This window comes from Pinus tabuliformis, chromosome 3_2 (assembly GCF_031772625.1).
Source record: "Pinus tabuliformis cultivar Carrire ecotype Pingquan chromosome 3_2, CPIR1, whole genome shotgun sequence".
Taxonomy (NCBI): domain Eukaryota; kingdom Viridiplantae; phylum Streptophyta; class Pinopsida; order Pinales; family Pinaceae; genus Pinus; species Pinus tabuliformis.
The window spans coordinates 45,113,733-45,185,821 of NC_142302.1; the positions used below are offsets into that span (position 1 = coordinate 45,113,733).

The window sequence follows — 72,089 nt, forward strand, 5'->3', positions numbered from 1 at the left end:
AAGATTGAGTGTAGGTTTGACTTTTTCTATACCTCCTGGCTCTGCTTTTCCTTCCTTACCACTAGCAATTTTCTACAGAACAGGTGCCTCCTTTTTTGTGTGTCCCTAAGAACTATTGCATTCCTTATTTGAGGAGACTTTTATCTTGGAAGAGTCAGGATTCATCTTACCTTTCCCTTTATCTAGTACTAGGGGAATATCTTGGGGAGCAGTTCCCTCTTGTTGTTCTAGTTCCCTCGACCTCTTTCTTGAAGATCTTAGATCATACCTTTGGTGTAGCTGTGCTTGCATGAAATCCACAAACTGTTTACAATAATAATCTATATCCTCCTCATTTTTTGTTGCTTCTCTATCATGACTGGTCTCCTAGTGAGCCATATTTTCATGTTCTTCTTCAAAGAAAGTGGAATACAAGTTTCCCTACATCTCATGTGTATCCGACGATTGTTCATTGGGATCATCTTCTAAATATAGAGGATGAGGGATCTGATTGAGTTGTTCCTTTCTTTCCCTTGGAAGTATCTGCAATGGAGGCCTTCTATACTATGTGTTATAACCCTGATTGTTGCCTTGAGCATTCTATTTGGAGAGAATCTTGTTCTCAAGTTCAAGATTTCAAACCTTATGCGATAAACTCCTGATGATTTTATCCAGTTCATCCCACTTAGATTTGGTGATTCTTTAGCTTGACCAGAGGAGGATGCTTCTTCTTTCCCCCTTTTATTCTCAGTAGGTTCCTGCTTTCCTCTTGACTTCCCTACCAAGGTGAAATTTTCTTCCACCTCCAGAGCATCGACTTGGAGTTGATATAAAGTGAGAGACTTCCTTTCTCTTAGGGTAAAACCAAATTCAAATTCAAAGGCTCCCAAAAAAGCTACACGAACAGTAGCTGGAGGAGGCTTTATCTCACCAGGCAGGTTATTATACAGCTTATTGAACCTTTTCATAAATTCTGAAGTGTCCTCTTTCGAATTCTTCCTTATAGCATTAAAATTTGTGAGGAGGCACTCATGATTTCTCTTTTCACCCCATTTTTGTGTGAAAGAGTTTTCAAGTTCCTCCCAGGTAGTGATGGAGGCATTAGGTAGGGATTTAAACCATTTTCTAGCTTCTCCATCAAGGGATTGTACAAAAAGTCTCAGGACCACATCCAGTTGTTCTACATTTAGATTCCCAAAAAAAGCACAAAAGGTTTCAATGTGTCTCCGTTCAGTGTTTTCATCTTCCCCATTGAACCTAGGTAGAAGCTTTAGGTAGCCCTGGGCATAGCACTTAGGGGTTGAGTTAAATCAATAAGGGCATATTTATTCAACAAAAAACCCGAAACAACCATCTAGATTAATGGAGGGGGGTTAAGATTTGTTGGAGGAACTCGGGCCACAACCATAGTGGTTGGAGTGACTAGACTGAAAGCAAGGTATGTAAGGGTCTTAGGAGTAAATCCTGAGTAGTGAGTAATAATGGGTTGGGAGCTGGATGAGGAAGCTTCAAATACTGATGAGACGGTAGCATAGGTAGTAGGAGTTTTCTCCTTCCAGACTTTCCTAAAAATTAATTTCTCTGGGTCAGATACAAATGGGGTTTCTGCTGAGAGGTATCTGAGTGAGTGTGAGGCTTTTTAAAAGCTAGGATGATAAATGATAATGGGGTTTGTGGAGTCGCCAAGGTGATGTGGATGCAATCAGAATGCCTTTGCTCACCTACACAAAGAGTGCTCAACTTGTCATATCCCAGGGGAAAAATCCTTCAATACATTCCTCGGCAATGGCACCAAAAGATGTTGTCGCTCCCAGAGACAACCTTGGATTGCTTACAAGACCAGTGCCTGGGCACATCTAGATTTTGTGTGTCTCAAATGATTCTCAGGAAAATGGAGACATCACACACACACAGATATATATATATATATATATATATATATATATATATATATATATATATATATATATATATATATATATATATATCTATATATATATATATTTTAAAAGGAATGTGTTAGTTCATTCATCGAAAGGTATAAGTCATGTATTTCTGGTACTTCTTCACATATGCGGTTCACAGAAATATGTGCATAAAATAATGGAGGCCAAGTAGTTCAAGGAAATACAGTTTAATAAGCTTTTATAGAGTAATGAGAGAGGATAATAAGAAAGAGAAACTCATCACATAGAGCTTAAAGCATCAAGAATTCTACGTTTAACACAGAGCTTGAAGAATTAAGAATTTGTACACTTATTTGAGTTACGGGTAGATATAATGGACAAAAGAGAGACTGAATGTTATGATTCATGTAGCACAATTTTAAAAATATAATCTTAATAATCCATACAGGCACATGCATTAATAAGTCAATACAAATGAATCTGTGAGGAAGCATGAAATATTTCTAGCAGCTATGATTACATGAATTCATAGAAGAAATGTGAACATAATGGGTTTTAACATAGGGATAATATAATGTAACACTCGTAGGGGAATCACCACCATTTACTTGATATTTTGAAAGATCTGTATTATAAAGTCATATAGTCTTAAAATAACATGTAGCATTTTCTTTAGGATTTCTGAACCTTTGTAAAGTGTCACTTCCCCCTATTTATCTAGAGAGGGGAGTGTTTGAACATGCATTACAACAAAAATATCTTTTTTCGAGTCTCAGCTATCAGACCGACTAGCTGTCTCGATGAGGGATGGCTATGTGGCCCAAAAACATTACAAAATATTAATTTCCTTATTAAAGGGCGTCCCATTACATGATAACAAATCAGTCGACAATCATATGAACACATTAATAAAATATCTATGTGCCCATCCCTGTGATCGTCGTTGCTTCATGTTGAATTTTTATCACGGTCTGGCCTCTTGTGTTATTCATTCGACTCCCATCGCTTCTGCCTTTACCGTTTGAACCATTCATCATTTAAAGTTGGGAATGGACGCTATTAGTTTCATGCCGCAGTACTGAAGCAGAGGACCTCTTGGCAGTACTTCGTCTTCCCTCTGTATGGGGGCACCATGCTAGATAATCAAGTCCTCCCGAGCTACTAGGTCCTTATTTACTTATGTTAGTGTCAACCTAAATTTTATGTCACAAGGGGCCTCTCTGGGTTTTTCCATGTCGGGTTTGAATGCTACATCTCCTTTATTAAATGCCACAGCTTCCGACCCACCTCGTCTTAAAGTTCTACACTACCTGGTCGTGGAGTTCTCGCATCTGGATTTTCCATTAAAAGCCTTTACAAGACGAGGCCTTCAGATCTACTCCAGCCCCTTTTGCTTCATGTGACTAGGGGCTATGGCCAGGTGTTTAGTCCTTGGGCACTAAGGCCTTTAGACTCCCCCTCCAAGGGGTCTTCTTCCTTTGTTACATAGAATCTCGCACACTGGTGGTTTATATTACTTTCCTTTTGATATCTCCCCTTAACCCTTGCGATAGCCAATCTACAGGATTGGGCCCACCCGGGGTATCGCAATTGCAATATGGGAGAGAGCCTTTTCACCTCCTTTCATAGCGCTAGCCGATTTGTCCGGACGCGAGATTTCAAGAAAACAGGATGCATAAACTATCACATCCGGGAGGGACTTTCACATATCGCAATCACAGGTCGGAAGGGACTTTAGCGAAGGAGGCCTTTCATTTGTGCGATCGTCGATCCGTGGGATTGGGCCCACCTGGGGTATCGCAATTGCAATACGGGAGAGAGGGTTTTTTTACCTCCTTTCATAGTAGTGGCCGATTTGTCCGGATGCGAGACTTCCATAAGGCATATCACATAAAATATCGCGTCCAGGAGAGTTCCCGCATATCACAATCGCAAGCCGAGAGGGATTTCAGTCGAGGATGAAATTTGGCCTGTACGATCGCCAATCTGTGGGATTGGCCCCTATTTTGCTTAGCCCTTCATTCTTCAACCCTCCGTGTGATCGCGGGCCAACCCCCTTATTAGAGCCCCCCTTACCACAAATCACAATCGAAGACTTTTAATTGGAGTTGCGACCCTTTAACTTCGTCGATCGCTGATCTGTAGGAATCTCCTTTAGTGACGTCATCAGTGCCACGTGGTACTTCTTGAGTGGTGACACGTGTCACCTGGATATGCCACCATAGGACCCCTGAAATTGCCAAATATGCATGCCACGTTTCCACCATACTGCCACATCATGCTAACATCAACTGGCATGTGGATTCTTAGGGACCAATGGTATTCCGCCATGTGGCCCCCTGGAGGAGAAAGAAAAGGACCCGCCTGCCCTTGGTTTTTCACTACAATCCTTTGTTAAATGGTTGTTAGCCCCTCCTGGCGACTTTACACTATATCGGGACTTTTCCACTTTGCAATCTTTTTAACCCCAGTCCTGTCTAGAATCGCCGATATTGTGGGATTTTTGATATTGTTGGAAGTCCGACATGTGGGACCTCCAATCGCTGATAAGCCAATATACTATGCTCGAGACCTCCCACCATCGATAAGCTTATAGACTATGCCCGGAATCTCCCACCACCGATAAGCCGATAGACTATTCCCGGGACCTCCCACCACCGATAAGACGATAGACTGTGCCCGGGACCTCCCACCGCTAATAAGAAGATAGACTGTTCCTGAGACCCTCCGATTGTCGATCTGAATTGCCTTGGACCCATCGATCTACAGTGTGCGATATCGTCGATCAATTGATCATAAATTTTGTCGTTTGCCCCTACCGTTTCTTTAGAAAAGCCCCAATTGCGATTTGCGATGAGCCTAGCCTTTAGCCCTTTTTCCTTTGTTTTCTCGCTTTGAAAGGGTATCTTCAATCTGCTCTAACTTTTGATCCATGAATCCTTTTTTGGACTTCCACCTATCGTTGGAAAGATTATTCCGAACACTATCTAGTGGAGAGGGTATGATTTAGCTTTGAGAGCTTTTATGGCTTGGAAGATGGATAAAAATATCTATGTTATTTGGTACTCTTTGTACAACTCAAACTCTATTTTCAGAAGGTGACAACAAAATATGTCAAAATAGTAATATTCACAAATGAGGGGTTAACATTTATCTCCAAGTCAGTTATGCTCTTTCAGTTAATTTATCTAAAAATAATCAGTTAAAGAAAATGTGATATCAACACATGTGATATTGGGCATTTGGTATTGATAGGCCATAGTAGTGGGTATCGTAACAAGAGCTATGAATATTGTTGCATGTTTTCTAAAATGTATATATGTTTAATTTATATACTAATTCATTTTTTAATTTATATGGTTCTGCTAGTAACCAACTTAGATACATCTTATCTCCGAATGTATAAGAACCTTTTTTTTTAATGCAAAATTTGAAGAAAAGTTTGCACTTCAAGAGATTTAATCCCTTTAGGTGCTTCAGAGATCCAGAGTTAAAATAGATCTACATTGGTTTACTCTTTCTTTCTCTATATATAATTTCATTTTATTTTATTTATTTATTTACGTAATTTTATAATTATATATATATATATGTTTTATGTAATTTGATCGAGTCAAAATGTTTAATAACATAATAAAACATTACAAGATTTTCTTCCATATTAAACTCGAAAATACCTCTCAACATAATTATAAATATAAATATGACATTCACATAAAAAACTATTTCAAAAAAACTAAGAAAACAAAAAAACAATCTATATTATCAAAATAACAAGGATATGTTTATATGAAATTACAAAGTAAATATAAAATAATTTGAAGCCCGGGTAAAACATGTCAATTTCACCGCATATAAATCGTATATAGCATTATTAAAATGTGTATATATGTCATTTTGTTTATTTTAACATTATCACATATATAACATTATTAAAATTTGTATATATGTCATTTTGTTTATTTTAACATTATAACATATATGGCATTATTAAAATGTGTATACATGTTATTTTGTTATTATAACATAGTTATATTCTAGTTTAATATGTTTTTGAAGAAAAAATATATTAAAATATATTTTGAATAATATAAAATTTAATTTTATAATTACTTTTTACTATATTAAAAATATTTAAAACACAAAAAAATATATAATTTAATTCTTAATTATTATCTTACACTTAAATCTAAAATTAAAATAATACTTAACCTAATTAACCATCACCAAAAATGAAAATGACAAAGCTAAACTTAGAAATATAGACGAGTTTATGCATGATTTACGAATTGAACTTTATCTTATTGATAAAATGGCAATCATAATCTCTTTAAAGTATGCCCCATTGTGTCACACTAAAATGATAACGATCATAATGTTTCTTTAAAATATGTAATCATAATGTTTTATGGTGTTTTTCACAATGTATCCCACTTGCCTCTAATATCTCTTTAAAATGGGAATCATAATGTTTGACATAATTGTAAGAAAAAATAAACTTTATTGAATAACTGAATAACTATCATTCTTATCATCCATCTACAAATAAGGGAAACTTATTGAATAATTCTCTGACTTTAGAATGAAATCAAAGTGACACATAGATAGCTACTTTCGAAGTAAACTTAATTATAAAAAACATAATGAACACATGCTAGAGTAACATTTGTTTTACTACCACGTTGCAAATGTAACTATCAGTGAAATGTAGTTACTCAATTACTAATTACCATTGAAAAGTTGATCTTCCTCTCTTTTTGCATCTTCAAGTAACCTTTTCACACTTGCATTTTTCTCTCATATCATCAATTTGCATCTGTGACCTTAAGTTATCTTCTCACATTACCAATGTATATATGTATCTAACAATTCAAATACTTATGTCAAGGTCGACGTATGGGCAATAGGTATGTTGGGATTAGCAACCCATTCTTTAGCGGCATCCCCTCCTTATCGGGCAAGGGTGGTGGAGGCCTTGACATATAACCTCATTAAATTACCAAGTGTGTTCTCCTTGGCTCACTTACTGATGGTTTGAAAGGTTTTAATGGCCCTGACAAAATGGCCCAAGGTAGAGGCCCATGGGTGCCTGCCGAGCATTAATGGTACCTTGCATAATAGGAAGAATGTTCATCTAAAGTTTTTTTATGAGTATACCACTCATCCTCCCTATGGCTCTCTTGGGGAGAGCAAAATTCCTTTGCGAGCAGGTGGTCTTCTCACCTCACGAGTTTATAAGGGGGTATCAGGCGAAGCGTGGCAAATGTGTTGGCTAGTGGTATTATGAAAGTGTGAAAGGATTTGGGTTGAATGTGATTGTAATAAGCAAGCTATGAAGTCCTATGTGCATCAATGGACTTTTATCTGACGTCTTTTGCGAGCAACATTGCAGAGTAGGGAGTATCTTTGCTCACAAAGGACTCCAATTCAATGTGCTTTATCTTATTTTTACATAGTGTAGCCTTTGGGCCAATTTTCGAACTCGTCGTCATTCTCCCATCCTCATCACTCCAGGGCATCAATTTCCTAGGTATATTGTTCAATTTTTCTGTCCTAGTGTGCGGGATCTGGTACCTCGATAATTTTTCAATTTGGTTTTAGAGTGTTCTTTTTCTTTGGTTCCTTACATTTACAAAAGGGTTCAAAAATATCTCTATGCTACATTGTGAAATGGGTAGGTGTTATTTTGAAGTGTATTGATGAATTTCCTGTTGGTTGACCTTTGGAAGGCTACAATACCCTTGGTCTATGCCTAGTTTTGTTGTGTTGTCCTCCTTTACAATTACCACTACTTGCATGGTGTGCCAAGTTTACTTCTTGTATTTCTTTGTTGTCTAATGTATTCGGGTATGGCGCAAGTTTCTTAGAGAGCCTGGGTTATATCATTCAAGAGGAGTTACTTATCAATCCTTCGCTCTTCCTCATATAGGTTTTCTACCCAGGAGAGGTTTGTCTATAGTGTTGTGTTAAGAGATCTCCAGTGTCGATATTGTCTCCTTCCCAAAACCATCATATATGGATTTTCACCAGTCGCTTAGGAATTAATTTGTAACTTGGCCTAACATCAATGGCGCAGTTTTACTCCATAATCTATCTTGTGTACTTATCCCAATGACCATGCCACCTCCTTAACGAATGGTAAGTTGCAGAGGAGGGTCTAGTTTGAGGATAAATTTGCATCCCATACGACTGTCAGGATGGAACTTTGTGGCATCCTTGTTTGATACAGGTACCACTGAAAGTTTATCAGGAGATTCGAACAATGGAATCTTGGGAATTTGGGGCTAAACCTTATTTCTTCGATTCTAAGGTTGGGAATCAGGATCTAAAATGGATCCCCAATCCCGGTAAATTCAGAAAGTGTAGGTTGTACTTTCTACATTCAATGGTAGTTTATCAACAACTTGACCCCTTACCCTATTTGTTAATTAGAGATAAACAAGTGGACCATTACATGCTTTTTGTAGGGCAGGAAGACTTAAAGTGCCTTCTAAGAAGCATCCGATACTGTTTGGATGACATTCTTATTTGCCTTCAAACAGTGGAGAGAAATGTTGTTTCCTAGTCAGATTTTGATTCAGTGAACAATTCATATGCTCCTACGGTGATCAACACTCCTATCGTCCATAATGTGCTCCATCTCAACTCAGTCCCTGTAGAAAATAGAGACCTAATGTCTCCAGTGGTGATTTCAGATTGACATTTCAAGTTTTTTCTTGGTGCTTTTTGTGGTTGGTCGCTACAGTTTAGTTGGTTGATTTCAGAATGGTGTTTTATGATCCTTTCTCTATGGTTTTATATTTGGTTGTTACATTTTTTTCATGTCATGTGGATCCATAGCTACTCAAGCTTATATTAGCATAGTTACACACGTATGGCCTTGTCATACCTTCATCAACTATGCTTTGTTCATTTTTGTACTCAGAAACAAAATCCTTACAATGCATATCTTGGATACTGTTGAATAGAGAGCATGTTTGATGCATTGGTTATGCCATAGGCAGTCTTTAGTAGCATCATGAGAAAGATAGGATATTGAAAAGTCTTTAGTACTACTGCTGCTCTCAAGGTACTTACTAGTCGTCATGAGCAGGAATGTTATGCATCATGTTGATAAACTGGTTCAGTCTCATGTATATTTTGAAAATGATTTTTGATTAATAGAATTTTTGTGTTGATTTAAAAAGAAAAAACAATTTGTATACTTAGAAGAATATTTTTAATAAATAATAAAATAAATTATAGGGAAAATGTATTAAATATATATTATATAAATTATTTGAATGATTAAAGATGCATTGTTATTTTGGTTTTATTTGTTTCACTCACTTTGGTTTTATATATTCTCATTATTATTTTATTTATAAAATTTATTATTTGTAAATTTTTTAATCAATTTCTTCTTTGAAAATTTAATCTCTCTGGTATGTTTTATTTATTTTTATCTTAATATTTAATTACTATATGATTTTATTTATTCGGATTATTTTTATTCTTTTAAATTTAAGTTGTTTTGTTTGTTTGTTAGGTAATATAACTCTTGAGATGATTGGCATGCTTAAGTTGTGGTTTAAGTAACTACGACCCAGAGACATCTAAGTCGTCAAAATCACATGCAGATCACACCTAACCTAGGTCATACTAGCTCTTAATATAACTAGATTTCTTCCCACGAAATTTCGAACTTGTAACCTTTTCACCACATAATACCTTAATATAACACCTTGTCATCATTTATTTTATACTTTGTAAACCCTTTAAACCTAAATTTATTTTTAAAAGGTATATTATTACAATCTTTTAATAAAAAAATTAACTTTATCATTATTTTGTTCATTAATTTGTATCCATTCTCTCTCGTAAACTCTAAAGAAACCTTTATAAACTTGTTTTTATCCTTTTTCATTTGCAAAAAACTTCAATGATTTGAAAAAATTATTATCAACTTCACAAACTTCGATGATTTGAAAAAATCATTATCAACTTCAAAGGAAATACAAACACACCGATTAGTGTGCTTAAATTTACTTTCTAAAATATTTTTTTAAGAACAATATAAATATGATTTCCAATCTCCATATTTGATGTTTGATTCGACAATCTCTCATCCATTCATGATTTCTCCCAAATCTATGTACCCTCATCTTATGTGTTTCTTTTAATTGGATAAGATGGTTAACACTATTAGTTTTAACATTAATTAAGTGGTAAATATTGAACCCTTTATATAGGGTACAATTTATCATTTTAATTATGCATATGTTAATATTAGTTTTTAGCTTAACATTAATTAAGTTGTAGATGTTGAACCCTTTATATATGGATATCTTAAATACAACCTTACCATTTTAATTATGCATATTGTTAATGTTTTCAATCATATGGTTTCTTGTGAACTTTCCCCTCTTGGAAATTCCAACATTATCGTTTCTAATAATTACATAATAACTTTAATCTAATGTATTCTATTCAAGTTAATCATTAATGTATTCAATGAGTATATTTTACAATTTTTTATATAAAAAAATATTTATAAAGATCGGACTAGTTAGAAAAAATCATTAAACAACAAATCATATCATAACTTTGAAAGCCATTCTAAAAAGTGAAAATGATCAAAAGGAGACTACACTATTTTGTTGGTTTTAAGAAAGCATTTTATAACATCTATAGACCTGCTTTATCATAAACACTAAAGGAATTGGTCTTTCTAGATATAATTATCTATTTTTTTTTTTATAAAGTGAAATTTAAAACAATTGCCATTGTTTACATTCACAACATTATTAGTGTTAAATAGGGATGGCCTTTGTCTTCTACAATTTGAGAGGCCTCCAAAGGTAGTGGGATGCTCTTAGAAACCTTTATGACTTCCATGAGTTTTTGAAAAACACACTCTATAAAATTCATATTATTACAAACTTTTTGAAAAAAAACACTATAAAATTCAGATTGTTACAAAGGAAATAGTGTGGGGGTTAACGCATCTTACACTTATTTAGGCCTATTGTTCATCTTATCAAGATTTAGCATGGTTATTTTTTCTCAAAGTTGATTCAATAATTATTATGTTGATTTTAGCTTGTTTTTGTTAAGACAATGCCCTCAATTTTAGTAACATTTTCATAAAGTTGTTTTCAATTTTAATAACATTTTCATAAAACAACTTTACTCTAGGGATGTGAGATTTGGTATATTGGATTTTAATGAAAGAAATTAACCTAGATGTGGTTAAGAGATCTTTTATTTATATTTTCTCTTTAACTTTTTAAAACTGAGATAGTCACTCTTTTGTTATTTTGTCGATTTTTATCTTTTATTTATATTCTCTTTTTAACTTTTTAAAACTAAGATAGGCACTCTTTTATTAGTTTGTCAATTTTCATTTCCTTAGAAAATAATTAGAAAAAAATATATTGTAAAAGGTTGTAATTGAGGTTAATAATAAAATTTTTAAAAAATCAATAATTATAAATTTCAAGTAAAATGGCTAGCTGCTTATTTGTTAATTATAAAAAATATGTCTACAAAAATTACATCTTGGTATTTCTTATATTGATAAATTTTAACAAACTCTGTACATAATAAAATATAATAATAGAACATGGTTGAACAAGATTACATGTTTCATTGGTCAATATTGTTTTTTCTATTAAAAAAGGCTTTTTATTCTTTATTGTTGTCATCCAAGCTTGTTTTTCATTTGATAAACTTCTTTCATTTCCTTCCATTCCAAATGCGTCTTGATATGGGGGTGCTGGTATGTTCTAAAGTCTCATCTTCTTCATCATGTTCTACCTAGGTCACCTTATTTTGAGGGTCAAGTGGTGGCATTGCTTCCCAAACCAAGGTAGAGGGAAAAGTGGATTCCTCTTCCATTATATCGTGTGTTGTCAAACCCTATTATATTGGAAGGTCTTCTTTTCATGGTGTGTCCCTAATTTCCTTTGGATCACTTTTGGATTTTCCATGGGTGGTTACAAGCTAAGTGGATCTTACATGCTAATCAATTGATGTTATTCCTTAGCCCCAACCCACAAGTTACATTGGTGTTTCCTAACTTGCCTTGGCCATTTATAGAGGTATGTTAATAAATGACCCATTTCAAAATAAGCTCTACAATGAAAAGAAACATGTTCATAATCAAGCTTTTCTATCTAGGAGTAGTTTTCATTTGTTAAATTTATTTGTGTTGGAAATCCTTTATTGAATTCTTTTTTGGCACATATATGGGCATATGTTGCGGTGATTCAATTCATTGTTTCAATCCTACTATAATGTCATATTTCAAGAAATTTTTTAATGGTTCAATGAGAGTATAAACCCCAAAAAAGCAAAGGATTTTTTGGAAGTCTGACCCACATAGGAGTTGTGTATAGTATATATTATTGGGTCAAAATATGGGGTCTATGGTTTCAACATAAATCACCATTTCGCTAGAACTACAGTCCTATGTTTAAAATCAAATCCCTATGTTTTGCAAGGTTAAACTCAATAATGAATAAATGATTTGCATAGGGATAAATAAAAGCCACCTATTTTAAACTCATATTTCTAAGAGTCTGTAATCCATTTATGTAGATCAACTAAATGAGGCCAAAGACTATTGAAGTATAGCACAAGATCATTTGAATAGTAAAAGGATGCTTGGACTACAGTACTTTTTACTATGTGATTAGTAATGGCCATAACCTTTTGAACCAAAATATGAGGATAATGTGAGACATTCTTCATAATATAATCGAAATAAGCCTCACCCTAAATATCATTAGAGGGGATAGCACCAAATGTACATCTAATAACCATGTTGGCTCTCATGGATTGCCTAATATTAGTTTCCACATGAGTACCAGATGCACCAAGGGAGGAAGACATAACCAAGATAAAATGTACCACTACCATTCAAATGCTTGGGTCACTTGGGGAAGGAGAACCAATTTGGGAAAGGAAGTCATGACAATGCCAAAGAGGAAGTCATAAAATTGAACGATTTTCTATCCATGTGAGGTTGGGCCACTATGAACTAGGGATCACCCTATGTGAGTAGATAGGGTATAACCCTAGCCATAACTACCTCACTTTTCCATGAGATTATTCTATTACAAGGTCCACGAACATTGTGCTAATGGAGACTAGAGTTCATGTTTTACCTTATAATAACCATGGCATTTATTCACATGACTAATTTATCGTACCAAATTCATTGTTCAACTAATTCTATCATTATGTATCCTTATTTTGCATTATAGTGTTCCATTCATCTAGGTAAGTGTAAGTACAAAAGATCTTAGTATGTAGAGGTTACAACTCTTGTGCACTCTCTTGGCTTGGATATTAACAATATTCCACCATACAATATATGTGTTCTTGATCCTAAAGAATATAAAAGTGAGATACAAAGAGAAATTATGGATTTTGCCACAAAGCATCTTTGATGTATGCTTTGACTTCATGACTAAATTTTATTTCTCCTTAACTTCATTATTTTTACCCTATTTAATTTTAGATTGAATTATATTAGAGAATAACTCTCTCATAACATTAACTCTCACATTGAGTATTTAAAGGTTTTTTTCTCACCAACTAAAGGTGGAGACTAACTATCACATACATCAGAACCAATGTGTACATGAGATATGTCCTAGGGAATCCAAATTGGAGGTGTCAGGCTCATTTATTGGCATAAATTAGGACATGATATTTTAATCAATCTGAGTGTTCGTAAAACTAGAAGAACACGACTATATGTAGGTAATTAGCTTAGATTTATTATCAAATTAAGAAATGGAAATTATTATTTATCCTAAACATTAGATCTAGGTTGCTTAGGTTAACTAGAAGGCAATTCAACAAATTAAAATTTAAAACTCTAAATTGGAAAAATAAAGAATGCATGAAATAAAACTGTGATTTAACAACCTAAACAATTGAATCTAATCACACTTCTTGAAAGTAAAAGCACACAACTTACTTGAAATATTTTGGAAGATCAATTATTGCATTGGTGTCCCGCAAGTTGTGGTTTCTTTGGATTTAAAGTCTTACAATTCTTGACTCCTTAGTCTTGCATTTATCATCATGGTTGATTTCAAGTATTAAAATAAAATGACATACTAAAAAATGGAAATAATGATTGAATAAGTCTAGTTTGGTGGATTTTTCATGCATTAGGGCCTTTCCCAATGGATGGACTCTCCTAATATTTTACCCAGCCCATCAATATGCTTGTTTCTCAAGAAATTTGCTAATATATGGAAAACAAGACCTATAACAATGCTTGATCCAAGACTAGTTTGATAAGTTATGCATGCATTATGGCATTTTCTTAAAAGAGAGACTCTCTTAATATTTTACACTATTTATCAATATGCTTGTTTTCAAGAGAATTGCCTAATATATTATCAAAATAATTGATTTGTTCATGAAAATTTATAGAACTATGATAAATAAAAAAGTAACAAGGATAATAATTCAAAACAGGGAGTCATGAACAAGTATGGACAAGACAAAGCATGATATGGGCAAGATAGTTAAAATATCATGAAAGTAAATACTTTCTTGCATAAGTATGTATAATCATAAAGGCAAATACAAAAAAATATGTACCATCATCTACGGTTATGAGTAACAATGAAAACAAGTACACTTGTTGAGACAATGGGGGCCCTCCATGCCTTAGCTTGTACCCCAAATGTTACTAGCTAGTAAAAACTCATAAGGATTGTATATATTACCAATAATAAATCTTAAATTGGAGATCTAATGATTAAGTTACTAAAGATTAAGATCACAATAAAAATCTAAGAGTTTGAAATCTAAAAGTTGTATGGTAAGCTTCACTAGCTTTGCTTTTATACGCAAAATTTAAAAGAAACTATTGAAAAATCTCTTTGTGGCTAACAAGAGACTAATATGATCCTTCTTCTAGATAAAATTCAACTTTCCCCATGGCCAATATTGTGGGAAAATTGCATTTTCTCATATTTGGGCAAATTTCTTCATAAAATTTATGTTTTAGTAGGCAAAGTGGTTGTGTTGACCGCATGTTGATCGGACCTTTGCATGTAGTTTTTCATGAAACCAAGGGGGGGATTTCCATCCTGAGATCATGGCAAACAAAACCCATGTCCTAATTCTTTCACATGTATCCTACAAGTATCAAAACAAATGAGCATTTACAGAAAGTACTATTTTTTAGTAAAAATATGGTAAACTAGATTTACAATACGTATGCTTTCATGAAAATTCAAAAATTAAAAAGTAATAGCAAAATACCTTAGGAAGTAGTCTATTGATAAAAGTAAGTTAAAAATGTATCAAATCAAAGTCACTATGTCACTGTTCTCAAAGTGCCCTTGCTACCTAGAGAAGAAAATCCACGTTATCTCTTTATGTTGGTAGTGATGTTTGTCATTTTTGTATTGACATATTCATTAACATCCTCACCTTGAGGCTTATGTTCTTAGCCTTAAATTGTTTCTTCTATTGATACTAGTTATATGCTTTCTTGGACACCATCAGATTCTCTTCTCGAAGTATTTTTTTTCTTCTTTCAAATTTTCATTTTCCTCCACTAATTTTAGGTTATATCTTATGAGAAAATCATTTTGTATTTTGATATACCACTCCAAGACTCTCATCTCTCAATAGTTATCTTCAACTTTCTAAGTTTTCTCCTCTTTTTCTTAATAGCTTCTCTAGCAATACTCATAGGATCTTTTCCTTTTTATTTTAAAGGAATATCTTTCAAGATGTCTACAACTTCATCTTCAGCAAGGGTATTTTATTCTTCATCAATGAGAATATATTCCTTTGGCATATTTGATTTTTTATCTGTTTCTTTTGTTGTTAATGGTTGTTGGCATTATTTTTCCTTGGCTTCCAAGGATTCAATTTAGTCATACAATGTTCATTGGTCTTCATCTACCTCTAAGGTACTTGAAGAGAATCTAGTTCTTGGCCTTTCAACCACTTTGGCAAGATACTTCTCCTTTTTTTGTTCATCTCAGCCTTGTCTTGTCATGGACCTTGTAACTCTTTTAGTATATGTATTGGGTTCTTTTCTTGATGCTTGTACTTGAAATTGAGGTGGAGATATCTCAAGCATTTCCTCTTCTTCTACTGGGGATCCTTCCTCCATGATTGGTTTTTCTTCACTAATATCAACAAATTGATTATCCTTGAAAAATTGATCCCAAGTTTCTCATGTTGTTCTAGTTCCAATTCTATGATTAACTTGATGAGACCATGCTGGTATAAATTTTGTGCTCATTTCTAGGGTGCTTTTGATTCATCCTTTCCATTTTAGTGAGTTTGTGCAATAGATGGTATGGTACATTTAGTGTTTTATCTGCGCTCAAATGATGTGATGTCCTGATGTGGTATAAGTAAATGAGGTCGAATCTTCCCTCACAAGTCACATACTTTTGTACTAAGAAGGTTAATTCATTACATGGTTGTTTTAACCAAGTGTTAAGCATGCCTCTAAACCAATTAGGCTTTGACCTTAATTCCTTGATGAAGGGTGTCCATGCCTTCCCTTCCAATTAGTGGTTCTTGAATCATCTTTCTCCATCCCGAGGAAAACCTATGATTTGTGGAATTGCATGATCAGATAGATGTATTCTTAAATTTTCCACTCTGGCACTTTCCCCATCAAATGTGTAAGAAGAAGCTTTAGACACATCAACATTGTATAAATAAACTTTGGAAGGAATCTCAACCACCCTACTTCTTGAGAAATTATTATTTTATCAACATGCAATTTATATGTTTCAAATTGAAGTGGCTCAACTCTTACTTCCATTGTTGAAATTCTATGTAGCAACCTTGTGAAACGACTCTATGAAGTAACTTTGTGTAGAAAAATTGCAAATTTATTAATGACCTCTTTTTTTGTAAAGGAACGAAATTCAATGTAACAAACAAATATAAATAATATAACACTTGTAATCTAATTGGGAAAATGTGAGAAAAATATGACTAGCAAGTATAATATAATTTCCTCTTGTATAGTTTTTCTCTTATTTGAGAAATGGTTTCCATTTAAATTTGAGTAAAATATCACTAAAACAAGAACAATATTTTGTGATCAAAGTGTAATTTCCCTTTATCAAATATGGGTTTCCAATCAACTAAGTAATAACCTTTTGTAACTACTTTAGCCTCAGAAAAAGTAGCTCTCTGTAGTTTCTCTATTTGAATAAAATTTAATCTCTCTATGAGTAGAATGTGATTTCTCAAATTATGATATCTCATAAGAACTATTGATTTAATAAAATTATTGAAAAACCATTGATTGATAAGAGAAGAAATTTATGATTTTTCCTGAGCAAACTATTGAGAAAAAATTGGTTTCTTTTGGGAAAACCACTGAGAAATTTTTGAGCATAATGTGGTCCTTTCTGAGAAACTTTTAGTTTCTTTCCTTGTTGAGCAAAGTGTATTTCAATTTATTATTAAAATGATCTCTTATATTTTATGTTAACATATAGGTTGTTAGCATAAAATTTATTTCTTTAGAATGGAACCTATTCTCAGTTGAAGCCTGTTTCAGGCTTTAAGTGAGAATTTGATTCAACCGTGAGTGAAATCATTTCCTTCTATGTATGTTTAAACTACTCTGAGCATAGTTTAAAACACAATTTATGATTTTAAATGGGTTTGTAAATTGTATGTATGTTTCTACATTCAAAGATAAGATTGTATATGTGCTTCTCATAACCATTAGAGCTCAACTTATCATCCAATTGTATAATTTGACACCATGCATTTTTCCTCAAATTGTATTGTTCTACATATTTGTGATGTTTCTCCTTATTGTTGTCAGAATTTCCTATGTATTTCAGTATTTCATTGTTTCCACATGGCCTCTATGTATGCTTTCATCCTCCACAAAATACCAATCTCTCTTACTCAATTTTGACTTCAATTTCGTGTGGATTATGGTTTAGAAAACACGAACTAAAATCTTGAACAATGGCAAGATAACACACATGGGTGATGAATCTTGGTATTACAAAAATATTGTTGCAAATCCCAAGGCTACCAGCTTTAATTTATCAATTTAGAGTTTGTACAAACTAAAGAGGTGATAGTGTTATATGCAAAACAAGCAAGACTCTACCTAAGCTGCTATGAAGCATTGAATTAAACTAAAATGTGCGAAGACCAATTTCCAAACTTCCAAAGAAGGAAAACTATTGAACTTAACTTTGCAAGAAAAGAGACAATTGAAGCATTACTTGTCCTACTGCATGAAATAAACACCAATCTATTTAAATGGAAGGAAATGCTGGAAAAGAAATCCTAATCTATTTTGCAGAAGGTAAATAATAGAAAAGTAGCCCTAAGCTAGTTGTATGAAAGTAAATGCCATGAAAATGACTAATCTATCTTGGAGGAAAAAAAATATATGCTATTGCAATAAAATTAAATTCTATTATATTTTCAAAAACCACGAAATGCTCAAAAGTGATCAAGGTAAACTATTTTTATGCTACTTAACTCATAACCAAAACAATTTACCCTAGTTGCAAAATTAAAACTACAACGATGGAAGGAAAGTACCTAAAGGGTCTTTGATCTTTTCAAGTTCATTTTCAAGGCTTATAGGACGTTGGGAAGTGATGAGAAGCAAAAAATAGGCTTTAGAGGCAATTATGGACATGTTCTGAAGAATTGTGTGTAATGCTACATGATTTCTATAGGATGTCATGTTTTGCCACATGATTGCACCTAAGAGCAATCTAAGGGTTCTAAGAGTGGTATTAAGGTGTAATAAAGTGATATGAGGTTGTGGAAGGGTGAAAGAGACATTTCCAAGCCCAAATATACTCAGTAGACCAACTTGTGCAAGAGGAAAAAATGAAACTAACAGTCTCGTGTAGCTTAGTGGTGTAATTTGTAGAATGCAGATAGTTTGCAGAGCGAGTAGAAATGGAAAGTGGAATGTTGAAGGAAGTGACACTATTTCATATGAAATGGTTATATTCTAATATATAAACCAATAGACTTCATCTGCACACCAAATAAATGTTTAACTAATAAAGACAAAGTGATTAAATGACTATTAAAACACTAATTGCAAAAAGAAAAATGCATGTGAAAGGATGAGTTGAATTTGGAACATAATATAACTATTGCATAAAAGAGAAACTATTTTTGGTGCTTGTCCACACAGGGTACATAACCAAGCTTCCCAAGGGAGCTCACTCACTAACCTGCAGAGACAATGTTTTTCTTATCAACCAGATTTGTAGAAAGAAGCACAACTAGACTAAGTGCATGCAACAAAAGGGCATAAAGAAATGTACAAAAGAAGGTGTTTGAGTACTTGGGTTGGTCTCTAACCCAAGGAAAATAATCTCCCTTAAATCAAGCTCAGACTGGAAACAAAATGATGTTATTCATTAATCTCAAAAATTTTCAAAGATGTAACATGACAATGGAAATAATAAGCAAAAGTCTCTTTCTCTAATAGTCACTATCTTTCGTTTGAAATTTGAATCCTATTGAGCTAGTAAGCTCTCTCTTATTTATACAAAAGTGAGTGAGGGGCAGCCTCCTTGAAGGGAGGTTTTCTTCCCTCCAAAACTCCTACAAAAGTGGATTTGGTCTCCTGGGGTACTCATAGTCACTGAGGGGTAGTAACTGCCCATGAGCCAACTGATTTGTTCATGGGCTGATTGTTACAGGAAAATTTGGGCACATCAGCCCCAACTTCCAGATCTGTATTATTAGGATCTATCAACCCCTAATTCAGTTGTTTTCATTCCCTAATGAAGTTAACCTACATCATGCTTGCTTCCCAAGAGTTTCATGACACCATTCATCCAAAAAATGTCCCTAAGGAGATCATCGCAAGTGGCCTTCTATCTAGCTGCAATGAATGGTAGGCACTACATTGTCTGGGTGCTATGCATAGCACATGGACTTTGTATCACCTGTGATGAGCGATATCCATCGAATTTTTCAAATGAATCCATTGGATTCGTCATCCAATGGATGATTCTAGAGGTTTCTAGAAGGATTGGGCTCGCTTTTGGATGAGGAAGGAGATGAATGAACTTTAATCCATTATCCCTTCCTCCATGGAACCACTTCCCAAATATGGAAAAGCATTCATGAGGGCCATTAATGGCCTAACATCCTCTTTTCAGTCATAAAATGACTAGGCATTCAAGGCTGGTCTAAGGTTGAGACTTCTTAAGCTAAGGAAATGCTGCTTGGATGAGATTAGTAGAGAGAGTAATGTTATCATGTCAAATTGTTGATTCATGAGGAGAGAAGGGTTTGACGCTGGAAGGATGACACTGAATGTAGAAATTTTGAATAATATGACACATATTCACAGAGATTATCCTAATTATACACTTATAGGCGGAACATGCATAATACATAACCTCCTCTACGTTGATCATCAATTTACAGAAGCAGAAACATTAACATGCGCACATAGAAGAATCAATCACACATATCAACACAATATTTTCTCGGGGAAAGCATCTCGCTAAAAACCCCAACTATCTGTATATTATATTGATTGATAACATGTAACAAACATAGTACAATAATCCTCACAAGTACTCAGTACTATCTCCACCTGTTACACACAATACAGCTTAGATCTGATCTCCAAATCTCCTCTGCTGCTTGCCTGCCTCCACTGCACAATACCTGCTAAGAATGAATGAGAATGGCTGATCCAAACTCCTTTTTACCTTGTGAAAATCACCCACACTGTAAATCACGTGAGCACAAGCTATATTTCACTTGGTATTGGCCCACACTATGCAAAGATCATTGGCATAACTCAATCCATGCATGTGCAAAATCTCATGCACAATTGATAGCAATCTCAACCTCTAACACCTGTCTCCACTGAACTGTACATGCACTGAGTTAACTGATGTATTCTTTAGTTTCATTATGAGTTAATAATTAGTGAATTAATTAATAACTAGTTCACACAACTCATCACTTAGTCTATTGATCAGTTAGACTAAATACAACTAGTTCAACTAAGTCAAACTGAACACAACTCCATTAACTGCTCGTCCAACTCCACAGAACTCAACCACATGAGTTCTAACTGATGTCCTGCATGCAATAGTTCAACTAACACATAAGAAAATGTATTTCCTTCTGACAGCTACATGTGCCACATCTGTAGCTCAAACTGAAGTGCTCCAAGAGAATAAGATAAAGTTTATAGTCTAAATATTATTATGAGACAATAATATTTGACTTTTCTATTTTTGACTAGCAGTCTAAAAATAGACTCTGATCACTCCTATTGTGATCACTCCTGCTATGATCACTCCTGCTGTGATCACTCTTGCTGTGATCACTCCTGTTGTGATCATTCCTGCTGTGATCCAAAAACAGACTTTGTGCCATAATTTGCCTGCGAGCCCACTTAGCGAAGGCGACTCCTTTCCACTAAGCTCCATCATCTTGTTGCATTCTCAACAAGCATTTCTTGTTGCACACTTTTCAACACTCCCTCTCAAAAAGAAAGTCTTCCTCTCAAACCCGATCCTGAAACTTTGGAATGTTCTGCATGCAACACATATGCCCGGTCCACTTTGCTCCAACAACACTTGGAACAAAAAACACTCCCAACTGACCACTCCGTTGGGCTAGGAACATACTCTGATGCTGAAGCTCTACCTACTGCTGACAAGTGCTCCCCCTCTAACATCTGCGCTACTACAACATCTCCATGCATCTCGCACCATTGCACACCTCTCTGTGCCACCTAGCACTGTGCAAAACACTTGTGCCTCTCGCATTGCTGCAGCCTGCATGCTATGCGCTGTCCTGGGATTCCCTACACTATCGCTCTCTCTGCCACTCCATCTGCATCTGTCTCTACCCAATCAGTCAGTTCCTGCTACTACACATTGGGGCTCCCGTAGCAAGGTCTCATCTAAGAGGTTGGGTACCTCAAGGATCCTGCCCCTCCTCCTTGGGACGATCAATCCACATCACCCCACCTCCTACCTGGAGGTATGGCTGCATGTGATCCCTCAGCCCACCTGGCTCAAAGTTTCCCCCTACTGGAGGTGTCTGCATGAGTAGATGTCTCTACTCCATCTCCACACAGCTTCCCCTGTTGTGGCTACTCCACAACCTCCTGAAGTTGCTGCACCAATCGTGGCTCCTCCACAATCGTCTGAGACTTCTTCTGGCTCTGCATGTTGAGAGGTAATATACACTCCCTCTCAACCACCAAGTCTCCATCAGTTGCCTCACTGCTCAAGGCTTTGCATGCATCTTGAACCTCAAGAGCATACAGGTTCTTGACCCGTGAACCAATCTGCTTCACCTGTCTAGTGATGATGTGTCTAAGGAAAACCTTTTCCTTATTGAAGACTACATCATAGCCTCTGTCTTCCAGCATCGCGATCGACACCAAGTTTCTCTTCAGTCCTAGTACATACTTGACATCGGTCAAGGTAAGGCGAGCTCCATGCTCCCTCTGAAAAATAATCGTGCCTACACCTGAGACACTATACTTCTCATCATTACCCATCCCTATGAGTATCTGGAGATCTTTCTCCTCCAAAGTACTGAACAAACTTTTGTCACCGGTCATGTGGAAAGAAGCTCCACTGTCAAGAAACCAACCACTTCCCACCATGGATGAAACCATGCATGCGAAGAGTGTGAAGTCCAACTCAAACTGTGAAGCAAGTGCCTCACCTTCAGATCCTTCCCCGGATCCCTTCTTGGACTTCTTCTTTGGGCAATTAGTAGCATAATGGCCCAACTCATGACAACGAAAGCATCGCACCTTCGACTTGTTAACCTTCTTCCCATCATTGGAAGAACTGGATTCAGAAAGAGAAACCTTCCCCTTCCCCTTCTTCGCCTTACTCACTAAGGCATAGTTCTCCTCATCATGCATAGATGAAGAACTATCTCTGGTGCGCTGTCTAATCTCCTCTTGCACAAGATCTGACCAAAGTCTCTCCCATCCTGGCAATTTCTCCCTTCCATTCACCGAGTCCTGGTAGCTATGCCAACTCTTAGGAAGGCCAAGGAGTGCTAGACTCACCATATCCTCATCCTCAACAGTTACCCCCACACTTCCCAGCTCATCCCCACATTGGGTGAACTTCGTGAGATACTGGGGCATACTGTCTCCATTCTCACACCTAATGTTTCTGAGTTTATCCTTGAGCGCCATTCCACCAGCTCAAAACTCAACCGCTTCTGATCTAAAATCCGTGAGAACAAAGTATTTCTTGTACAAAGATCGACTATATGGGCATTCACCAGATATCTCACCTTCCAAAAGAAGGATGAATCCAGAGGCTACCTAGCCCAATTACAAACTCTGCCTGAAGAAATAAATTGTAAACACTTTCTGAATAGTAGATCTGATGATCAATCCTCGCTTTGATATCCTGTAGAACTTTTCCTAATCAAAGGGCTCTGATACCATGTAGAAATTTTTAATAATATGACACATATTCACAGAGATTATCTTGATTATACACTTATAAGCGGAACATGCATAATACATAACCTCCTCTACGTTGATCATCAATTTACAAAAGCAGAAACATTAACATGCGCACATAGAAGCATCAATCACACATATCAACACAGTATTTTCCCAGGGAAAGCATCTCGCTAAAAAACCCCAACTATCTGTATATTATATTGATTGAGAACATGTAACAAACATAGTACAATACTCCTCACAAGTACTCAGTACTATCTCCACCTGTTACACACAATACAGCTCAGATCTGATCTCCAAATCTCCTCCGCTGCTTGCCTGCCTCCACTGCACAATACCTGCTGAGAATGAATGAGAATGGCTAATCTAAACTCCTATTTACCTTGTGAAAATCACCCACACTGTAAATCACGTGAGCACAAGCTATATTTCACTTGGTATTGGCCCACACTATGAAGAGATCATTGGCATAACTCAATCCATGCATGTGCAAAATCTCATGCACAATTGATAGCAATCTCAACCTCTAACACCTGTCTCCACTGAACTGTACATGCACTGAGTTAACTGATGTATTCTTCAGTTGCATTATGAGTTAATAATTAGTGAATTAATTAATAACTAATTCACACAACTCATCACTTAGTCTATTGATCAGTTAGACTAAATACAACTAGTTCAACTAAGTCAAACTAAACACAACTCCATTAACTGCTCATCCAACTCCACAGAACTCAACCACATGAGTTCTAACTGATGTCCTGCATGCAATAGCTCAACTAACACATAAGAAAACGTATTTCCTTCTGATAGCTACATGTGCCACATCTGTAGCTCAAACTGAAGTGCTCCAAGAGAATAAGATAAAGTTTATAGTCTAAATATTATTATGAGACAATAATATTTGACTTTTCTATTTTTGACTAGCAGTCTAAAAATAGACTCTGATCACTCCTGTTGTGATCACTCCTGCTGTGATCACTCCTGTTGTGATCATTCCTGCTATGATCCCAAAATAGACTTTGCGCCATAATTTGCCTGCAGGCCCACTTAGTGAAGGCGACTCCTTTCCACTAAGCTCCATCATCTTGTTGCATTCTCAACAAGCATTTCTTGTTGCACACTTTTCAACACTGAATCGGACATGCATCTACATGGGTTGTAATATTTCCTTCTATGAATAAAGAGTTCTATGCTTTTTCCATTCATGTGTTTATGTGATGTATATTGTACTTTCGATTCTATAATATGTTTAGTTAACATATCGATATGTATGCTTTGATGGTTTTCTGTCTCGGCTTATGTGTAGGTACCTTTCAAGCGAGTTAAGTATGGAAGAGAGTGGCAAAAGCGGTCAAAGGGAAGAGGGATCGAGCGAGAGATACAGGTTGGTACTTTTGTTCCTCTTCCTTTTATCTGTTAGCTATAGGAAAAGCAATGGAATTACTTTAACTGTTGTTCTAGACTTGCTACTAGGTCTAGGGGTTAGTCGTTCGAAAAGACACTAAATTTGTCTGTAACAAAATGGCGACTCCACTAGGGAGCAATCCTATCCCTTATAGTAGCTAATCAATCTCTTAGAACACTTTGACATACTTTACCCTCTATTTTTCATCGAATTCAAGTTCAATTTACTAAAATTTGAGTCAATTTTGAGCATAAAATTGTCATTCTGTAATCATCGCAGCTCTGTAACTAACAGGGTGCTATGCATTGCACCCTCTGCACAGAGACAGTGCTATGCATCACACTATCCCTCACTTTGGCCTGCATTGATTCCTTTTGGATCAGTTTTCCCATCTAGGAGCTGAAGCCTTAAGTCAATTTTCAGTTGTTTGAATTGTTTGTTGGATTTAGATGATTTCTTGTCTCTGAAAGCAGTCTTCATTTCCTTGTTTCAACCCATTTTAGACTGGATTGTTAAATTTTTGTTTATGTATTTGTTTTATCATTTGCATTCCATTGTTGAAAGTAGTTTCAGTCGATTGTTTTGTCAAATATGAAGTGTCGTAAAATCTTCCTTCATTAAAATAATCGATTGGTCTACTTGTGCATCTGATTCATATTTTTGTTTAAGTGTCGAAAATCTTCGTTTCCTTAAAGTTAAAAGTGTCATTTAGTCTTCCTTTATATTTAAGTGAAATTGTCATAAATCGACATTTTTGTGAAAAAGTCTTTTGAATCATTTTGCATTTGTTCTTTTTAGTGCATAATTCACATTAAGGAGCACTGAAAAGAAAATGAAATACATGTAATTGCATTTTAGGAGATTGAATGTGTGTGCTTAAAAGGAATGGTTAGGGAAATGCATTAGTGAGTGCTCTTTGTTGTTTGATCCAAAAAGTACTTGTTTGCTCTTTCCCTTGTAGCTAGGATTTTCATTGTCAAAATGGAAAGAGTGCTTCTCATTTTAATTGCATTCTTAGGAATTTTGGAAAACATCACATGGTGAAACCCAAAGGCAAATTTTAAGCAAGATCAACCTAAAATTAACCTCAATTAACCTAATAATGCATTGGAATTTAACGCAAACATCTAGAGGTGTCTAGGCTAGAGACATGTTCTGGCGTCTTAAAACCTAGTGGCTGTCATTTCATTGAGGTTGGGTGATTCCTCCTCTCTGAACCGGTAAGTACTAGTACGGACTTGTGCTCCCTATACCGTCGTGTATATAGTGGGAGACCCCAATAGGTTTAAATCCTTTATCCCTAGGAAGCTGAGTATGCTGCCTTACCGATCACAATGCACCGAACACAACATTCGGGATATATTGCAGTTTTGTGATTAGTTTGGTAAACCCTCTTGCTTAGGATCTCTAAAACAGCCACTTTTGTTCCTTTTCGACTCCTTAAAAGAAAAGTTTCATCTGAGCACTTTTCCTTTCAAGCTCATTAAACAACGAAAGCGACTAGAGTCATCTTTTGCTTTTTCTCGACTCTTAAAAATGAAAAATCAAAGTTAAGTTCTAGTGTCGTAAAAATTAATTGACTGCGGATAACATCCTCCACGCTGGTTTTTTAGTTGATCTTAGGTTGAAACATATGGCGACAAATCCATATTCCACTAATCAAGGAATTCCTTTTGATGGGACTCCCAATCTTTTTCCTCCTTTCAGAAATATCGGTGCTCCCTATATGGCTACATTGTCCCTTCCAGGATTTACCATTAGCTTTCCGGTATGGTTGTTTTCAACCTCTTTGGTTCAAAATGTCGTGATTTCTCTGTAATTGAGTACACCTCCAACTGGACAAAATCAACCTCCAGTTGATCCTAAAGTTGACCCTTTGCCTTCTTCCTCGTTTATTTCTTCCTCCCCTTCTTCCTCTTCTCCTGGTGAAAGTGTTGGTACTAGTAACCAGGTGGCTAAGAAGAAGAAGAAAGGGAAGAAGAAGAAGAAGCAAATTCAACAGAGGAGAAACAAAGCAACCATTGCTTTGAATGCAAAATCTGATGAAAAACTATCCGTTAAGCCGCACAAAGTTTGATATCCATGCAAGCTTTGTGCGGGAGACCATCTTCTTCGAAATTGTCCCGATATTCCTCATATCTTAGAAGACTGGTCTTCCCATTCACATCATCCCATGTCATCAACCTCTAGAGATCATGTTGGTGACATACCATCAACTAGTGATAGTAAAGTTCATGGAAAGAAGGATAAAGTCAAGTTTCCATGTAGTTTATGTGAAGGGAATCACCCCATTCACCTTTGTCCCTATCTGGATGAAGCCAAAGAAGTGTTGGATAATTGTCCTGCTTCACCGCAGCGATTTCCATCTGGTTACAGGAAACTTTCCCTAAATCCTTCACTAGTTGATGAATTGACTGACCAAAATCAATCGTCGGTCAAACCCACTCTCTCTGAAAGTGAATCCTCTGAGTCTATACCCAACCCAAATCAACAGGTCGAGGTAATAGTTGACCTGATTTCACCTTCAATAAATCGTACCCTTCCTGAAGAGAGTGAACATGATACCACTCAAGTTATTTTTGTTTCTTCAGATTCAAATGAGCTTGGGGGAAATTCACCTGTTCCATCAAGACAAGGGGAAAATCCTCCAATTCTCATAACTCAAGGGGTTAATTCTCCCATTTCTATGGTACCCCTCCCAAGTAGTCTAGTCACTTCCTTTGATTGGAATCGACTAGCACCATTCCACCTTCCTTCATATGTGCCTTTCCAAATCATAGTACAAGTTTGTAATATGATTATATCAGGCACTATTATAGATGAAGGTGCATCAGTGAGTATCCTTTCCTCAAAGGATTGGCAAGCGCTTGGTTTGCCACTGCTTGTGCCAGTTACACAGAATTTGTTGGCTTCTAACAAAGGAACGAGTCAACCATTAGGGATCCTCCCTCGGTTACCTATTACTTTGGGAGGAAAAACCATTTATTTGAATGTGATGGTAGTCCTAGGCCCATTAGATTACAATTTACTTCTTGGGCATGACTATGTTTATGGCATGGGAGCTATTGTTTCAACACTCTTTCAAGTGATTTGTTTCCCGCATGAAGGCAGGATTGTCACCGTTGACCAGCTTTCATTTCCCAATCCAAATATAGCTCCTAGTCAACCATCTTCCCTAATTGGTCCATTTGTACCAATGGTATCTTCCCCGCCATGGGTTAATTATGTGGCAACCTGTTTCATACCTACATCAACTGACGATCAATTCAATGATGTTGTACATCATGTAATGGGGGCATTGGAACTAGATATTTCCTTCATGACCTCTTATGAGTTGTGATCAAGAAGTCCGAGGATGGTTCCTGGTCTTGTGTCAACCTCGTTAAAAAATGAAACCAAGGAGTCCGAGAATAGTTCCTTGTCTTGTGTCAACCTCGTTGAAAAATGAAACAAGGAATATGAAAATAGTTCCTTTACTGTGTCAACCTCATTAAAAAATGAAACAGGGTCCGAGGATAGTTCCTTGTCTTGTGTCAACCTCGTTAAAAAATGAAACAAGGAGTTCAAGGATATTTCTTTTACTGTGTCAACCTCGTTAAAAAAATGAAACTGGCCCTTCAAGGATAGTTCGTTGTCTTGTGTCAACCTCGTTAAAAAATGAAACAAAGGAGCATGAGGATAGTTCTTTTACTGTGTCAACCTTGTTAAAAATTGAAACAGGTCCCTGAGGATAGTTTGTGGTCTTGTGTCAACCTCGTGAAAAAATGAAACAAGGGTACCCAAGGATAGTTCATTGTCTTGTGTCAACCTCGTTAAAAAATGAAACAAGGGTACCCGAGGATAGTTCGTTGTCTTGTGTCAACCTCGTTAAAAAATGAAACAAGGGTCTCCGAGGATAGTTCATTGTCTTATGTCAACCTCGTTAAAAAATGAAACCAAGGGTACAAGGACAGTTCTTGGTCTTGTGTCAACCTCGTTAAAAAATGAAACAATGGGCTCCGAGTATAGTTCATTGTCTTGTGTCAACCTCGTTAAAAAATGAAACCAAGGACTCTGAGGATAGTTCGTTGTCTTATGTCAACCTCTTTAAAAAGTGAAACAAGGGGCCCGAGGATAGTTCCTTGTCTTGTGTCAACCTCGTTAAAAAATGAAACCAAGGAATTCGAGGAAAGTTCGTTGTCTTGTGTCAACCTCGTTAAAAAAAGAAACAAGGAATCCGAGGATAGTTCATTGTCTTGTGTCAACCTCGTTAAAAAATGAAACAAGGAGTTCGAGGATAGTTCTTTTACTGTGTCAACCTTGTTAAAAAATGAAACAGGTCAATGAGGATAGTTCCTGGTCTTGTGTCAACCTCGTTAAAAAATGAAACAAGGAATCTGAGCAGAGTTTCTTATCTTGTGTCAAGCTCATTTAAAAATGAAATAAGGTCCCTAAAGCAAAGTTCCAAGTTGAGTCGAGTCTTTCATTAGATCTCGTAAAATCCCAGTCGAGTCTTTCACTTGATCTCGTAAAATCCCAGTCGAGTCTTTCACTTGATCTCGTAAAGGAACCTTCATTCCATTAACCTAATAGCCAAGAGTAGTCTACTTAGGTGAATGTAATGAAGCTTAGGGGGCATGCACCTAGTGGTAAAGTTAAGTTTCCTTGTAGGTTATGTGAAGGGAATCACCCCATTCACCTTTGTCTATCCGGACAAAGCCAAAAAGGTGTTGGATAACTGTCCTGCTTCACCACAATGACTTCCATCTGGTTACAGAAGACTCTCCCTTTCATCATGTTGGGGGCATGTAAACCAATTCCAAGCATAGTTTTTCGTTTCAAGCTTGTGTAAACATGAAACTGAATCCAAGCACAGTTCCCTATGGTTCAAGCTTGTCTAAAAATGAACCCATTTCCAGTTTAACCCTCGTGATTGCCATTCTATCAGCCTCTTTCGTCAGATGAGCCTTGGTTGTTTTCATTCCATCGCCACCATCCCTTTGGTCGATCATACGCTTTCACTTGGTTGTTTTACCTTTTTTGAGGAACAATTGCAATGAGTGGTCTTGTTAGCGAGCCTCTTTACATAAATCGACATGTTTTGAGAAGTTCCAACATCATCGGAACTAGTTGCTACCCTAGATACCACTCGTTCCTCAAAATTGGAGTCCTCTTTAAGCTCTTTTCAAACTCTCTAAACATGAAAATATTGCTGAGTGCTTGTCATTTCTAGCTCGTTAATGGATTAGAATCGATATCTACTCAGTATAGTTTTACCCCTTCTTCGGGCTCAGAAAAATTAACTACGAAAAAGGTAGTGATTGATCAAACATGATCAATATGTTCTCTCTTGTATTATTTTATGCTTTTTCGGACTTGAGAGACAAATTTATGAAAAAGAACTTTTGGAGTTTCCTTTTAGTCCCTTTTAGACTTCCTAAGTATGAAAAGGACCGAGTTATCTTTCTCGTTAAACTCGTTAAAAACATCAAATAGCAACAAACTTGTCCATCTAGACAAGGCCAAGTTTCACCTTCGCTAGACTCATTAAAACATCAAATAGTGATGGATTCACCCGAAGGGTGAAATTATACAACAAGCATATGTTATCCTCCTCAAGCTTGATAAAAAATAAAGAGGTACTGGTCATAAATGACTGGGGAAAAATTGGAAAACGCTGGGAACACTTTATGGTAGCAGGTCACTCTTGAACATGACACTTTCACCTCATCACTGTGACTATGTGGGTTAGGTCACTCAGCTTGATGGTTATCACACCGTTGGTCTATCATAACATCCATCACTTTGTTTTGGGTAAATGCTACCAATTCACTTTAGTGTCGCTGATATGTTCAAGAGAAGTCATTCAGTTCAAAACTTCATCCTTTACAATACAGTAAACCTTGATTTTCATTCTCGTCATTCCTGAACCTTGTGTCGTCAGTCAATGTTTCATCTCCAAAATCATTTACCTCATTTCATGTCATTGAGGTGGGATATATCAAGGCCCTCATGCGATGAGTCACTTCTTGTCGAAATTAGCATATCATCCAAGAAGTTGACTTAGAAACACCCCTTCAGTACCTTGAGGCTTGCATACATCAATGGCAGGTTTCTTGCTTCCGGCGATAGGTTGACATCACTGGCCTTCGACCGAAAGACTTCGTATGGTGTTCGACATCAAATCATTTATTCACACCATGCGGAATGTACTGCAGTACCTTGAGGGTCATTATCATTATCGGTGATTCCTCTCGCATCTGTTAACAGCTTACATCATTGGCTGGTAATCAGACGATGTCTCTCCATGTTTGACTTCAGATCATCTATTCACATGGTTAGACTTGTACATTGAGTGAAATATTGGACGAGATTGAAGACCCTGGATCTAGTTTCATCCATCCAGGTTGCGATATATTTTTCAGGAGTACTATATCAAATGTACAATGGCCTTACATTCATGGTCATCCACTCATGGGTCTACATCTGTAGACGACTATATTTGTACATGTAATGAAAGTTTATAAGCTGAGCATGGGTATGCCTTCCCTCAGCTAAAAATTGTGAGAAAAAAATCAAAGTATCATGATATTTGTATTGTAACTGATGCAGGTCACCTTCCGGTTCGAAACCTTCTCTCCAAGTGGTAAAGCACCTCACTCGACATGGTTATTTTCGACTTCATGCTTTAGGGGGCATCTGTTACAGGAAAATTTGGGCACATCAACCCCAACTTCCAGATCTGTATTATTAGGGTCTATCAACCCCTAATTCAGTTGTTTTCATTCCCTAATGAAGTTAACCTACATCATGCTTTCTTCCCAAGAGTTTCATGACACCATTCATCCAAAAAATGTCCCTAAGGAGATCATCGCAGGTGGCCTTCTATTTGGCTACAATGAATGGCAGGCACTACACTGTCTGGGTGCTATGCATAGCACCTGGCCTTTGTATCACCTGCGATGAGCGAGATCCATCGAATTTTTCAAATGAATCCATTGGATTCCTCATCCAATGGATGCTTCTAGAGGTTTCTAAAAGGATTGGGCTCACTTTTGGATGAGGAAGGAGATGAATGAACCTTAACCCATTATCCCTTCCTCCATGGAACCACTTCCAAAATATGGCAAAGCATTCATGACGGCTATTAATGGCCTAACCTCCTCTTTTCAGTTATAAAATGACCAGGCATTCAAGGCTGGTCTAAGGTTGAGACTTCTTAAGCTAAGGAAATGCTGCTTGGATGAGATTAGTAGAGAGACTAATGTTATCATGTCAAATTTTTTATTCATGAGGAGAGAAGGGTTTGAAGCTGGAAGGATGACACTGAATCGGACATGCATCCACATGGGTTGTAATCTTTCCTTCTATGAATAAAGAGTTCTATGCTTTTTCCATTCATGTGTTTATGTGATGTATATTGTACTTTCGATTCTATAATATGTTTATTTGTTGAGTTGAGGCTTCTATGATCCATATCAAGTTTATGAGAAAATTCTTCGGCATAAATCACATGATCTTACATTTGTCGATGGGTTTCTAACCAACCAGTGTGGTTCATCGTCAGGACAAGTTGGTTCTAAAAGCGTCGAAAAATGTAAGATCAAGTGATTTACGCCGAAGAATTTTCTCATAAATATGTTTAGTTAACAGATCAATATGTATGCTTTGATAGTTTTCTGTCTCGGCTTGTGTGCAGGTACCTTTCAAGCGAGTTAAGTAAGGAAGAGAGTGGCGAAAGTGGCCAAAGGGAAGAGGGATCGAGCGAGAGATATAGGTTGGTACTTTTGCTCCTTTTTCTTTTATTTTTTAGCTATAGGAAAAGCAATGGAATTACTTTAACTGTCATTCTAGACTTTCTACTAGGTCTAGGGGTTAGTCATTCGAAAGGACACTAAATTTGCCTGTAAGACTGATGTAAGGAACAAGCCTCTTAAATCTTCTCCTTCTAGTATCCAACATGTTCTACACATTAAATCATATTTTTCATGCACATTCAATGTGTTAGGCTATATTATATACCAAATATTCCCTAACCTCCCTAAGAATGCATTATAGTTGAAAAAAATATTATCTAATGCATAAAGTGAGGTTAAAATGTGATGAAGGATGGTCAGATGGGCCTTGAATTGTACCTATTTGGGAGTCCCATCATACCCTAATACTGAAAGTGTTTCCCATCCTTTGAGAAACCTAGTCACCTAAATGTACCTCATTCATGGCCCTAACAGCCTCAATGATATCCCATGCTACATCAAAAGAAATGACTTTTTCAGGATGGAAACCTACATTCTTTTTCTTTTCAATCTGCTTAGTTTTCAAATGAGATGAAAACTAAGATACTTTCTAAATCACTAATAAAGAAACTATTCAGAACGATGACTAAAACACCAATTATTTCAAGAAATCAATTATCAAGCAATTAGTTTGCTAATGACCTAATTAACAAGAATAAGGAAAAATCCAAACAAATTCTTATCAAAGGAAATCAAAAGCAAAAGCAAAGAATATGAAGGCATTTCAAATACCAAGACACACTCAATGACCCAAGGAGAACCAACTGGAACAAACCAAATTAGAGATCAAAGCACACAATGGAAATTTTTTGCATCAAACAGGGGTCAACGCAGGTGCTAAAAGGGCACAGGTGCTCTACAGCATAGGTGAAAACAAGGCTAGGTTTCACTGGAATGCTCCTATCTCCATATTAGGGGGAGCATTGATTAAGATCTGGCAAAATTTTGACACAAAAAATCAAATCAATCTCAATGAAAGGTCTTCCTAGGGTCAATCCAAGCTGAGTCAGGCAATGAAGGTCTACTCAAGAGGTGAAACAAGGGCTAAGGTCGAGGAAACAACTAAGGGAAAGAAACATTTCCTAGTGGAGTCACCAATTTTTTATGTGGAATTTATGATTGTGGACAAAAGTAATTTCCCTAGCCCTAGTGGACTGGTCCAGAACAACAGAAGGAAAATAATATAGAGTTTTCCTTAGGGAAATTGAAGAATGGGAAACTGGCCTACTTGGAATCCATTACAAGATTTACTTTCCTCTCAGCTTGTAAGATCCAATCATATCTCTGATTGCTATAATTAGAACCTGCAAATAAATTCACAACAACCCAAATATCCACAATATCTATGTAGCATAATTCAATTACTCTTTTCAATGGATTGGAAAAGCATTGAAATACATGAATGTAAATGTAACATAACACATACAAGAAAATAATATATTCTTTGTATTAATAGAAATAGGAGAGATTTTACAACCAAGAATAGTTGATATTGTAGAGATATCCCCAAGTTTACTTGTCCTTCCTTGTCACAAAGTGCACCTCAATGTCACCCTAATGCATGAATATGATGACTCTCTTATATTCAAGGCAACAACATGAGGGTATGATTAATCTCCAAAATCCAACTTTGATGTTGTAAATGCAATTAAATTTATAGGAGAGGGATGCTAGTTTAGGAATTCTTATCCATTTACCAATCTAGAATTGAGATCCACTTAAGATGGGAGGATGAGCTCAAGGGATAAGAGGTGAAGCCTCCAAGGTAGGATCAGATAGGTCTCGAGCTTCTTATCCAAGGTGAATGGTTAAAACGGCCCCTGGAAAGACCTAGCACACCCTACCCCTTTAGAGACCTGTGCTCAACAATAGGTTTCTCCTTTCTGTACCAGCGCTAAACAGCAATAACTTTCTCCTAGCTAGGGGTGCGTTGATTCTAGAAATTCAGGAAAATTAAAAAGAACCAATTTTTGGTAGCTAGACCCATAAACTTATTTATTTGGAAAGGTCATACTTAGGGCTTTGTGTAGGGATGATGAAAACATGTTCACGGATGGTGATTGATCCAGTTTGAAGGCTTATTGACTAGATGCGACAAAATGCCCTATAACACCATGATATTCCAATTTATGGAAATTCTTAGAGCATGGCACCCTACCCATGCATTTATCGAATAAACAAAAGAGGAAAATTCATTTAAAATATCTATCTTACCAGCTAGTACATGGAGTGCTTTTCATAATTCACCACACTAGTTTCTTGCTAAGATACCTTGAGCCACACGATATAGAGAAGGTACTTAGAGACTTGCACGATGGAATAGCAAATGGTCACTTTGCAGGTGACACAACAACACATAAAGTCATGAGGGCTGGTTATTATTGGCCCACTCTATTTAAATATGCTCACACTTATGTTTGAAAGTTCCCAACTTGTCAGAGATGCACCGGTTGTGATTAGAGGTTAGTCGCTCCACTGCTACCAGTAGCAGTTGAGGAACCTTTCCAAAAATGGGGCCTAGATGTTATCAGAGAAATATTTCCTCACTTGTCAAAGCAACATCGATATATTCTGACAACAAATACTATTTTATGCATTAGTCAGAATCAATTTCCTTGAGACAAGTAAATGACTAGGAAGTCATCCACTTTTTGCGACAAAACATTATAACTAGGTTTGACGTTCCAATGTCACTTGTCTTTGATAATGTGACTTACTTTTCATCATTGAAACTTTATGAATTCACATTAAAAAATGGAATTTTATTAAAGCTTGCATCTAATTATTACCCACAGGGAAATGGTTTGGTTGAATCAACAAACAAAAATATTATCCTCATAATCAAGAAAATCATCTTCTCTGAGAAAAGGAACTGGCACAATACTTTGACCAATTCATTATGGACTGACTGTGTAACTCCTACGCCTTCCCTTAAGACCTTGATGTACTTTCTGGTTTATGGTAAAGAAGTTATCTTTCCCCTGAAATTGTATCTCCCAACCTTGTAACTCTCCCAAGAGTCCTAAGGCAGACCTTGCCTTCTGGTTCAAAGCAGGATAGACACTTTAAGAAAACTCGAGGAAGAAAGGCTCAAAGGAAAAGAGAGATGTGTTGTTCACCAAATCCATGTTAAGCGTTGGTTTGATAAGGAATCCACCGATGCAAAGAGTTTTGATGTGGGTGACCTAGTACTGAAGTAGGATAAACCCCATGAAGAGAAAGGAAAACACATCAAGTTACAACCTTTGTGGATTGGCCCGCTCACCATCGACGAAAATCTTGGTCATAACATCCTTAGATGGGAGGATTGACCCCCTTCCTTTAAATGGCTAAGATTTGAAAAAAAAAAAAATCAATAATGGCTACAAGTTGGCTTCCTGTACAATTTGTTCTTTCCTTTCCTTTTTGTGCATGTCAGTCGTATGTGTGTTGTTCTAGTCATGTTTCATCTTGTTTTTTGTCTCAGACATTGTACATAAAAAAGATCTCGTGTAAAAGAGCATGTCTCAAAAGGGCTTTTCTAGTGGAATAAAAGAGAATTGTGACAAACACAACGCTTGGATTTATTTTGTTCTCCTTCTTTGTTTGGGAAAATGCCATAGGTTGAGCCAAGTTAGATGAAAAATATGATACATCCAAAAGGAGAACCTTGAGGCAACCTATTAGATCCGTGCCTATGTTGGTATCTAAACTACTTAACTTGAAGTAAATCTACTTGTGTGTTAATGTTTGTCCAATATAGTAGAGATAGCATAAAGGGAAAATCTAAAGAGAACAAACCTATATGAGAGATCTTAAAAATAATACTCTAAGGGGGAAACCTCCTATGCTCTCAATAATTTGGGATCCCTCTTCCACTTGTTGAAAATAATAAGTGTCGATGCATAGTTATATTATATAAATAAATAAAGGGTGAAAGAAGAGAAAGGCTTCTTGCATAGGGAGGTGAAGCAAGCAGCTTCACCGAGGTACTGTTCAGGCCTACTAGCAACGAAGCAACAACATAGATAAAAACTCATACTTTTAATACCATAAACTCGTCATGCACATTACCCTTACCTGGATTGAAACAATTGCGATATGTTGTATCTTTGTGTGTTCAACCAAGTGGAAGAAAGTAAGGTACTATGTGATACCGGGTTGAAAAGGGGATTCAGGTAAATATAATTGGTGAATCAATACATCTTGAAGGTCTGACCCTTTAAATGAAAGCTATTCCTAGACAGAAAAGTTGAAACTCGCCTAATGTGTCGCTAAGTGTCGTTGTTGCTACAACACCCTCCAAAAATTCACTACATTCAAATTTTGGAGCCTATTTTATCATCGTATCAAGTGTTGCCTTGGTCGTCAAGTGTCATTTCATGTCATCCTATACATTTTAAGTGTTCTTGAGTGTTATCAAGTGTCGTCACATTTATTAGAACATCATTTGTTGTATTTAAGTGTCATAATATCTTTGTTATATTTAAGTGTTGTAACATCTTTGTTGTTGTAAAACAGCACTTTTTGTCGCAGTTGCACACACTTCATCTGTTGAGCTTAGGGAATGTTTGCAAAATGGATTTATGATGTTCACTTATTATTGTCCAAGATTTTCTAAGTTTTCTTAATGAGTTGGTATGTGTCACATTTGATTTTATTTCCAAACATATTATGTTCGACCCCTTTCCTATCTTCCAAACTTAGACAATTTTTGGTTTCAAAGTGAACCCATTAATGCAAAGAGTTGATGAAGGCACTTTGAAGCCTTGATTGGGAATCCTTTATTGTTCAAATGTGTGCCATGCACCCTCCAAGATCACAAAGCACACTCCTTAAGCCATTTCCCCTTCCTTGTTCTGAATTGTTCCCTTGAGAGACCAAGTCTTGCTTTGAGCGCACTCCTTCAACCTGAAGGAATGTGCCCTCCTTGAGAACATGGGCACACCTCGAAGGCCTTAAGGTCCACCCTTCAACCATCCACAATGTGCCATGTGCCCGCCTGACCCTTTGAGTGCATAAGCGTGCTTCGAAGGCACGAGGCTTCATCCTTCAACCTTTAGACTTGCGCCATGCCCCCTCCTAGGCTTGTTGAGTGCATGAACACAACCCGAAGGCCCGAGGCATCCCCCTTTAGCCTTTAGGAGTGCACCTTGTTCCCTCCTTCTCTCCCTTGATCACACAGTGCACTTGGGAAGCTCGAATCCTTCTCCTTTGTCCTTTGAACTTGCACCATGCACCCTGGCTTGATTGCCTCTTCCTCTTGAGCACATGAGTGCATGTCGAAGCCCTAAAGCCTCTGCCCTTCATCCATTCAGCCTTTTGAAATGTTCCCTTACACCCATCAACTCTCCTTGTTCCTTTTAGGCGTGTTGATAAGGCATGAACAAAAAATATGCATAAAACGTGTTAGAATAGGAGATCTTTAGGTTGATGATTGCTTGTCATGAGTGATTGCAGCTACACGTGTCTCAGGAACAGCATGACAAGCACACCTGAAGAAGATCAAGCAAATAATATGAACAAAGGAAGCCACAAAGAATAGAGAACACATTAAAGTCTTGATGATAGAAGCACCCCAAATCTCCATAAGATCAAACACCCTTTGGAGGGAGATGACATCAATGATCAGAAGTTGTATGAAGAACGAAGACACAAGTGGCAACCATGTCACCATTGAAGAAATTCCATATCATCAGTCACTATTAGTCCCAGTCATCAAGGATAGTGACACGCCACATCTTCATCTGATCTAAAACTTGAGAGCACATAAAACTTGCAACAAAGACTTTTTAATTGACCATATGGGCTTGTAAAATTAAGTTACAATTTATCCATAAACATGTTCACTTCATCATAATCTTGTAACTTAAAATGAATATAAAAGAACTTGATCAAATCATGAATAAGAAAAACATGAAATGCCAAGGTTGATAATGGAGTTCACCCCCTCCACTGGGCTACATCTCTAGATTCATCTCCAAAAGGTCAAATCACTTTTATTGTCGTTCTTCAAAGAGGAATTGTAAAAGTTCTATTAAAAAGGGTGGCCAAACCTAGAGTTGTCTTCTACTAACAAAAGACTTCAAGACTTGTACATACTAAAATTCCTTCAAAAGACCTCTTGAGATCTCCAAGTTCACAAAAATATTTTCAAAAAATGAAGCTCTCCAAACTTCTCAAAACTCTCTTAAGCTCTCTCTCTAGCCAAAACTCTCTCCACTTAAAACAAAGAGTACAAAACATAATTTACCACTCTTTGAGATCCAAAAACAAAGGAGAGAATATCTTCTTAGATCCACATTCTAAGGAGAGAATAAATATCTTGTTCCCTAAACAAAGGAACTTATGAGACTCTTAAGGAGAAAATCCCTCAACTCCAACAAATTCTCCCCTTATCCACATTTTTAAGGGAAACAATCCCATAAAAATCTGAACTTCCCTTGAGATTAGGAAAATGGTTTGTGAGGTGGATTCTCACATGTGTACAATTTCCTTTTTACAATTTAAATGAAAAAAATACATGAGCACATTGATCATTTTGTGCTCATGAAATTTTTAAATAATTCCACCTTCCCTTGGACTTTTCTTCAGCATGGTCAACTTGATAGACTGTGTCAAGATCCTCTTGGATCATACCTCCCCACGGAGGAAAGATTTTGGTCCACCAAAATCTTAAGGAGTTGAAAATGATTCTGACATCATGACATCAAGACATTGATTTTCTACTTGAACTGCTCAAACTAAGACCCACAATTCTGCCTTTTGTTTGCAACCTCCTCATATTGCAACTCAACTTCTTTAACCGAATTCATGCATCTTGGTTTTCAATGATTTGTTAAAATTATTCATGATAAATACTCTCCAAAAATTTGATAGTTTAAACGGTTCAAACAATTGGTGTAGTGTGTGATGAGATTTGAACCCATTTGGAACTTTCTTTCAATTTCTGCTACATTTACAATTGTATATAGACCAACTTATCCTAAAAGTTTATGAGCTTCTACTTAAGTGAAACAATGTCCATAGTTGTTTCTTACAGAACCCATGATAAAAATTTCTTCACAGAAATACCAATACACCCTTGAAATCATCTAGTAAAATTTGTGTAATATCATTGTGTTCACTCGAACAATACAAAGTTTACCCCCAAGAGGAAGCAATGTTGCAGCCTCAAGCGCATGAGAATTACCAAGATGAAGCTGGTTGTCTATCAATCTGTCCCACAAGTCATTGACATTATCATACACCCGCATTTTGCAACCATCTTTACAGTCAAGGGCATAAAGTTTTCCATTTAAGGTGCCACTTGGAGTCTGCCATCCATCGACTATGCCACCGCTTACTGTAGACCACTAATTTAATGATGCCACATACATCTCACATGTAATTTTCTTGTGAGAGCGTAGGCCTTCGAGTCATACATCTCTGTTGATTTGAGGGAATGAAAATTACCATCACATTCGCCCCATACAACATACAAACAATTATTAAAAACACAGTCCCCAAAGAAATGACGCCTCCTGAGCATGTCTGGTGCTCGATGCCATTTAGCTGTCTATGCACTATAGTAGACTATCCTTCTCATAGATCCTTTGAATGGACTTTTCCCCCAAACAAATAGAGATGGCATCCACTGAGAACACAACATGCAAAACCAAGTGCCAATAATTGGTACCGAGGATCAAATGCATGCCATGAAATGCGGCCATCTTGGTCCTGTTTGACTACATAGATCCAATCTTGGGTGAAACTGTTACTACAACTACAACTTTGGAACAGTTCAACTGCTACGTGGAAAAGCCCGTGGTATAACAACCCCACGCACATAACAAACCTTTGGTATAACAACCCCACGCACATAATAAAAATTTGGTAGTTTAAATGGGTCAAACCTTTGGTATAACAACCCCACGCACATAATAAAAATTCTTCTGTCAAACCTCTAGTGCAGAGATTCCACGTGCTAGAACACAATTCTGGTTATAAAAATCGGAATTGTGTTGCTTTAGGAATCTGGATTGTGTTACGTTCGAGATATAGCAGTTCACCAGGGTTCTATGTAGAATCAACGCTAATCTACTCCACGCAGGTTGTCGAATGCTCCTTGTAGTTTTCACAGGTTCCTCCATGGATGTTGCACACCTCTCCGAAACAACCAAATCAAAGCACTCCATCAAAACTGCTTGCTATGCGCATGAAGCACTGAAGGCTAACTCTTCAAAAGGTGCAACATCATGGGAGATGGCTCTTCCTTTGGAATAACAACAGTTATATCATAGATTGCCAGAACAAATGACCAAAGGTTGCTGAAAGCTGAAACAAAGTCCTTGGTATGCAAAAGGAGCAAATTACGTGGCACTAGAAGCGCTGTAGATCTAGCATACTCTTGGGCTACAAGTAACCTCGTTGTTGTAAATCGTGTCCCCTCTACGAAGAGACCCAACCAAAAGGATTGTGAATAATCCTTCAACCTATGGAACCCTGATGTGACACCCGAGAGCTTCAAGTTACTTTTACTTTTATGTTTTTACTTTGCAGTGAAGAAATGAATTCTTGTTTTTACTTTTGGAAATGGACAATAAATAGATTCAGTAATAATAATATTTTTTATTAAAATAAATAAATAATTATGACAGATGTAGTATTCTATGGGAATTCTAAAAAAAAAGAATTACTGATAAACCTCGGTAACTCTCTTTTACCCAACAGTGATCAATTATTAGTTAAAGAAACACTTACCTTCCCTCTACTCTTCTCTTACAAAAGGGAAGAGAGAAGGAGGAGGGCGGGGCTCTTTCTGGAAAATTCAAGGATTCGTTGAAAAGACTTCCCAGGAGGAAGTAAGAGTGACTACTGGTTGGACCTGGAGTCTTGAGGCCAAGCAGCAGAGATTGCTATATGCGAATAACTGATTTATTGGGTAAAGAGGAGCTTGGGGGGAAGACGTTGGATGCGAATAACTGATTTATTGGGTAAAGAGGAGCTTGGGGGGAGGACACTGGACGTGATTACCAGGTTCTCATAGGAAGGATGGAAAAGGTTCATTGATTACGGTTTGGACTCGTCATTGCAGATAAGTAAAATCTGGATAATTATGTCTTGATTAAATAATGTGTATGAGATTAGGAAATAGATATTTTGGAGTTGGATTTATACTGTTTTGTTTAATCCTGTGTCAGATTGGAAAAGGTAGTGCTATAAATTAGAGGTAAGTTAACTTAGATGTAAGTTAAATTAGATGCAAGTTAAATTAAATGTGCAGATAACATGCTGTTGAAAACGTGCATATTATAGTACAAATATAACGAATGTACAGAATCTATATCATAAACCTAAATGTATTAACCTGTATGTCAAGATTTAGCAATCTGGGTAAGACTGTGCAATCAATCCCGAATATAGAATGATTTTAAGAAGAAATAAACTTGAACATATAACATAATACCTAGAGATAGCCAAGCCTCACTAAAAAGAATGGAACTATACAAATTGAGGTGGATATTTCAACTTTATGTTTATGAAAGAAAGAACACATGAAATTTACACTCAGATAACAGTGATATGGACCAGTAACTCACCGAACTTATCTAGGGACTACAATTGTAACCATGACAGGTAATCCAGTGTAACAGAAACCTTAGGAACGAAATACGTTAAACAAATATCCATGCAAGAGACAAATGAGTATTTACAACATTCACTCTTTCATAATTTAGTTAGACGGACCTCTGGCAAGGAACCATGAAAGTAAGCGAAAATTCTCTACCATAACTTTTGTTCTGAAATGATAAACAATTAAAAACACAGTGTTTTACACAAAGTTAGGAGACCCGGGAAACAAGGTTTCCTTTGTAAGTGGAATAACATTGTTTTAGCAGTCCCGGTCCTTCAAATTTGTTCTGAGGCAACCTAAGGAGGATGCTCGGAACGACGTTCCAAGGACGAAACAAACCAGTGATTCACCAAATCGACAATACTAATTTCATAGAGAAAACTCAACTATAGAAGGAACCAGTATAATAGCATATCATAATTCTTCATTGTATTGAAAGAGTCATTACAAAACAGTTAATAACAATGGATTGCTTAAAAAAATTACAAGCCGGAATCCAAAGAAAAATATACATTTATGTGCCCAGGCAATCCCAAAAGAACAGGGAGCCGTCACCATCCGGACAACAGATCCCGTGCATAGAATAGCTCATAATTTAGATAGAAACCAAAAATGGGAAACCCAATTCGGAGCAAAACCCTCATTCAAGGTAAGAAGAGACAACAACAATCAAGGGTAAACCTGCATACCCAGAGGCTCCACACTGGTTGGCACTTGGCCGTGAGAAGGCCTGGTGGCCGCGCCCACTCTCAATTCGGGCAAACCCTACACCATAACCTCGGGGATAACACTTTTCATAGTCGTCTAACTATCAAAAGCTATGTAAACAAGACCTACACCATTAATGCAAATAAAACCCTCATTTCTTACCCAAGGCTGTGAAGGTGAAGCAAGGGCATTTCGACAATGGAGACTCCAGACACCATGATGGAGGCAGCACCTACAGGAAGCGAAACCACATTAGCTCAGTACCCTAGTAGGGTTAAATAACCAATGAAACAAGATTGTATTTAAAAATAGTAAACAAAATTCAAACTCGGATTTAAACTGTTAACTTGGTCTTACCTGACTCAAGTGGCAACATACAACTCCAATGCAAGCTTGTTCGTAGTTAGGTTTGCCCAGTGAACCTTTTACCATGCACAGCAGGTGGAAATGGACGAGTTGCAAAGGAAAGTCATAGGAGGAACCAAAACGCAAACCCCAGAGCCATGCCCAATAAATGAACAAAGAAACCACACGAACGCCGAGTCGAAAGGGTTTACTTTAGATGTTCGACACAGTCTCGAATCCATTGCCATTCCCGCGTTGTGCACCAGGAAACAGATGGAAAGTGATCAGGGTGAGTTCTGGCAGCTAGCAACTGTTGGGTAGTGGATCCTCCGCATAATGGTTTTGGGGCTTAAAGCCCAAAATTTTGGGTATTAGTATTGTAAAGGCTCCGTGAAGTGTGCAAAGTGCGAATTGTAATGAGTCAAGTCAAAGAGTAGTCCGCCCTAAAATATTGTAATTTAATCTAGAATGTGTCGGCCTACCCATGGTCTGCAGACCATGGAAATGTATAAATAGAGCGAGGCTCTAAGTGTAGAGGGTATCTTTTTCTGATGTTGAAAGTTATGGGTTGTTGATGGCAATATTCGCTCTGACTATGTAAGTCCGAGTTGAGGGTTGTAGTAGTAGAATAGGCTCTGCAGCTATGTGCGCAGAGGCCTGGTAGAGTTTGCAGATGTGTGCGCGGACCCCTGCTGCTAAGTGCGCAGGGTGGAATTGGATTGTATTGGAACAAAATATTAATAAAGATAAGTGTTTATGAAATATTGTGCATCTGCTCGTACATCTCTGTGGTTATTCTTCTGTTATGATTTTATGCATCTCTTTAAGATTTATGTTTGTGCACACAAGTTATGAATATTGAATGATTGCTAAAAACTACTCAATTAATTTAGATTTATAATAAAACATACTAAGGGTAAGGGATCTAGACAGTATCTCTTCGCATTCGGTACAAGGGCTACGCAAAGGTCGAATAGCTACGCAAAACAATACAAGTGTGAAAGATCGGCTCGCGACCTTTCCAGACCTCATCAAGACATCCCTAGCATGCGGAAACCTGGTTCCAGCACTCTTCCATACTACCTCAGGTGAGACCTCAGTCCACGCTCCGCGGACTGTTGCCGAAAGGGCTAGTAGTTTTGGGATTTGTTTGGCTAAAACATTTCTAAACCTGGTTCAGGCCCCAATAATCCAACAAATGGTTTCGTTGCTAGGACTGGGATCTGCCTAATAGATGTCTGATGTCGAAACACTAGAACCCTATGAAGAATGAAATTGAAGGGTGATTACATTAATGATTGGAACGACGTGAAGCGGAAAGGTCTACAAAGGTATCAAAGGGCTAGGAAGCAGTCCTTTAATTTCACCTCTGCGAGCGAGCGAGGAAGAGCGCGCTCGGGTGTCTCCGAGGAGTGCGGTTAGTTTGATCAGGCAGTGCATTCCGCAGTTACCCTCTCCACTTACGCCACCACTCGCTTCACCTCCTTCACCTCCATCTTCGCCTACACCACCTCCACCAAACCAGCAAATCCGTATGGCAAGCACGATTAAGCTACCCATATTTAGAGGAATAGGAAATGAGGACCCGAATCAGTTCTGGTTTGTGGTAAGAGCAGTGTGGGAAGCACAAGGGGTTACGGGCGATAACATTAAGAAGGCTACTTTGGTAAGTGCGCTGCAGGATCGCGCGTTGACGTGGTATATCAAGCACTTGAAGGATCACCCAAACACAGGAATAGCAGAGATTCAGATTGCGTTGAACAGAGAATTTAGCTGGCCGAAATCAAAGACGCAATCAATCATTAGATTTAAGGAGATCACAATACTTCCAGGAGAGACCCCCTGCGATCTAGATCAGAGACTAAAGAGTACGATCCGCGAGGCTAATATGACGCTAACGGATGTGCAGCACCGCGCATGGTTTGTGGTGTTTTTGACACCGCACCTAAGAACGGCGTTGTCACAGTAGAAGCTTTCAACCCAGGCAGAAGCATTGGAAATGGTGATGAGGTTGCATGAAACACCGATACAAGATCCGGGATTGGGAGTCCAACAGATCCACACGGAACTACAGAACCTATGCTTGGAGATGTAGAGTTTGAAGCAGGATAGGGCTTCATGACCAGAGGTGCACGAAGAAGTGTGGTGTATAAAATGTAAAGGCCAAGGCCACGATAAGAATCATTGTCCAGTATTCGTGAACTATTTGGCAGGAGGGGGACTGATGCTGTTGAGATCGAAGGCACAAGCAGGGCCGAGTGCGACACCCGTGATCTGGTGCACGATCAGTTAGGTGGGAGGAAAGCACACGACAGACAACTGTCACCTGTTGCAGAAGTATACATAGACTCCGCAGCAACTGTTTTGTAATTTCTGTAGATCAGTGGGCCACGATGAGCAGACATGTCGGAGCTATGAGCTAATGATGGATAGGACCCTAGCTTATCGAATGCAGATAGAAACGCGAGGCTTCGATCCAGCCGTAGTAATAGCGCGGGGTGGATTTCAAGGACAAGGTCGAGGACGAGGAGGAATGGGGCCCAGAAGGGGCTGTGGACAGCTAATCTGTTACAATTGCGGAGGACCAGGGCACTACGCTCGTGATTGTACCAACCCAATGAGAATATCTTGTCCGTACTGTGAGCATTTTGATCATGAAATGGTAGATTGTCTGACGTTGATCGCACAAATGTGTGAAAAAGGGGTACTACAGCCTACTCCAACTCAAAATATCCAAATGATGAGGTCCAAACCACGCGAAGAAGACCCCAACGTAAACATGATGCTCAGAAGTGGCATGACCATAGGGGAAGATAAGGGGAAGCAGCCTGAGGAAGATACCTAGGTTCGCAAGGCTCCTACAAAGGAACCTGAATTTGACTTGGAACACACAAAGGAAACGTTTATGGAAGCTAAGAAAAGCTTTGCGAAGGCCTCTACTTCAGGTAGTAAGGATCAACTAGAGACAGGACTGGTTCCTTCTATGCTAACTACCTTTTTAGAGACATTCATGAAATTGCTACGTGACAATAAGGCAGTTAAAGTACTACAAGATCTGATCGCTAGGTGCGCAGGATTGGGTGAACCGCATGTAGTCTGAACACTGGGAGGGTATGCACTGTGCACCGGGAGGGAAATGAGATTGACAGCACAGATTGGCGAGTATGAAATGGATCAGGTAATCTTAGACTTGGGCTCGGGCGTGAATGTGTTACCAAAATAGACATGGGAACGCATGGGCAGGCCCGCGTTACAATGGTCTCCTATTCAATTACGAATGGCGAACCAATAAAAGATGTTGCCCATGGGGAGATTGCAAGGGGTAACAGTGGATGTCGAAGGTGTGAGCACGTAGACGGACTTTAGGTAATAGAGATTGTGGATGATAGTAACCCTTACCCCGCGTTGCTAGGAATAGACTGGGCCACAGATATGAATGGAGTCATCAACCTAAAAAAATGGAAGATGATATTTGAGAAAAAGTCCCTACGCGTAGTAGTTCCACTGGATCCAGCTGAAGGAGAGCACTACATTAAACCCGTGTGCGATGATGGAAGTGACGAGGAGCTAGATTGTATCTACAAGATAACCGCGCGAGACCAGGATTGGCTAAATCTGACTGCAGATGGAAGGGTCTCGTGGGAGCGCGCAGGTTCCTACCCTTTGGATTCAGACAAAGAAGATGAACACTGGCACAATCGGTTGAGTGAAGTGACGACGCTAAATTGTAATATGATGACTAAATCACTGTGTTGCGTAACAGCCCAGGCTCAAGATCTACCAACATATGATGGATTGACAGTGGTGGATGAATTCTTGAACAAGTTTGAGAGTGCAGTACCAGAGCACCAGAGGTTCAATGCATTAAAATGGGCATTGCGCGTGACACCTACACGTTGGTGGGGAACACATCAAGGAAACTTTGAAAACTGGCGCGGCTGCAGGAGGATGATGCGGCTACGGTTTGGGAAGCCGGAACTACGAATAACCGAGAAATACGATGGACGTGATGACCCATGCACGCACCTCACAAAATGGACCAAGGCCTATGGAGAAGAACCCTAGCCTGAATGGGTACACTTATTTTATCATACCCTGGATGTCATCCCAAGAAACTGGTATACCGAGACAGAACTTCGACATGGTACGGGTGAATGGGATGTCTTGTGCGAGGGATTTTTGTTAACATTCTCATTTGAAGACCCATGGGTAGATACTGTTGACGATGTGCTGCAAGCTGTGAAAGCTGCCATTTTCAAAATACCACAGGAACCACGGGAAATAGTTCAACCAGTATGGTCACCTCAGTTAAGCCATGCCCTAGAATGTTACAATGTACAAGTGGAGGATGATGATGATGACCCCCGAAATATTAATATTCTAGAAACTAAAGGGAGTCGCGAAGTTCAAGGACCGTCAATCGAGGACCCCGACATCACTGCACTGCTAAAAACAAAGCAGGTAAACATTGGTACAGATGCAGAGCTGAAGTACGCAACGCTTGGGGACTATTGGGATGATGCCACGGTGGATAAGGTCGTCGAGTTACTTCGTGAATATCAAGACTTGTTCTTGACCAAAATCACAGAGTTAAAAGGGATCCTTGGCGACTTAGGGATGATGAAGATTACTCTGAAACCGAACATGAAGCCAGTTAAGCAGCGTCCTTACTGTTTGAATCCGAAGTATAAGGAAAAGGTCCGCGAAGAGTTGGACAAAATGCTTGTAGCAGGAATTATTGAACTAGTGGAAGAATCTGACTAGGTGAGTCCTATGATAGTGCAGGAGAAAAAACAGAAGGGCGAAATTTGAATATGTGTGGACCTCAGGAAGCTTAATGATGCTTGTGTTCACAATCCATTCTCGACACTGTTTATAGATGAAGTCTTGGAGAATGTTGGTGGACAAGAAGCTTACTCATTCACGGATGGATTCTCAGGGTACCATCAGATTAAGATCACGCCGGAAGATAGGATCAAAACAACCTTCGCAACTGAATGGGATTTTTTTCAGTACACTATTATGCCCTTTGGGTTGAAGAACGTGCCAGCGATATTTTCGTGCATAGTGGTGGCCGCATTCAAGGAATTCATCCACAAGTTTTTGGAGGTTTATTTCAACGATTGGACTGTATTTGGGCTAGTTAAAAACATATAGCAAGCTTACGATTGATGCTGGATACTTGCCGACGACACCAGATTGCATTGAATCTTAAGAAGTGCACCTTCCTCGTCCCCTTTGGAAATTTGCTCGGCCATGTGGTCTGCAAACAAGGCTTGATGGTGGACCTATTAGCTCTGCTACATGCTTGGACATTTTGAGGGTCAAATGCAGGCCCGGACGTGCTACTGTTGTTCAAAGAAAACCTGTATCAGTCATCCTCCTCGCTCCCCTCACTCCGCTCACACCCTCATAACTCCCGCCATCTCGGTTCTTCCTCCAAAGCTCGACTTAAGCCCTTGTTTTCTCAAGCCCAAGTGTTAAAACCTAAGCCCCATGAAACTGTGATTACATGATCAAGAGCTTTCACAAGCCCTTTTTCATGTCACATCCAATGAAAACATGTGCATTTAATCCCCGTTGTTCGATCTTCTACCGTGCGATCCGATGGTTTTCGCTTTCCCCGCACCCATAAACTAACCACTCTTTAACTCGCGATAAAGGTGGTTTCCGCCGCGTCCCGTCATCCACGTGTCACGCGTTGATTGGGATCGCACGCCTGCGTACTTTTACTGCCCATCCCCCGTAAGCGGTGTGGGGAATACTTCTTATGGCCTGAACGGTTTTCCCGCTCTTTATCTCCCGTGTACCTTCGACTCCCGATAGCTATTGGATTTTCTTGCCTGAGATATAATGGCCTGTGTTTATCCCGATCCCATATCTCCCAATTCCTCTTGCAAAACGATCCCCGTCATCCATATGCACGATCCAATGGCCAGATCTTCCTCCTCCATTCATTCGACATGTAGTCTTTATGTCCTTGACCTGTACCATGTAGCCGAAGGATGAAGGTGGCCAGTGTTCATTACTCTGTGCAGTTACTCCTCAACAACTGCATTCAAGGGTAGTGTGACCGAGAACGAGAAGGACGTGCCTCGAGCAGATCACAACATTTATCAGTTATGGAATTTCACCCATACAACACTCCACCTGCCCAAGAAGGACAACAGAGCATCCGAGAAGATCAAATTCACTCACTGAAGTAGGCAGATTGTACTAAAGACTCCATCAGGTAGTTAAAGCGGTTGGTGGTTCATTATGACCCCTCCACGCATAGAGTAGCAGAATATCTTTGTAATCAAACTCTATATATACCCAGAAAACAGACGAAATGGGTTGATGGTTGTTGTTTTGATGTAAGGTTCAACTTCTGGAGACTGTAACTACTTTGATACTTGCAGCGTTTGGTCTTCATTTTCAGCTAATACAAGCTTCTTTGCTGTTAATTGCTCACTTTCCATTTCTACTCTATTCTAGGTTGTGCTTGTTATGCATTTGTTCATGTGCTCTTGATACTTAGCATTAGAGGGATTGTCATCCCACCTCCGTGTTGAAGTCTAGTATGTATCGTTGAATGTGTTATTTTCTATTTACTTAGTGCCAAAGAGTTGTCATCCTGTCATTGCATTAGGAAATAGATTTGCAGACCTCTTTACTGGTTGCAGCCGTCCATCACATGGTCTTCTGCATCTGCTGGTGTGGTCAGTATTCTCCATGTACACCTAATCCTCAAACTATGAGTAATTGGTGGTCTAAAGCCTTGTAGTCTGGGGGTGTTCACCCATGTCTGGAGTTAAGCATAGTAGAAGTGGTTATCTGGCTTGAACAAGCATCATTCCTTCCATTCATCCATTTCCAACATTTTGTTGAGTTTGTAATGTTCCTGAGCATCTCTGAGATACAACCTAGGAGAGTTTCTTGGGGTGATAACATTAATTGGCGTTGTTGCCGGGGAGAGGAGATTGAAGCTCAGCTTCCCTGGGAGACGACACAGTTCCAGATTTTGATGATAGACAAAGTCTGGGCACATTTTTGGTTGTAATCATCTATTTGGCGACTCCATTGGAGGAAGACCAACCTTTGGCGACTCCACATCATAGTCCTGGCTCAGTTTGTGAGGCATACTCAAAGAAATCCTCAGAAATCACCAGCTGACCTAGTGCCTGACCCTGAGAAGATTGCTAAGTAGAAGAAGACTTCATAGAAAGGAGCATCAGGATCAGGTAAGCCTAAGAAATCCCATGTATCTCTGCTAGTGAAGAAATACCTTTATAGATTCACAGAGCTCCTTGTTCAATAAGTCCCCCATTTAGTCCATCAGTGCCCTCTTGCTCTGTTGTTCGTTTCTCAGCCTTCTATCATCCAAACGACCAGTACCCTTCCACCTTTCCCAGTCATGGCAGGCCAGCAAGCACCTACGAAGATGGAAAGAATCATAGCTGCTAGGTATGGACCCTTGGTCTTTCCTGTTCCTTTAAATGCCATGCCTGCAGGAGATTATCAGAAATATATGCCTAAGTTTACTGGTACAGAGGGAGTATCAGCTGAAGAACACCTTGAATCCTTTTATAGTTATGCTGATAACTTAGATATAAGTGAAAATGATGTGTGGATGAGGGTTTTTGTCCAAAGCCTAGATGGGGAAGCTAGGAAATGGTTCAGAGAATTAACCCCTAGGTCTATAGCAAACATTGAGGCCTTAGATGATGTGTTCCTAAAGCACTGGGGGGGTAAGAAAGATCTGCTCTACTATCATACTGAATTTGGGAACTTGCAGAGGGAGAATGGTGAGCTGCTATCTGATTTCAATATCAAATTCAACCATTAGTACAGCAGAAGACCAGCTGAAGTGAAGCCTACCCCTACTTCTGCTATGCTCACTTATGCCAATGCCTTTGATTCTCAATTCTGCCTGTTGTTAAGAGAAAGAAGATGTGCTTATTTGGCTGATATGCAAGATGCAGCCTTTGAAGTAGAATCAAACATCATAGTTGTAGAGAGGCTCGAAGGTGATGCTGATAGGAGAAGACAGAGGAGTGAGCTCTCATCATCCTCGGATCCTAAGATCGATAAATTAGCTAGGATGATAGAGTCATTAGCCTCTAGAGTTTCCAGATTAAGAGTGGAGCAACATTCAGGGGAAGTAGGAGCTCCTAGTACCTTTGCTCTTCCAAATCCAAATATTTATAGAGGAGCAAAGGAGCAGTTGCAGATTTTGCACAGAAACAAAGATGCAAACGAAGACAAAAGGGTGAAGACCCTTTTTCAGAGTATAGTCATGGAGGAAGAGCATTTTGAAGAAGAGGATGAGGTCCATGGTTTGGAAGATAAGGGCAGTGCCCCTTTCTTAACTAGAGTTGCCTATGAAGAGTCATTATCCAAAGGCACTACTCATGATTTTGTTGTACCTACAGAACAACAAGCTTATCAGCAGAAGCAACCAGCAGCAGGTCCTACCATCCTCAAAGAATCTGAGCCTAAAGCCAGCCCAGCTTCCAATGACTAAGCAGATCTGCAAATTGACCCACCTACTGTTATCCCTAGCCCAGTGATCAAAAAGGGGGAAGTCTGTTTCCCATCATCTTATGCTTCTCTGTTTGTCCAAGTGACAATCCCTCATAATTTCCCATTAGGCACTGGAGCAAGCCATAATTCAATGCCCAAGGCTGATACTGATTATCTCAATCTTGATATTCTGATGCCTGCCCAGTCAGCCTCCACAAAGCTTGGAAGGGCAGTGTGCCAAATCACAGAGGAAGAGGATGCATAGTTTTGGGACACTTCCTTGGATGTGGACTGTTCTAAGAAAGATGCAGAAGCAGATGAAGTCTTTGTGTCCCCCGCACAAGAATACATTGGTTCACCATTCATAGTAATTGTGCAGGCCACAAACGACTCAGACAAGTACGCAGTAATCATTGTTATTCAGCAGGTGTACAAAGGCTCCCATGAAGAACATCCAAGGATGAGAGCATACAAAGAGGGGGTGAAATAAAAGCCATCTCTACCCGATAAGGTCAAATGCCCTAAACTCTTTGAGGTATAAGATCAAATAAACCAAATTTTGTAGATCTTTGATGAACCGACTGATAGGCCGGCCAAGAGGAGGGGAAACATTTTTGATGGTCTAGTAGATGGCCAGTTTTTGAAGATTTCTGTTGTTTAAGGTTTTCGAGCCTTAATGATCGTAAGCATGTTCTTTTATAGGTTTTAGCATAGACTTAATTAGACTCCATGCCCAATGGAATACTAGGCAACGTTTTTAAGCTTTTTTTGTATGAAGGCATTGGTCTGCAGTTCTTGAGATCTCACAGGGGGGATCTCATCCCTAGAAGGAGCCAGTGTTAGCTCTGCTACATGCTTGGACATTTTGAGGGTCAAATTCAAGCCCAACCTTGCTACTGCTCTTCAAAGAAAACCTGTATCAGTCATCCTTCTCACTCCCCTCACTCCACTCACACCCTCATAACTCCCGCCATCCTGGTTCTTCCTCCAAATCTCGACTTAAGCCCTTGTTTTCTCAAGCCCAAGTGCTAAAACCTAAGCCCCGTGCAACTATGATTACATGACCAAGCACTTTCACAAGCCCTTTTTCATGTCACATCCGACGAAAACATGTGCATTTAATCCCCACCATTCGATCTTCTACCATGCCATCCGACAGTTTTCGTTTTCCCCGCACCCATAAACTAACCACTCTTTAACTCGCGATAAAGGTGGTTTCCGCTGCATCCCGTCATCCACGTGTCATGCGTTGAATGGGATCGCGCGCCCGCGTACTTTTATCACCCATCCCTCGTAAGTGGTGCGGGGAATACCGCTTACCGCCTGAACTGTTTTTCCGCTCGTTATCTCTTATGTACGTTCAACTCTCGATAGCCGTTGGATCTGCTTGCCTAAGATCCAATGGCCTGTGTCTATCCCGATCCCGTATCTCCCGATTCCTCCTGCAAAATGATCCCCACCGTCCATCTTCACGATCCAATAGCTAGATCTTCCTCCTCCATTCATCCGCCATGCAGTCTTTGTGTCCTTGACCTGTACCATGTAGTTGAAGGACGAAGGTGGCTAGTGTTCATTACTCTGCGCAGTTACTCCTCAACAACTGCATTCAAGGGTAGTATGACCGAGAACGAGAAGGATGTGCCTCGAGCAGATCACAACATTTATCAGTTATGGAATTTCACCCATACAACACTCCACCTGCCCAAGAAGGACAACAGGGCATCCGAGAAGATCAAATTCACTCACTGAAGCAAGTAGATTGTACTAAAGACTCCATGAGGCAGTTAAAGTGGTTGGTGGTTCATTATGACCCCTCCACGCATAGAGCAGCAGAATATCTTTGTAATCAAACTCTATATATACCCAGAAAACAGATGAAATGGGTTGATGGTTGTTTTGATTTAAGGTTCAACTTCTGGAGACTGTAACTACTTTGATACTTGCAGTGTCTGGTCTTCATTTTTAGCCAATACAAGCTTCTTTTGCTGTTAATTGCTCACTTTCCATTTCTACTCTATTCTAGGTTGTTCCTGTTATGCATTTGTTCATGTGCTCTTGATATTTAGCATTAGAGGGGCTGTCATCCCACCTCTGTGTTGAAGTCTAGTATGTATTGTTGAATGTGTTATGCAGGTTTCTGTTTACTTAGTGCCAGAGAGCTATCATCCTGTCTGTGCATTAGGAAATAGATTTGTAGACCTCTTTACTGGTTGCAGCCGGCCATCACATGGTCTTCTGCATCTGTTGGTGTGGTCAGTATTCTCCATGTACACCTAATCCTCAAACTGTGAGTAATTGGTGGTCTAAAGCCTTGTAGTCTAGGGGTGTTCACCCATGTCTGGAGTTAAGCATAGTAGAAGTGGTTATCTAGCTTGAACAAGCATCATTCCTTCCATTCATCCATTTCCAACATTTTTTTGAGTTTGTAATGTTCCCGAGCATCTCCAAGATACAACCTAGGAGAGTTTCTTGGGGTTCTAACAGGACCCTGTGAAGATTGTTGTCATTCTCAATCTTGAAGCGCCAAAGTGTCAAACAACTCCGCACCACGTTGGGGCACACTGGCTACTATTGAAAGTTTATTAAGAGCTATGCAAAAATCACGACACCAATGGAACAGTTGTTGAAAAAGGACGCTATATATTGTTGGAATGATGATTGTATGAAAAGTCTGGAGGTTCTCAAGGAAAAAATGGCGTCCGCTCCCATTTTGGTTTTCCCAAAATGGGACATCGAATTTCATGTACATGTTGATGCGTCGTGTATCGCGTTGGGTGATGTACTCGTGCAGGAAGGAGCGAAAGGCATTGATCACCCAATCACGTTCGCAAGTCGACGGTTGTCCAAAGCTAAAAAGAACTACTCTACTACTGAGTGTGAGGGATTGGTGATGGTATACACGCTCCAAAAATACTGCCACTATCTACTTGGTGGGCACTTCAAGATGTATACCGATCATTCCGCATTGAAATACCTGTTGAGCAAGCCTGTGTTGGGTGGGCGCATATGTAGATCACTGTTACTGTTTCAAGAGTATGACTTCGAGGTCATCGTAAAGCCGAGATGCTTAAATGCAGGAGAATGGTGAGGAGCTAACAAATTTGGAGGAAGGACTACCTGATGTAGAGCTCTATGCAGTACGTGTTGCGGATGGCCACTTCGAAGATATAATCCATTTCTTAACCACAGGGACCACACACAGGGATATTCAGTCCAGTAGAAGAAAGAATTGGTGGTACGTGCGGCAGATTTTTCTGTTATCATGGGGCACCTCTACAAAATGGGAAATGATGAGATATTACGAAGATATGTACCTGAATTTGAATGAGGATAGATCCTCATAGAAGCACATGGGGGGGGCAGCAGGAGGACATTATGCGGGACAGGTGACAACACAGAAGATTCTTCATGCAAGATTATGGTGGCCAACCCTACATCAAGATTCAAAAGTGTACTGTCGAGCTTGTGACGTATGTCAACAGACTAGGAAACCATCGAGAAGGGATGAAATGCCACTCAATCCACAGATGACGCTGCAGCCATTCGAAAAATGGGTGGTAGACTTTGTGGGACCCATCAAACCTCAAGGGAAGACGGGTGCGCACTATATCATCACCGCGACAGAGTACTTGACTTGATGGGTGGAAGCACAGCCAGTTAAGGACTACATGGCCGCTACAGCTGCGAAATTTTTATTTGACAACGTGTTGACACGGTTTGGATGCCCGAAAATTCTAATGAGTGACCACAGAACGCACTTCCTAAATGAAACTATTAGCGCACTCACTGAGGAATTCCAGGTGTATCATCAGCAAAGTACACCGTACCATCCACAAGTGAATGGGACAGTAGAAGCATTCAACAAGATTCTGGAGACTGCGTTGACCAAAGTATGTAACGCGTAGTGAAACGATTGGGATTTGCGCATACCTACCATGCTATGGGCATACAGAACCACATGCAAGAAATTGATGGGTCAGACACCTTTCAGGTTAGTCTACGGCATGGAAGCCATCATGCCAATGGAATACATTGTACCCAATTTGTGGATAGCAGCGATGACAGGCATGGCAGACCACGAAGCCTTGGAAGAGAGGCTCGCACAACTAGAAGAACTTGAGGAAGAACAGTTTCTGGCTAGATTCCATCAGCAGGTATAGAAACAGCACGAGAAGGCTTGGCATGATTGTTACATCAAGTTGCGCACATTCAAAGTAAACAATTTAGTATTTTTGTATGTCAGCAAGTTTGAAAAATTCCTTGGAAAACTCCGAATGCATTGGTTGGGACCATATGTGGTCAAAGAGGTCACAAACGGAGGCATGGTCTAGCTCGACAAGCTTAATGGAGAGTTGTTCCCAGGAAGAGTAAATGGCAGTCACCTGAAGACCTACACAAGTGGGCTGGCTATCTGACTAACCGACTGAAGCACTGTATCAGTGCTCCAAGCAGTTGAAAGAAGGCATGGGACTATAAACGAGTCTGCAGGAAAGTTGCGCGGAAATAGGGTTCCGCGTAGGGTGAGTCTATTGCAGGAATCGTGGTCATGGATAAGGGGCTACACTGCTACGCAGACAGGCTGGAAAGTGACCATTGAGGTCACTGTTCATGACAAGATGGTCAATTTAAGACAATGAGGAGCAGACGGTGGGAAATTAAGACACGGAGTCAAAACTGGATTTGAAACGATCTACCGCCAGTATCGCATTAATGAGCCAGAAAAGGAGGGAATAGTCAAATTTGAATATATACAGGCCTATAAATCACAGTTGGTCATCCACCGAACAAACCGTGGCATCTTGAGACTTAATTTATTGCGCTATCCAATAGATATGGACCCGTCCAACTTCGATGCTTTGAGAGTAAGCCCAATGGTTGCGACATAGCCAAAAGAGACGCAGGACCTTCAGGTCAACATAATGTCGACAGCCAAGGCTGCCACGCTAAGCCCAACGCCAGCGGTGGGAGATTTACTGCAAATTCCTAGACAGATAGCAAGACCGGTTCGAATGTCACAGCGAAACGTTTGGTCTAGTAAGCGATCTATGAAAGATAAGGGCAAGATGGTGAACTTGGGATAAAATATAGAATTCCGTTGAAAAGTGCGTCCCTGGGCCGCATGTCCATGATGAAACTTGAAGATTGGGACCTCACGGATAGCAACGTCTCTTTTGCAAAAATGCAACACAAGCTTTAGCAAACATTGAGTATACTGGACCAAAGATCACAAGCTTGCTACTCTTGCACAAAAAGTTCACGCCTTTGACATCTTAGCTAGAGCTAAAATCCTATGAGGGGTCACTTTGTGTTAACCTAGCAGAGCAGAATGAGCATCATCAGTTAAGCAAATTAGTAGGGGAAATGGAGCAGGAGCTTGAAGAAGCATTGCAGGAGGCAAGGATGGAGCAACAGATCGTAGTGCGTCACTCACAGGGATGGTGGACCGCGAAGCCTTGGCAGCGCGTCTTGCCACACCGATGAGTGACTTGGGATGAGTCACGATGATTGTGTTGGGGGCTTGTTGGGTAGCGGATCCCCCGTGTAACGGTTTTGGGGCTTAAAGCCCACAATTTTGGGTACTGGTATTGTAAAGGCTCCGTGAAGTGCACAGAGTGCAAATTGTAATGAGTCAAGTCAAAGGGTAGTTTGCCCTAAAATATTGTAATTTAGTCTAGAATGTGTCGACTTACCCATGGCTTGCAGACCATGGGAATGTATAAATAGGGCGAGGCTCTAAGTGTAGAGGGTAGCTTTTTTTGATGTTGAATGTTATGGGTTGTTGACGACGATATTCGCTATGAGTCTATAAGTCTGAGTCGAAGGTTGTAGTAGTAGAATAGGCTCTGCAGCTATGTACGCAGAGGCATGGTAGAGTCTGCAGTTGTGTGCGTGGACCCCTACAGCGGAGTGCACAGGGTGGAATTGGATTGTACTGAAACAAAGGATTAATAAAGATAAGTGTTTCTGAAATATTGTGCATCTGCTCGTAGATCTGTGTGGTTATTCTTCTATTATGATTTTATGCATCTCTTTAAGGTTTATGTTTGCGCGCACTAGTTATGAATATTGAATGATTGCTAAAAACTACTGAATTAAGTCAGATCTATAATAAAACATACTAAGGGTAAGGGATCTAGACAATACCTCTTCGCGTTCGGTACAAGGGCTACACGAAGTTCGGATAGCTGTGTGAAACAGTACAAGTGCGAAAGATCGGTTCGCGACCTTTCCAAACCTCATTAAGACATCCCTAGGGTGCGGAAACCTAGTTCCAACACCCTCCCATACTACCTCGGGTGAGACCTCAATCCGCGCTCCGTATACTGTTGCCGAAAGGGCCGGTAGTTTCGGGATTTGTTTGGCTAAAACATTTTTGAACCTAGGTTAGGCCCCAATAAGCCAACAACAGCCATCCAACCAAGGGCCACCCAGATGAGCCAGGGAAAGTCAACACAAGCCATGATGTGAGATATGGAGAATCACTCACAATATTCAATGTGTACATACCATCAAGTCAGGTTTAATAATCGTATGATCGCATCAATTAAGTAATATTGATCCGAGCTACATCAAAGTTTGGATACGTTTAATGCCAAGCATTAATGTATTGGATTAGTGTAATCAATTGGTTAGGGTGTTAATAATTTTTTTATTATTATCATTTATATTGCATATATCTATATGTTTTATGTTATAGTTGTTACAGATCCATTTGGGCACATCAACCCCAACTTACAGATCAGTACTATTAGGGCCCATCAAACCCTAATTCAGTTGTTACATGCCCTAAAGAAGTCAACCATCAGAATGCCTAGCTTCCCAAGAAGTTCCATGACTGAAATCATCCAAAAATTGCCTCTAAGAAGATTAGTGCAGGCAAGCCTTCATTAGGGTGCGCTGCAGTGCAGTCCATACACTGATAGGGTGCTATGCAGTGCACTTGAGCCTTCTTTGGCCTGCGTTGGGTGAATTTGAGCGAAATTGCATTGGGGTTTGGGAATATTCTTATCCATTGGATGCATCTAGAAGTTTCCCAAGTTTATCTACTCCTTTGGGCTCAAATTTGGATGAGGTAGGGAGTTAAGGAACATCAATCCCTTTATCCCTTCCTCCATGGAACTAAATCATAAGTTTGGGAAGGCATTCATTATCACCATTTATGGCATAACTTCCTTAATTGACCTATAAAAAGACCACTCATCTAAGTGATCAGGGGTTGGGAATCATTGAATTATAGGGAGATGCTATTAGTATGAGACTTGAGTTGATTTCAAGTATTGTAATGATGTCAAAATGTCTTGCTTGTTATGAGGAGAGGATGGGATTGAACTGCAGGAGTGATGCTGAATCAAGAAAATTGGGTTGTAACTCTTCCTTTTACTAATAAAGTGTTCAAAGATTTTTCCATATGCTTGTGTTGTCCATTGATGCTTTCATTTGTGTATCATGTACTTGATCCCATGCTATGTTTAATCAATAAATCATTATCATATGCTTTGATCGGTTTTTGTCTTCTGTCTATGCAGGTACTCTTCAAGTGGATTAAGTATGGAAAGGAGTGACAGAATTGGTGAACGGAGATAAGGATTAAGCGAAAGCTACAGGTAGGCTTCTTTACCTCTTATTTAATCTATTGGTCATAGAAAAAGTAGAGAATGCTTTGCATGGTTGTTCTAGACTTAGCTACTAGTCTAAGGGTTTAAGCGTTTATCCGTAGACACTAAAACTTCCCAAAACAAATTGGAGACTCCGCTGGGGAGTGATCATCCATATTAGTACCTTATTAGCCTCTTAAGACATTTCTACATACTGTACTTGTGGTCATTGATTGAATTTCAGTATTCTTTCACTAAAAGTTGAGTCAAAACTGTGTCAAAATTGCCTTCAAAATGGCTTATTGTCACCAGCGCAGCCCAATGAAGGACACAGTGTGCTGCAATGCACTTCCTGCATAGAGCCAATGTGCTGAAGTGCACTGTCTCTCACTGCTGCCTGCGCTGATCCCTTGAGGGTCAGTTTCCATCTAGGAACTAAAATTTTGTGCTAATTTTCTCCTATTTGAATGATTCGTTGAATGTCAATGATGTCTTGTCTCTGAAAATAGTTTTTCATCTCCTTACCTAGCCCTACTTAGACTAGGATTGATAAAGGTTTCTTATGTATTTGCTTTATCATTTTCAATCTATAGTCGAAAGTTAGTTTTTTGGTCGATTGATCTTTAGCGAAAGAAAGTGTCATTAAATCGTCTTTTCCTTCAAAAATTGAATTGTCGTCAAGTCTTCATTCATGAAATATCGATTGATTGATGTATGCATATGATTAGTCTTTTTGTTGAAAGTGTCGTAATTCCTCATTTCTTTGAAAACGAAAGTGTTGTAAAGTCTTCCTTTCCTTGAAAAGAAATTGTCGCAAAATCGTCATTTTTATGAAAAGAGCTTATTGATCGATTGTGCATTCATTTTCCTTTCTGTTCATTCACATTAAGGGAAATAAAAAAGAAATACATGCATGTTGCATTGAAAAAGTTTTTGAATTCTTGAATGGAATAGCTAGGGAAATTGCATTAGATGTGCTCTTTGCTCTTTGTCAAAAATATGATTGCTCTATCCCTACTAGCTAAGGAATTTCATTGTTAAATTGAATGGAAAGAATGCTTATCATATTAGTTGCATTTTAGGAATTGTAAACATACATCACGTGGTGAACCTTGAAAGGCAAACTCTAAAGAAGATCAACTTAAAATTTATCTGAACTTACCTAATGGAGCATTGTCATTAACGAAAAACATTTAGAGGTCTAGGCTAGAGACGTGTTTCGGTGTCGTAAAACAAAGCAGTTGTCGCTAACTTATCTGCAATACATCCTGAGTGTGATACCTCATTCCACGTACGTGAGTATATCATACCTCGTCCACGTACCTTCGGGTATATAAGGCGGTGTTACAGTATGTAAAGTAAATGGGAATGCTCTCATTGTGCGGTTTTGCATTAGAAATCGCTTATATGGATTGGGCCTCCACGTACCTTTGGGTATATATGGGAGGAAAACTCTAGGTTGCTATCCATCCTTAGGTAACTAAGTCGGCCGTCTTGTAAACTATAATACATCAAACACAACATTCGGGGAGAGTTCCTGTACTTCTTGGTTCACCAGGAGGTATTTTGCAGTTCACAGTTGCTTGGTAAACCTTTTTCCTAGATTATCCCTGTTTTGTTTTGTTATGTTACTTTGATTAAAATAAAATTAATTGATTGTGGATAAAATCCTCCATGCTCCCTCCTTAGTTGATCTTAGGTTGAAGCATATGGTGACAAATCTGGAGCCCATCGATCAAGGAATTCCTTTTCATGGGAATCCTAGTCCTTTTCCTTCTTTTGGAAATATTGGTGCTCCATATATGGCTACATTGTCCCTTCCAGGATTTACCATTGGCTTGCCATTATGGTTGTTTTCAACCTCCTTGTTTCAAAATGTCATTATTTCTCTGCAATCGAGTACACCTCCAACTGGACAAAATCAACCTCCAATTGATCCTAAAGTTGACCCTTTGCCTTCTTCCTCAGTCGTTTCTTCCTCCCCTTCTTCCTCTTCGCCTGGTGAAAGTATTGGTACTAGTAACCAGGTGGCTAAGAAGAAGAAGAAAGGGAAGAAGAAGAAGAAGAAGCAAATTCAGCAGCGGGGCAATCAAGCAACCATTGCTTCGAATGCAACTGCTAATGAGAAATCGTCCATCAAGCCTCACAAAGTTCGATATCCATGCAAACTTTGTGCGGGGGACCATCTTCTTCGAAATTGTCCTGATATTCCTCAGATCTTAGAAGAATGGTCTTCCCATTCACATCGTCCCGTGTCATCAACTTCTCGAGATCATGTTGGTGACACACCATCAACTAGTGGTAGTAAAGTTCATGGAAAGAAGGGAAAAATCAAGTTTCCCTGTAGGTTATGTGAAGGGAATCACCCCATTCACCTTTGTCCCTATCTAGACGAAGCCAAAAGAGTTTTGGATAAACATCCTGCTTCACCGCAACGACTTCAATCTGGTTACAGGAAACTCTCCTTAAATCCTTCACTAGTTGATGAATTGACTAACCAAAATCAATCGTCGGTCAAACCCACTCTCTATGAAAGTGAATCCTATGAGTCTATACCCGACCCAAATCAACAGGTCTAGGTAACAGTTAACCCGATTTCACCTTCAGCTAGTCGTACCTTTCCCGAAGAGAGTGAATATGATACCACTCAAGTTCTTTTTGTTTCTTCAGATTCTAATGAGTTTGGGGGCAGTCCTCCTGTTCCATCAAGACAGGAGGACAATCCTCCTGCTCGCGTAGCTCAAGGGGTTAATTCTCCCGTTTCTACGGTACCCCCTCCAAGTAGTCTGGTCACTTCCTTTTATTGGAAATGACTAGTAGGATTCCGTCTTCCTTCTTATGTGCCTTTCCAGATCATAGTACATGTTTGTAATATGATTGTATCTGGAACTATTATATATGAAGGTGCATAAGTGAGTATCCTTTCTGCAACTGCTTGGCAAGTGCTTGGTTCACCGTGCTTGTGCCAGTTACCCAGAATCTGTTGGCTTTTAACAGAGGAACTAGTCAACCATTAGGGATCCTCCCTCAGTTACCTATTACTTTGGGAGGAAAAATCATTTATCTGAACATGATGGTAGTCCCAGGCTCTTTAGATTACAATTTACTTCTAGGGCATGACCATGTTTATGACATGGGAGCTATTGTTTCAACACTCTTTCGAGTGATTTGTTTCCCGCATGAAGGTAGGATTGTCACCGTTGACCAGCTTTCATTTCCCAGTCCAAATATGGCTTCTAGTCAACCATCTTCCATAAGTGGTCCTTTTGTACCAATGGTATCATCCTCACCACGGGTTAATTATGTGGCAACTCATTCCATACCTACATCAACTGACGACTAATTCAGTGATGTTGTACATCATGTATTGGGGGCATTGGAACCAGATCTCTCCTTCATGACCTCTTGTGGGTTGTGATTGAAGTATGAGGATAGTTCTTGGTCTTGTTTCAACCTCGTTAAAAAATGAAACCAAGGGTACGAGGACAGTTCCTAGTCTTGTGTCAACCTCGTTAAAAAATGAAACTAAGGGAATGAGCAGAGTTCCTTGTCTTGTGTCAAGCTCATTAAAAAATGAAATAAGGACCCCTGGAGAAAATTTGCAAATCGAGTCTTTGATTAGATCTCGTAAAATCCAAATCGAGTCATTCACTTGATCTCGTAAAAGAACCTTCATTCCATCCACTTAATAGCCATGATTATTCTACTTAGGTGAATGTAATGAAGCTTGGGGGGCATGCACCTAGTGGTAAAGTTAAGTTTCCCTGTAGGTTATGTGAAGGGAATCACCCCATTCACTTTTGTCCCTATCTGGAAGAAGCCAAAAAGGTGTTGGATAATCATCCTGCTTCACTGTAGTGATTTCCATCTGGTTACAGGAGACTTTCCCTTTCATCATGTTAGGGGCATGTAAACGAATCTCAAGCATGGTTTTTTCATTACAAGATTGTGTAAACATGAAACTAAATTCAAGCATAGTTTTTCGTTTCAAGCTTGTGTAAACATGAAATGGAATCCAAGCATAGTTTTTTGTTTCAAGCTTGTGTAAACATGAAACTGAATCCAAGCATAGTTCCCTATGGTTCAAGCTTGTGTAAAAATGAACCCATTTCCATTTTAATCCTTGTGATTGCCATTCTATCAACCTTTTCTATCAGATGAGCCTTGGTTGTTTCATTCCATCACTACCATCTCTTTGGCTGATCATACGCTTTCACTTGGTTGTTTTACCCTTTTTGAGGAATAGTTGCAATGGGTGGTCTTACTAGCCAACCTCTTCACATAAATCAACATGTTTCGAGAAGTTCCAACATCACCGGAACCAGTTGCTACCCTAGACACCACTCGTTCCTCAAAATGGAGTCCTATTTAAGCTCTTTTCAAACTCTCTAAACATGAAAAGATTTCCGAGCACTTATCCTTTCCAGCTCGTTAACGGATTGGAAATGATATCTCTCTTGTATTATTTTACGTTTTTTTGGACTTGAGAGATTCATCTACGAAAAAGAACTTTTGGAGTTTCCTTTTCATCCCTTTTCAAACTCTCTAAACATGAAAAGGAACAAGTTATCTTTGTCGTTAAACTCGTTAAAAACATCAAATAGCGACAAACTTGTCCATCTAGACAAGACCGAGTTTCACTTTTGCTAGACTCGTCAAAGCATCAAATAGCAATGGATTCACCCAAAGGGTGAAATTATACAACAAGCATATGTTATCTCCTCAAGAATGATAAAAATAAAGAGGTATTGGTCAACAATGACTAGGGAAAATTGGAAAAAGGGGAAAACACTTTATGGTAGCAAGTCGCTCTTGAACATGACACTTTCACCTCATCACCGTGGCTATGTGGGTTGGGTCATTCAACTTGATGTTTATCACACCATTGGTCTATCATACCATCCATTACTTTGTTTTGGGTCATGCTACCAATTCATTTTAGTGTCGCTGACATGTTCAAGAGAATTCATTTAGTTCAAACTTCATCCTTTGCAATACCATAAACCTTCGTTTTCATGACCGCCATTCTTGAACCTTCTGTCGTCAGTCGATTTTTCATCTCCAAAATCATTTAACTCATTTCATGTTGTTGATGTGGGATACATCAAGGCCCTGTTGTGAGGAGTCCCTTCTTGTCAACATCAGCACATCATCCAAGAAGTTGACTTAGAAACACCCCTTCAGTACCTTGAGGCTTGCATACGTCAATGGCAGGTTTCTCGCTTCCACCGATAGGTTGACATCACTGGCCTTCGACCGAAAGACTTTGTATGGTGTTTCACATCAAATCATTTATTCACGCCATGCGAAATGTACTGTAGTACCTTAAGGATCATTATCATTATCGGTGATTCCTCTCGCGTCTGTTAACGACTTACATCATTGGCTAGTAATCAGACGATGTATTCCCATGTTTGACTTCAGATCATCTATTCACATGGTTAGACTTGTACTTGAGCGAAATATTGAACAAGATTGAAGACCCCAGATCTAGTTTCATCCATCCGGGCTGCGATATTTTCAAGAGTACTAAATCAAATGTACAATGGCCTTACATCCATGGTCATCCATTCATGGGTCTATATCTATAGACGACTATATTTGTACATGTAATGAAAGTTTATAAGTTGAGCATGGGTATGCCTTCCCTCAACAAGTTCATGAGGAAAAATCAAATTATCATGATATATGTATTGTAATTAATGCAGGTCACCTTCCACTTCGAAACCCCCTCTCCACATGATAAAGCATTTCACTCGACATACATATTTACGACTTCATGTTTTAGGGGGAAACTATTACAGATCCATTTGGGCACATCAACCCCAACTTATAGATCAATACTATTAGGGCCCATCAAAACCTAATTCAATTGTTACATGCCCTGAAGAAGTCAACCATCAAAATGCCTAGTGTTTGGTCAATTTAGTGTGTTCTAAATTGCTATTTAAAATGTCAATCCGGGATTCGTAAGCTGACGAAGTGAAGTGTACTATATGTACTAGATAACCATTTCCTTAATCTTTTGTCGTTTTTGAGTTTTTAGTTTGTTTTTGGATTTATCTTTCCCTAATGTGTGATGGTGAAAATGAAAGTGAAGTATGGATGATAATGGTGATGGTGATTTCTACAGTGATTTTTCTCAAACTTAAAAGTGCTCAAAAAGAAAGCTTTAAAACAACTGTAATGAAATCAATTTTTAAGAAAAACAGTGAACTAATGACAATGGCCCAGTATCCTTGCTGTTGAATGAAAAGAAAGTAAAAATTGAACTTAAAGCAACTCAAAGAAAAGCAACTAATTCACACTACTTTAACTCTTCTGCTCCTTTACCCTTCAGCTCAATCTACCTTGTGGGAAGTAATCATGAACAAGTCAAGCAATATGATATCTAAATGGCAAGAAATTAAATTGCATAAAAGAAACTAGTCACACTACTTCAACTCTTCTGATCCTTTACCCTTCAGCTCAATCTACCTTGTGGGAAGCAATCATGAATAAGTCAAGCAATACGATATCTAAATCACACTAAAATAAGTAATATTTTGATTTCTTACTAATAGAGTCACTTGACTTATAGAAAGAAACCATAAATTGATGAGCAGTATGATATCTAAATAACAGAAAAACAAATAAGCAAATCACAATTTGAAAAAGACAGTGCTGGAATTAAACTTCAGAAAATGAAAGTTAGCAGGAAGGACAAGATGATCTCTTATGTCAATATTTATCAAAAAGATGAAAATTTTCCCGGGCTGCCTAAGAAAACCTGCAGAAAAACATTGATCAGCTGACAGCTACAAGAAAGCAGAAGTGAAAGTATAAATAGCAGTGAATTAAGAAGCATCAAAACAGCGTGTTATGTACAAGCTAAAGATTATGAAAGCAGAACATAATAAAACCAAATGAAAACTTTACAAGGCTTCAGCGCGCAGGGGCCCTCTGCCACTTCAGCCAGTCAACGAGTAGTCACACGAATGAACTCAGAAAAGTCTTCTCATGTATTAAAGCAACAACATATATAAAACAGTGGGGTGATAACAACAACAATTCGGAAAATTACATATCCAAAAGCTTTTTCACAGCGTTCATCAACGCGTTATTTATAATGAAAAAGTGTTGAACTAACTAACTGAATCCTACGCTATTAACTGTGTTTCCAAAGACACGTAGATCCCTTCAGCCGAGATCTAGCGTAACTGCCATCATGTCTATTAAATCTTCGGAGTGGTAGCTGTTGGATTCAGGTTACGGTGATGATCTCCAGGTGTGTCGGTGTCTTCGTGGGTTGAGGACTGTGCCACATAAACGTTCACGTGCCCAAAACAGAGACGTGCCACCGCTGAACTCCTTGGTTGGCTTTGCCCTTGACCCTCGTTGACCGTGACCTTCCATGGATGATTTGGCTGATTTGAAGGGACACGTTCCATGTATCCGTCACCTGTAGCTTGCCCATGTAGCTCGTTTCTTCATAGGACACCTGTAGCATAGCTTTTAACAAAATAGCTGCGGAATCCTGTGCTGGCTGCGGAAACCTGTGCTAGCTGTGGAAACTGAGAAGTTTCCGCAGCCTCATGAACAAAAACTAAACCAAATAACAGTCATAAGCATAGTCAGAAAACCATGTAAAAAGCTCTTTTTAAACTACAATGCAATGATTTAACAGCTGGGTGGATGAAATAAGTGGAAAAAGAAGGCTGAGAGGGTGTATAGGAAGGTGCAGGTTTGAGGCTCAACATACCCCCACTGTGAAGGTGTTGCATGTCCTCATGCAACCAAAATTGAGTTATTTCCCTCTAATCCACATGTTCTGAGGCTTCTGCAAGGACATCTAGCCCTCTTTTCTTCTTCTTTGATGCTAACATCATCATCCTTGGTTTCCTGACTAGACATTTGAACTTAAGGTTAATCAATGCTCTACTTAAATTTTTGCACTTCTTCTTCAATTTTCTGTTTTTCTTTTGCCACAGTCCTAAATAAAGCATAGTGTTATCATGGACAATCTTGTCTACCTTACTCTGCTCTTTGAGTGCTTCATTTTCCTATTTGATATGCCTATTTAGGACTTCTAACTCAAATACTTCCTGTTTCAAAGACTGAACTTGTGCATCAAGTGGCAGAGAGGTACTTGGTCCTGCAGCTGATTGTTCTAAGGATTCCAGGTAATTGTATGCCTCTTGCTGATTAGGATCTACCTCAGGTGTCTTTCTCGGACTAGGCTCAAAATCTGGTGGAGGAGGAAGACTGCTCTCTCTTTCCGGCCGAAAAGGGCTTTCCTCACGTGGAGGATTTGATTCAGTGCTTGGCTGAGCTGGAGATTTCTCAAGTGTCTCTTCACCTAAATCAATAAAGTGAGACTATTTTTCTTTGGTTTTATTCCCCTTCCCTTTTAGCCTAGTGCTCCTTCTTAAATATGAACTAGTACTCTTCTCTTGTGCACTCTGTTTTCCTTTTTGCTTTTTCTTGGCTATGGCAGCAGCTTGAAGATCTATTAATCTTTCTGACAGAGGTTGATAATCTTCTTCTATGGATTTCTCAGGGGATGGATAAACTTCTTGGATGGTTCTTTTGCCTTTTTCTTTTCTCTGTTTCTTACTTTTAGCTCCATATTCTTCTTCTTTTTGGACTGTTTCTTGAATTTCTATTGTAGGGGAGTCTTGGACTGTAATGTTCTTTTGTTTCCTCCTACTTTTCTTTGGAATCTTTGGTGGATTGCTTCCAGAGGCCTCAGACGGCTCTTGGAAGTAGTTTCTTGTCAAAAATTGCTCCCAAGTATCCTTATTTTTCTTTAACTGGTCCTCAATAAGAATTTTTATGAGCCCATGATGGTAGAGATGAGGTTCAATATTGCCTACATGTTTTTGAACTGTAAAACTCATATTTTTCAGACTTAATAGCAGAAAATGAGGCAAATTAAGAGTGTGACTGTCTATGAAATTCATCATCAATCTAACATGATACATATACATAGAGCCAAAATGACCTTCACACGTGATAAATTTCTGGATGACTAACAGTAGACTAGACCATCCCTCTTTTAGTACATGAACAGGGATGCCTCTTGTAAATACGATGGTATCCATACATTGCTTTTGTAGCATGGTTCTCCATATTTGATCGTCCACACTTCTATTTTTAAACCACCTTTCACCTTCTTGAGGTAGGCCCGTGGCAACTGCTATAGTGGCCTCGGTCACTGTGAATTTCAAGTCTCCAATCTCCACTGTTTGTACATTAAAGGACCTCGCAAAAGCTTTGGTCACCTCTTCGTTATGGCCTTTAAACTTCTGGATGAATCGTAGCCATCTGACTTTCTTCAGCAATTCCTTAGTTTGAGGATAACCCTCCAAGTATTTTGGTCCTTCCGGCTCAGCTCTCAGTAATTTTCCCATCCTCTGTTTTAGATTCCAACTGAGAGTTCTTCTGTGTGTGAGGGTTAAGAGAAAAAAATAGCTCTGTTACAGGGTTTAGGAGAAACTGTAGTGACTGCAACAGGGTTTAGGATGACTGTAGTGGCTGCAGTTATAAATGGAGAACAGTGAATGGAAATACCCGAATTACAGGAGGAACAGTGGGTGAGCAGCAGTAAACGAGTTCATGAAATGAAATGCGGATGCATGCGAGGAGTATGGTATAAGTGGAGTGTAAGTGGAGTAATAAGCGAGTGGAGTAACGACGGGACTCTTTCGAATCAGATGACTGCATATGAAATTTTACACGTCTCAACAGACGGCTGCGGAAATTACGGCTAAGAAGAGCCGTAACACAATAGGTCACGTCTCAAGAGTACGGGTAATAAATGGAAGTGCAGTCAGTCTTGAGTTTAAACTCGGGATAATCATGAGACTGTTAGGGCAATGAATGCAAGGTGTGTGGAGTGATATCATGGAATAGGAGTGGTAGTGGAGCTATTGTATCAAATCATCGCTCATAGTAGAACTTGTTATGGTTTAATGACTATGCGTAATTATGACTTGAATTGTTATTTGATAAAGATTTTTTATCATACCTTTGTAACTTTGTCATTTCTTGCTCAAGGCTTCTAACCAATTGCTCTTCTTTGTTATCTTGGAGATGCCCCATGTCTTTAGCTCAATTACACCTGCATTTCATGATTATGGCACTAACAGTTGACTGTAAATTTTGAAAACAGAGTGATGCTGGCTGCGGAAACTGTTTCTGGCTGCGGAAACTGTTTCTGGCTGCGGAAACGGTCTCCAGCTGCGGAAACTGAGACAGCACCCCCTTAACTGCACAAAGATAGTTAGAGGAAAACCAACTGAATGAAAATAGTCCTGAAGGGGACTTTTATTGATGGAGTGAAATGGAATGAGTGGAGTGAAATGAAAGTGAGGTGGAGTGAAGTGAAATGGAAATGGGAATGAGATGGAGGTGAAGTGAAATGGTAAGTGAGATGAAGTGAAGATGGAAAGAGAAGGGGAGGAGATTTTTTTTTTTTTTTATGGAAAATATAGAGTGTCAGGTGTCCCTGATTTTCACTCTACATTTTCTGTATAAGACCGCCAATCTATGATTGGTTTTCAGGCTTATACACAATTTTTTTTTTTTTTTTTTTTTTCAAAAACTGAAAGAAAAAAAGATTAGGCTGGTGGGGAAGGAGAAGGATTCTTCTCCACCAGCCTGATTGCAGAATTCTCTTGGAACATTTTGACAAACTCCTCTTTCGAAAGTGGCTTATGATAAATTTTCAATCGGTGGCCATTCACAATAAGAGGAGTCTGAAATTCATCAATGGTCTTGATTCTTACCGCTCCATTGTTAAAGACTTTATCAATCTCATATGGCCCAAGCCAATGAGTCTGAAACTTCCCTTTGAAGTCTTTAAACTTGGAATCAAACAGTAAAGCCCAATCTCCCTCTTGAAACTTTCTCTCTTTGATGTATCTGTCATGCCACTTAGCTCTTTGATGTTGAACTAGATCAGTCCTTAAAATTGCATCTTGTCTGATCTCATCTAGCTCATTCTGCTGCTCCATTCTGTGCTTTTGGGCTTCTGATAGATTAATCCCCAATTGAACTGCCATCTTAAAAGTCTTGACTTGAAACTCAATGGGGAGGAGGACTTCTTTCCCATAAACAAGTTCATAGGGAGAATGTCCTGTTGTGTTCCTCCATGTAGTTTTGTAGGCCCATAAGGCTTCAGGAAGCCTTTCTGCCCAATCTCTTCTGTGTAGATGAACAGTTTTGGTGATGATACTCTCAAGAACTTTATTTGTAGATTCCACTTGGCCATTTGCTTGCGGATGGTAAGGAGTAGATTTTCTGTGCTTGATTTTGTATTCTTCCATCAACTTCTCCATCAAATTAGATGTAAATTGACTTCCCTGATCTGTCACAATTTCTCTTGGGACACCAAAATGAGTAAAAATATCCTCAAAAAGAAATTGAACAACTGAATTTTCAGTGGCAGAAGGCAATGCCTTGGCTTCTACCCATTTAGTGACATAATCAGTGCAAACCAATATATACTTCTTTTGTTTAGAGGGTGGATTAATTGGTCCAATGAAATCTAAAGCCCATTTTTTAAAGGGTTCGATGAGTACCTGTGGCTGTAATGGCATTTCATTTGAAAGAGTCGGTCTCCCAACTCTCTGGCAGTTGTCATACCTTCTGACATATTGTTTTGCATCTTTGAAGAGAGAAGGCCAATAATATCCTAAAGAAAGGATTTTATAGGCCGTCCACTTGTCAGCAAAGTGTCCACCGCATGGTTCATCATGACATGCCTTGAGGATGTCAGGCATTTCATCTTCCTGAACACATCTTCTGATCACACAATCTAGCACTGTTTTAAACAATTCATTAGAAATCCATGAATAACTTGAACTCTCCTGAATGATTCTTCTTTTCTCATTAGGAAATAAATGTGGAGGTAGTTTCCCTGTAACCAAATAGTTAGCAATATCTGCATACCAAGGAGTCTTAGTAGTTACGGCAAACAAATATTCATCTGGAAACTTATCCTCTACAGGAGAATCTTCGTTAGTATTTTGGATTCTAGACAAAAAATCAGCTACTGTATTTTGTTTCCCTGGTCTATCCAACACAGTAATATTGAATTCTTGTAAAAGTAAAAGCCAGCTTGTAACTCTGCCATTAGTAACAGGTAAGTTCATGAGATATCTAATTGCAGAATGATCAGTATGGACAAAAGTTTCATAGCCGGTTATATAATGTCTAAACTTGTTGATTGCATGAACAACAGCTAAGAACTCTTTCTCAGTCACAGTATAGTTTAACTCAGTGGGAGTCAAATTTTTACTGGTGTAGTAAATGGCATAAGGAACTAAATCCTTTTGACCCAACACAGCTCCTAGAGCTGTATCTGAAGCATCTGTAGAAATATGGAAAGGAAGTTTCCAATTTGGCCCTCTCAAAATGGGTGCTTCAGATATTCTTGTTTTCAAAGTTTCAAATGCAGATTGACAATCAGGATCCCATTTGAATTCACAGTCTTTTGTAAGTAATTTGAAGAGTGGAGATGCTATTTTGGTGAAGTTTTCAATAAATCTTCTATAATATCCAGTAAATCCAAGAAAACTTCTAGCATCTTTTTGACAATTTGGAATAGGCAACTTGGAGATGACTTCAACTTTTGATCTATCAACTTTAATCCCATCCCCTGAAATATGATGTCCTAAAACAATCCCTTCAGTAAACATCATAAAGCATTTCTCATGACTTAATGAAAGGTTTGTTTCCTTACATCTTATAAGGACTTTTTCCAAATTCTCTAATGCCTCTTCAAATGTATTACCATAAACTGTAAAATCATC

The 72,089-nt window shown here is 38.7% G+C and overlaps 1 pseudogene; it reads right to left on the reverse strand.

The window, feature by feature from the left end:
• Positions 1-39,617: 39,617 nt before the first annotated feature.
• On the reverse strand, positions 39,618-40,353 carry LOC149179736 (F-box/kelch-repeat protein At1g55270 pseudogene; annotated as a pseudogene).
• Positions 40,354-72,089: the final 31,736 nt, after the last annotated feature.